The 71,779-nt window shown below is 36.4% G+C and overlaps 5 protein-coding genes across 5 annotated transcripts; 3 read left to right on the top strand and 2 right to left on the bottom strand.

Annotated features, from left to right (window-relative positions):
- Window positions 1-12,607: 12,607 nt before the first annotated feature.
- On the bottom strand, window positions 12,608-13,543 carry Or51b4 (olfactory receptor family 51 subfamily B member 4). Its single transcript, XM_005342519.2, has one exon. The coding sequence runs from the start codon at window positions 13,541-13,543 to the stop codon at window positions 12,608-12,610; it is 936 nt and encodes a 311-aa protein (XP_005342576.1).
- An 8,034-nt stretch (window positions 13,544-21,577) lies between these two features.
- LOC101966984 (olfactory receptor 51B2) lies at window positions 21,578-22,513 on the bottom strand. The gene has a single exon (XM_005342520.3). The coding sequence runs from the start codon at window positions 22,511-22,513 to the stop codon at window positions 21,578-21,580; it is 936 nt and encodes a 311-aa protein (XP_005342577.1).
- A 14,689-nt stretch (window positions 22,514-37,202) lies between these two features.
- LOC101969280 (olfactory receptor 51B6) lies at window positions 37,203-38,156 on the top strand. The gene has a single exon (XM_078044935.1). The coding sequence runs from the start codon at window positions 37,203-37,205 to the stop codon at window positions 38,154-38,156; it is 954 nt and encodes a 317-aa protein (XP_077901061.1).
- An 11,863-nt stretch (window positions 38,157-50,019) lies between these two features.
- On the top strand, window positions 50,020-50,973 carry LOC101969001 (olfactory receptor 51B6). The gene has a single exon (XM_005342527.3). It carries the CDS (start codon window positions 50,020-50,022, stop codon window positions 50,971-50,973), a length of 954 nt encoding a protein of 317 aa, XP_005342584.2.
- Window positions 50,974-66,173: 15,200 nt separating this feature from the next.
- On the top strand, window positions 66,174-67,160 carry LOC101966408 (olfactory receptor 51M1). Its single transcript, XM_005342518.2, has one exon. The coding sequence runs from the start codon at window positions 66,174-66,176 to the stop codon at window positions 67,158-67,160; it is 987 nt and encodes a 328-aa protein (XP_005342575.2).
- The last annotated feature ends 4,619 nt before the right edge of the window (window positions 67,161-71,779 follow it).

The following is a 71,779-nucleotide window of genomic DNA, read 5'->3' as shown; positions in this document are numbered from 1 at the left end:
TGACATAAAATGCAGAATAAAATAGTTGTCAGCTGTATTAACAATAGTTGCAGTTAAGTGCAAAATATAACAGCAACATTTGAATATTTGGTATACACAAGGAATTACTTTAAACTCTTCAAATAATTAACTTTGTCAATCTGCATGGCATTTTTTACAAGCATTGTTAAAAACCCATTTCACAGATGAAGGAACAAATTACACAGCCAGTAAGAGGTGCTGGGTTGCCAGCTACTCAGGCAGTCTGGCACCAGAGTTTGTGTTCTTATCCTCTATTTGATTCTGCTAAGACTTCTTTAAGGTAAAGGTTTTAATTCCTGAAATCAATTATTGGAGATGGGTATGTGGAGAGAGTGTCAAGTTCTTCCCCTAAGGTGTACCAGAATAGAAAGGAGAGTAGCATCCTTTTTTTTCTACCTGCAAAACAATACCCACCCATCTGGTGCCCAGTGGGCCTAGCTAAAGAAGAACATGTCCTTAATGAGAAGACTTGGGAGTAACTTAATAGTTGAGGAGACTCAGGTTCAATGACTTCCCTGGTCTAGGTCTTTCCTATTATAAATTTAAGTGATATAATTTCCATGTTAAAAGATAAATCACAGGGAATAATTTACTCCAGTATGTTATTTACAGGTCAGAACGAGATGACTTGAGAAAGGCAGTCCATAAAATGTCATAAAAATGTCTGGGTGAGGACTCAGGTTCCTGAATTGCCATCTTCTCTGCTTGCATGGAAACTTTGCCTCTGACTGTACTCACTATGAGAGAAGGAACAAATGGAATCTGAAATATTTAATGTAGTTTCTGTCACAAAGAGGACTGTAGGTGCCTGTTTGTTTCTTTTAAAATAAATATATTATTTAAAATAAATATATAATTTAAATATATAAATGAGCAAACCCTGTTCAGAACTGGGAGGGAAAACTACAGTGTGCCCCTCCTGGGTCCTGGCCCAGTAGATAATGCTATCAGAGCCCTGTCAGGTTCTCCTCCCACTGCTGTACCTTAGAGTGAGTCATCTTAGCCCAAGGGTGGGGCAAGTCATCTCATTCTGACCTGGGTCTTGAATAGGAGAAGGCAAAGGGGTCAAGATCTATAAACTCAGGACATGGCTAAAGAAATGAATAACACTAGGTGGTCTATAGATGCTTGGTATCACCTCTTATATAAAAGTGATGGCAAGGTCATTGCACTGCATGCCATCTCATTCAAACCGTTATCTTCCCCAAACATCTGTGTTAGACAATACCCGTATTCTGAGGTCCTCATGTCAGTTTCTACATAATTGTCAAGGAATTTTGAAAACTTCATTCTTCATAGTTTGTCTATTCTTCCTGTCTCAATGACTCAGAAAGAAAGTGTGTACTTTTTTTCATTAATTGACAACAGATTTAACTTCACAACTTTAAAGAAAGCCATCCCAAGTCCAGAAAATAAAACTTAGCATCTCTGATCCTCAGCTTTCTGTCAATATTATAAATATTATAAAGTATCTCAGGATGGCAAAGAACAATGAGATAATGTATATAAAGGAACTAGTCACAAAAAGGATTTGACACATGAAAAACAGTCAAGGAAATGTTTTGCATCTATTTTATCTACTATCTTTATTGATTAATTTTTATTTATTTTTGCAAAATTTTGATGACTAATTCTTGACACTATTTGAAGGATGCCCGACAGTAGCTGACACTTTGTTAACATTCCAAAATCGTGACTGACATTGAGATCAATGTACATTTTTTTATAACCAAAAAGGAAAGAGGTACTGTCTTTGTCAAAAGTCAGAAGCTTGGACCTTCCCAACTGTAGAGAGAGGAGTGAGAGGCCAAAGGGAGCTGTCTAGCTACTCTCAAGAAGAAGTCTCCGCAAAATATCTCATGGTCTCAGAACTGCTCTGCCTGGAGGTAAGCATCACCTCCAGAATGGCAGTGCTGTCTATAAAGTGCCAGTCGAGTCCTCATTCTTGTTTCCTCAGGTTGTCAGAAGAGCTTCCCTTCCCAGCTAGAGACGACTTAAGAAGTTTCTTCTTTGCCTTTGGGAACTGACACACTTCTCTCTTTTGGTGACCAAGTTCAAGTCTCCTGTCTGCTTCCAAGGTCTGTTGCATTAGGAAAGGGACTTGAAGGACTAAGGAGCTGGAAAGCCAGATGCAGGAAAAACAGTGGCATTAGTTTTCACTCTCTTTCAACAGACTCTGTCACCTTTTTGTCTGGCTATCTATGAAGCATAAGTTACGGTCAGAAATTGGTTTTCAAATCTTTTGAATGCTTTTAGTATCAGAATCTAACTTAGAAATTGATAGATTAAATTAAGGCAAGGTACTTCAACTCTGCAACAGGAGTATTTTAAAAAGGGTAGGGAGGTAACTATGAAAACAACTGTTTATCTATCTATCGATTCATTCGTAGATATTAACAAAGAAGCTAGAACTTAGAATACTGTATAAAAGCTTAAGCTTTCTTTTAGTGGAAGTGGGGGTTGTCAGAGGCAGAAATAAAGTGGAAATACAACTCTGCTGACCCTTGTGGTCCCCATGATGCCCTGCAAGTCTCTTTCAATTGCTTAGCATAATTAAATGGGAGACTCTGTGGGAATAGCACCCTGTCTCTCTGTTTCAACATCCCCATAAAATCATGTGATAATAAATAATTCCAAAATCTAGCAGACTGGTGTCATGTTTAGGAATGTGGTAAATACAATTAGAAAAATCACAGTTTGACTTCTGTCTTTGGAACAAATATATGACACTGGACAATTTAATTAAATTTGGAATCTAGTCTCCAAAGTGTACTGGGGAAGTACACACAGGCCCACACAGACACACACCCACACAGACAGAGGGAAGGGGTTGGGAGGGGACAGGCACACAGCAGGGCGGGTAGGACCCCCACAGCCCCTCCCAATACAGCCTTTCCTCCCTTATACCCCTTTTCTCCTCCCCTTCCCCATGGTAAGAACATAGCGTGTTTATATTTTATGGCCAAACTATTTTGATTTTGTTGTCCGGCCCTCAGTGCCCTGCCCTCTTCCCTTTGCAGGACCACAGCTCTCATCCTCTGGTCTTCCCTGGTCCCTGCCCTGGTTTCCCTGGTTTCTGAAGTAGTTGGTTCTCTATGGCCTTCCCTGACTCGCTCCCACCCCAGTCCCGTGGCCCCTGTCCCTCTCCTCCTCTCTGTGGCAGTTTCATATTTGCTAAGTCAAATTTGCTCATTAAACATTTTGTTGTATTTTACTTAAAAAAAAAAAAAAAAGGCCAGCCTTAGCAACTTAGTGAGGCCCTAAGCAACTTTGTAAGAAATTGGGATAATAGTATTAGACTTCTAGTGTTAAAATTAGAATCCAATGATTTACTGTATCAACGTTCTTATCATAGTGCCTAGAACAAAGTGAGAGCCTTTGAAATGTTACCCCTTAATATTGTTTCAACACTTGCAAGTCAGTTACTAATGAAGGTTTTATATGTATTATCTGACTTAATCCTCACCAATACACTATGCATCAACCATTTTGTTCCTTTTCTGAGTAAGTAAACACAGAATATTTAAAGAAACATTCAAATATTATATGACTAGTGGAAATATGTATTTGTATTATATCATATGATGTAGTATTATTATATTATAAAATACTCTAACAACATAGTTTCATATAAACTCAAAATTGAAACATCCCATGCAAACCTATCTTCCTAGCTTCATTATCCTGAGGAAACTGGCCTTAGTAACCTGGTGTTAGTCCTTCCATAATAGTTGGGTTTTTTTTTAATTTATTTTTTAGTTATAGATGGACACAATACCTTTATTTTATTTATTTATTTTTATATGTTGCTGAAGATCAACCCCAGTGCTTCACATGTGCAAGGTGAGTGCTCTAACACTGAGCCACAACCCAGTGCCCCCCCCCACACACACACATACATAATAGATTTTTGAGTGATGGGGAGGACCGGCTGTGGGAGGGAGGGAAGGAAGGTGAGATGGGAAAGAAGTTCTAGTTATTACCTTCTCTCTCTCTCTTGAAATAGTTCTCCCCTCTCCGTTACATTAAATTGAAAGTAATGCTTCTCCTTCTATATTCCTAGAATAAAGAATGACTGATAATGTAAAACAATTTTGAAAGTTTTTGACATTTTCAAAATCCAAGGAGATGTTTTATAATCCTTTGATTTACTATTAGAAATAGGAAAGAAGTAAAGACATTTCTCAGGAGACAAGATATAAAAAAGGAGAAGTTAGAAGGAGTACACCCCAATGTCCTGTCCCTCTAAGGTGGCAACCACCATCAATCAAGAGGCCCTTTCAACTATTCTCTCATTGCTCCACCTGTCTTGGTCCATTAGTTCCCTCTAGTGGTCATAACAACAGCTTCAAGCTACTTTTCTACAGAGTTTTGTCAGATATGTGTCAGAAAATATAATCCATTAATAAAAGTAAAAATAATATTTTAAGTGCAGCCATTTTTTTCCTTTGTTATTGTAATTACCTCTGAAATCTTGATTCTTCACTGGTGATCTCTTAGGCTATACTGAGTGTAGGACAACAGGATGTGGGACACTAAATCTTTGTACTTACTAAAGAAAACCACTATAGCATAGTGAACAAGATATTTTCCAGAATAAATAAATTGATTGAAGACTTCTCCAAAAAATGCATAGAAAATAATTATTTACAATGTATATCATAGTATGATGAACAACATTAGTATACCAATTATTAGTCTAGACATAAGCTCACACTAAGTGGACCATGTTCAGATGAAGGCAGGGAGAATAAGAAAGATGCCAGGCAAGGTGGTGCATGCCTGTAATCCCAGCAGTTTGGGAGGCTGAGGCAGGAGGATTGCAAGTTCAAAGCCAGCCTCAGCAAAAGCAAAGCCCTAAGCAACACAATGAGATCCTATTTCTAAAAGAAATATAAAATAGGGCTGGGGGTGTGGCTCAGTAGTTGAGTGTCCTTGAGTTCAATCCCTGGTACCAAAAGAAAACAAACAAACAAAAAGAAGCAGAAATATGATGGGAACAAGAAAAGAGAAGTCCTTTCATCCAGATCAGGAAAAGGACAGGCAGGTTAGAGCAACAAATTATTGTCATGCAAAGAGTATATATGACTTGTTGATAAAGATGGAGGCATAATATAGATATTAGCAAATACCTATATGATACACGGTAGAAAACTCCATGAAGGATCCTCCTAGAAAAAAAAGGATAATTGGATAGAAGTATACAAGCTGAACTCTGAGGAACTGAACTATAATATCCCAATAACTATGGGAAGCATGGTGAAGGTAAAATCCAAGGCCATTTCAGCCAACATGGAAAGGAACATGGACTTGATGAGTGAGGGTTCTATCCTAAAGTTTTCCAGGATGATGGTGATGCACATGAAGAAAGTGTTGAAGAAATAGAAGTGGGGTAGAGAGCCAGGAAGGGAGGCCTTACAGCTAGAAATGTCATGAGAAAAAAAATAGAAAGTTCTTTGTGTCAGCTACCTTGGCTACAACTGGTGAAGTCCAAACCTTTTGTTTTAAATCTATTCCAAAATCTGAGACATTGTTAAAATATTTGACATTAAAGAAGTAACCGTGGATTTAGGAAATGCTCTATGATTCCTTGCAAATCATGAATTATAATCACTCTAGGAGACACTGAGGAAATGAGCAAATTTGGTAGAGAAGATTAAGAGTATCTTTATTATTTTGGGAGGTCAGGAACTGGACTGATAGTCACTTTATCTCAGTCTCTAAGGTGAGAGCTTGAAATGGTGTAGAGCAGAATTTGGGAATTGTGTGGATTAATGTGGAAGTAAAACAAATAAGCCACAGATAAGAATGTGCAACATCAGAGAGATGATTTGCTTTATTGATTTAGGCAGTTTTTCATGCAATCGGGGTCTGCACTTACGTCAGTCAGATGCTGATGGTCAGATGGTTTTCTTGTGTGCTTTTCTTCACTAGTGACCCAGAAATCCAGACTTTTTCTAGACTTTAACTTCACCATCTCAGAGCTCTTTACTTTCTGCCACATGGAGGAAGAGAGAGTGAATGATAAGAAGTCCCTATGCTTTGGACAGGGACACATTATTTTCTATACATTACTTGAGTCATAACCAGACACATGGTCAGTTTTATCATAAGAGCTGCTGAAAATCTAAAAGAAATACACAGATTTTAATTACCAGCATTGTTTTTGCCATCCTAGTCATAGTAACTAGCAAGATCTCACACCTCTTGATTCCCAAAACAGCAGGAAACCTTTACTATAAAATCACAAACATAAAGAGTCCTATCTTTATAATGCCTAAGCAGTCCAAATAAGACTGGGAGTTCCAGAAGAATTTTGTAATCTGTGACCAAGTTAAGCCTCTCTCACCCCAAACTCTATCTTATATCAGAACAGATAAATTAGGTTTTGCAAAATATTTTGTCATGAATTATTATATTTAAGAGAGATGTGGCATATTCTGGAGCCAAATATTCTGGGTAGACTTCAGCCATCTGCTATATACCAGCTACTTGATCTTGAAATATTGCTTTATGGCTATGTGACTCAGTATCTTAATCTGTAAAGGATGTTACAATAGTACCTGATTTACAGATTTACTGAGCATGTTAAATAAGCTAATATATCAACAATGCCTTGGGCATAGTATCAGCCATAACAATTAGAGTCATTGCCATTACAACAATTATTATTACTTTACTAGCATTTTAAAATATATGTTTAATTTTTATTGTCATGTAGTTGTATATATTTGTGGGTACAATGTGATATTTCAATACAAGCATACAATGTGACATTACACATGACATGCTCAGATCAGGGCAACTGATGTATGCATTACCTCAGACACGATCATTTCTTTGCTTTGAGAACATGTGAAATCTTCTCTGCTAGATATTTTAAAATATACAATTAATTGTTATCAACCATATTTGATAACTTCCGTGCTATGGAACATTAGGTGTATTTCTTCTATATGACTGTACCCCTGAACTTGTTAACATCTTCTCTTCAAACCCCACTTTTCCCAAGTTTGAATCACTGGGAGCTACCATTGTACTGTCTAGATCAAAGATTTTAACTTCCACACATAAGGATATATGGTATTTGTATTTCTGTGCCTGATGTATCTCTCTTAACATAATGTCCTCCAGTTCTATCTGTGTTGATGCAGATAACATAAATTTGTTGATATGATTAGATAATGTTCCATTGTATATATACCACAAGGTCTCTACCATTCATCCATGGATTAACACTTGGGTTAATTCTATATCTTGGCTATTATCAATCATGCTTCTATTATTATTACTATCTTTAGATGATCCTAATGTGCCTGTTGAGGTCATGGGAGTTTGGAGCAAGGACATGAAGGTCATATATAGATAGAGGTGGCAATAGAAGGAAAGTAACATCATATTGCCAAGACTTAACATTTTTCCTTCTCTGAAAAGAGAAAAAAAAATTAGTTTTTTCTGGAAAACATCATGGCAAAATAATCACCTGTTCAGAAAAAGTCACTTGCTCTATATTAATACAAAACCAAGCAGGACCAAGCACTACTGGGATCTGGCCCAAGGATAAGAAAGATTATGTAAATTGTGTACTAATAGACATGCTGCTCAGAGGAAGATGTGAGGTGAATTTCTCTTCTCAGATAAAATGGTTAGTTTAGAAATGTTTAGAAAGTTAGACCCTGTTTCTCAGTGGAGGAAGAAGTTAGACCCTGTTCCTCAGTGGAGGAAGAAGGGGATTGGGGGGTAAGAAAGAAGGCATGTATGATTATGTCAAAATGAATCTCACTACTATATACAATCATAAAGCAATTTAATTTAAAAAAACACTTAAAAATACATATCCTTGCCAACACAGTTCCCCTTTCTGTTAGGAACATCTACCCACATATACTCTTGGGTATGATACCTTGGATTCCCAGATATTTTAATTTAGATGTAAAAGGTTCACAGAAATTTGAAGTCCAATGCAAAGTGTGATAGATGGATTGAATAATTTCAGTTTTCATCTGACCAGCACAGAAAAAAAGAGAGAAATTTCTACTTATTCTTCTTATGGATAAATCTGTTTAAGTTGAACATTGTAAGGTTTTGGATAAAATACTTAACCTATTTAAGTAATGGACTCTAAGGTCAATATCTTCATTATAAGAAAAAAAAATATTGAAGTATATGTGTGAGAATCCGATAGGCAAAAGTGAAGTGCTCAGTACAACGCCAGTAACAGTGAGACCCAAGGTCCTAATTGACTTTATCCTGTTGTGATTATATCCTGAGCTCTTGTGAGAATCCAGGCTCTACTTGTCAAACTTCCTCAGAAAAATTATGGTATTTCCCCCTGTAGTTCAAAAGTTGAATGTTAATGTTTAGTCTTATTGCAATTCATTTTGTGAGTTTTGATTCTTGTTCTCTAGCTGTCCACAATGCTTTTGGATCCAGCTGCTCCACGGTGATAACATTTAACACTGATGCCAAGAATATGGGGTGGACTATCAGAGGTGTCAAGGCCAGTGAATACAATGAGGGGAATTGGTCAGCAGCCAGATAAAGGGAGTGGTTTGGGAGGGTGTCTCAGGAATGAGAATGCTCATGAGCTGGATAGAGAATAAAGAAAAGAGGAGAATGATAAACAATATAGACATGCCAAGGCGAGAGTGATTTCTATGAAGTGAATGAGTAAGACAGTAGAGAGAGAAGAATCTGGCCTTTCTATATTTTTGACATGCATACATAAATATGGAACAACAAATCCCATCATTAGAACTATAATGAACTGACAAAAAATGAGAAATTAAAAATAAATAAATGATTTGGGCATGGAACCGTTCTGGCTGGGAGAAATTTCTCAGGGATGGTCATAGGAAAGGTTGGTCAAAAATGAGTAAATGTGGAAGTTGACATCAACCAACTGAAAATAATTGAGAATTGACAGAGGGTTACATCCATGTGATATGGGATCCATACAAGTGGTATTTGTTAACCAAAGAGGAATGAGCTATTGATAAATCCTACAACATAGCTAAATCACAATTATGCTGAGTGAAAGAAATTAAGCTCAAAGAGTTAGAGTCTCTATGAGTTTTGTGGTAGGACACTCTTGAAAAGATAAAAAAAAACATAACTATGACAGAAAACAGATCAGTGGCTGCCAGAGTTAGGGGTTGGGTGTGTGACTACTATAACAGTATTGAGGGAGTTATTTTGGACTGACGGAATTGTTCTATATCAATTTTACAGTACACCAATTAACACAGAGAGAAAAAGAGAGGCAGAGAGAAAGACAGAGAAAGAAAGAATTAGAACATACAAGATCCAATATCATGCCCTTGTTTTACAGATGAGGAAACTAAAGACTGAAACCTGGAGAATATCAAATGTCAGGAGAGATAGGGAACATCCCCCACCGCTTCCACATGCATGTGTGCCTAGGCAGACCCAAGCTCACAAACCACACATGAAGAAGAGGATAGGCGATAGGATCTAGAGAAGGGAGTGTTTAAAGGTTTGGTAAAATGTTTGGAAATGGAGCGGGTGAAAGAGATTTCTCAGATTTCAAGTGGAAAAAAAAATCTGTAATATCTTCACTACCATGCTTAAATCATTCATTAAATATCTCAGTATTATGAAATAATTGCCAAATTCTGTGTCCATAAATAGAATTCTGAAACTTGTGTGTTGCTTAGATGTTTTTGTTGTCTCTTCTCAAGAACTTCAGAATGGGTGCGAACATGAGCTAAATTAGTTCCTGTAAAGCTCTTGGAACAACACCTGGAACAGGATATTTGCTATGAGTGAGAGAAATAAAAGTCTGTCACAAGTTCAGTAAATCAGCCCTAGCCATACCACATAAAAAATTATTTTTTTAAAGTAGGCATTTGGGTATTAACAGAACAAGAGGTCGCCATCCCTGGGAAAATCTTAAGCTGAGGGGGAAACACAATTACTCCCCTAACAAATCACAGTGTGAGGGAGAATAGTTTTCAAACTCCAGCCCTCAGAAGACAGATGGCCATGCTGCCTGCTTTCATTCAGGTCATTCCTGACTCAAGATGCCCTGGATAAGGAGGATCTGAGGCTCAGCAAACTGGTGGTCAGGGTCAGAGTGAGGATGGGCACCAAGAGACTTTTCTAGAGGTTGCACTTGTTTGGAAGAAATCTGTTTTTATTTCAATTGTGTGATACATGTCATTATATATTGCTGTATCTGCAAGTTGATGTTGATCTATTAATCAAAAAGGTCTTCAAAGTAAGAAGTTGTTTTTAAAGGGAATACATAGGTATGAGTTTCATTTAAAATTAAAATCCATTGATGTGCATTTATTAATTATTCACAATACATAATTTTTAATATTAATGATTTTTTCATTGATTTTTTGACAATTGATATAGGATTAAAGATCAATATGTTGTAAATTCACATTATAGTATCTCTTGCTACCACATAAATAAATGTGAGTTTTCCATTAGGTCCCATCACTTCATATGTATATTCATATAGTTCTGTTTCTTAGAATTCTATAACACAAATAATTGTACTTTGTAGCACATTATCTCTAAATTTGCTTGAGACAGACCTTTATTGTTGTAGCCTACAAACTCATGGAAATAGCATTGAAGTCCCTCTCTAATAAACACTTTATACTTGCCACTTCTACAAAATTTTTCACTTGCATGAAAGTGTTGATACCACTAAACTTGTTTTATATTCTTTTTACTGCTATACCTCCAGTGGTCAAAAGGGATGTAGGTTCTCTATAAGTAATTTATATTTTTAAATGATTGAATTTCAGACCAAATGACAAAGATAACTAGATACCTAGGTGCCTAAATTAAATATACTGTATGCAACTTTAGAAAAATAAATAAATGGTATAGAAAGAAATACAAAAATTGGCAGTGAATAAAACCCTTAGGGCAAACTTTCCAAGAACTATTTTTTTTTTTGAGTTTCAAAGTTTATTTTAAGGAAATAATCAGATAAATACTCAAAGATGAATCTGTGAAAGTGCTTATGCAAGAACTATTAATATTACCTAATAAAATTAAAACAGCCTAAAATCCAGTAGTAAGGGGGTGATTTGATCAGTTTCCCCAAGAACATATTCTAGAACTTAAATTTTTTATATAAATTTATTTTATTTATATATGACAACAGAAAGCATTACAATTCTTATTACATATATAAAGCACATTTTAAAAATATCTCTGGTTGTATACATAGTATATTCACACTAATCCGTGTCTCCATACATGTACTTTGGATAGTAATGATCATAACTATTCCACCATCACTAATTACTCCATGCCCCTTCCCTTCCCCTCCAACTCCTCTGCCCTATCTAGAGTTTGTCTATTTCTCCCATGTTCCCACTATAGCTCAGTTGGTAGAGTGTCTCACATGTACAAGGTTCTGGGTTCAATCCCCACCACCACCAAAAAAAAAAAAAAATGTCCAAGAACTCTTTCTAGCCATCTGTACAATTACTGAATAATATAGGAGTAGCTACTTACTAATTTTGAGCTGTGCTGCATCAAAACAGTATATCTAATTTGTAGGAATTTCTGATGTTTAGCTTTTGCTTTTGAAAAGAATTCTCTCATCAGAGTTCTCATTTGCCTAGAGGTGACATTGGTATATAAGGTTTCTTAGATAAGACAAGGACATTTAGGATAGGCCACCTCCAAACACTAGCATAGAATTAACAGTAGATTTGGACATTAACTACAGGTGGTAGATCATGGTTCAAGCAGGATGGACAACACAAAGAATTACAAACACTTTAAAGAAGGGTAAAGAAGCACATTATGCCATCAGTGAAAAATGCCTAAACCATCTAGCATTACTTTTGCCAGGTTTTCTGTATTGCTTAGCAGAAAAGAAAAAAAAAATTATGAGTTAAAAATGTCCTGAGTTGTTTTATGTGAGAAGGAAATGAGGGAAATGAAAATGATAGGTGAAGTCTAAATCAATAGTCACTATTGTCAGAATAAAAATATCAGGAGGTAAGGTAGGAATATGGAAAGAAAACCAGGCTATCCTAGTCCACTTAATTTGGCAATTTCTGAAAGAAAATTACTGGTCTGCACGTCCCGTGTGAATGTGGGATTCAGGTTCGCTCCTTCCATGGAACGTTCTACCCAAATAAGGCAAGGGATTGTGTTACAATGAACAGGTGGGTGCAAGTTCAGCCCCTTAGTGTGACGCCCAATCCCAGAGTACACCTCTCTTGCTGAGCAGAGTTAAGTCCACATGCACTGCAGCAGGTGCACCTCCAGTCCAATACCTCCATACTCAAGGCTTAAAGAGGTGTGTTTATCTCCTGTTCAGGGAGGGCTCCGACAATTACTCTTCTTTTAGAAACTGAATATAGATTGTTCTATCTCCCTAACTTCTGTTACTTATATCCTTTTCTTCAAGATCACAGGCATTTCTTCTTTATTACAATGGATGCATACATAATTTTGCTACTCAAGTCCACCTTCTTTTTTATAACTAATTCTAACTCTGAAAAACTGGGTAGACCAAGATTTTTTTTCTAATAATGGGGAAGACCCCAAAATCAGGGCACTCTCAAGACATTATAATAAATACTCAAGCTCTGCCATGCCCAGAAAATAGGTGAATGATGCTCTTCTGAATCTGCTTGGTCTTGATGCTGTATATAATTGGGTTCATGAATGGAGGAAAGAGAAAGTAGACATAGCTCATGGTGATATGGACCACATGGGGGACATGCTTCCCAAATCTGTGGATGAAGGTCAGGCCAATCACAGTGATGTAAAATACCAGGACACAGCTCATATGGGAGACACAAGTGTTGAGGGCCTTAGCTCGCTCCTCTCCAGAGGCAATGCCCATAACTGTCTTTAGAATCAGGATGTAAGAAAAGAGAATGATCAGAGCATCTAGGAAGATAGTCAGAGCCACCAGAACAACTGGGTATAAGCGATTAAATGTAATATCAGCACAAGCAAGTTTCATGACATCTTGGTGGAGACAAAAGGCATGGGAAAGAACATGGGAACGGCAATATGGAAACCAAAAGAGTGGCAAAATTGGGGGCACAATAGACACAAAGCCTCTCAGCATTACCCCCAGACCTATTTTTATTACCTGGGAATTGGTAAGTATGGAGTTGTACCTCAGAGGAGAGCGGATGGCAATAAAACGGTCATAGGCCATGGCAAGCAAGATACCTGATTCTACGATAGCTAGTGTGTGGATGAAGTAGGACTGAGTGAAACAGGCACCCTGGGCAATCTCCCTCTGGTTCAGCAACAGGACACCCAGGACTGTGGGCATTGTAGTCAATGTCATTCCAAGATCTGTACCTGCCAGCACAGCCAGGAAGTAGTACATGGGCTCATGAAGGCTGTGGTCATTCCAAATGAGGAAGAGAAGTGTGCCATTCCCTAAGAGGATGGAGAGATAGATGAAAAAGAAAGGGATGGAGATCCAGTGGTGAATTGCTTCTGAGCCCAGAAAGCCAGTCAGCAAGAAGGGAGCAGCAGTGTTGTTGGACCACATGGTGGTTTTGCAGGTGGAGGGAAGATTTTTTTTTCAGGGTTTATGGTGTCTACATAAACAGTATTCTTTCTCTCTCTCACCGTCTTCTTGTAGCACACCATCAGGCCATTTCTCACCTCAAAACATGTAAGTTTTTGTATGTTGTATCAGACTTCGTCAATTATAAGCCTGTATTCACTAAGCCTTTGCCTAGAGTAACAAATAATAGTAATAACAATCATGATAATAATCACACTTTATTGTGAAGCACACAGCTTTTGGTTTTTCAATCACACCTCTGTGTTTTTGTAACCTTGACTCCAACTCTCGAATTGCTCACCTTCAGACCAACTTTATTCTCTTCACTAGTTTATTCCATCTACTATTATTTCTCAAATAGGCCTTTGCTGCATTTTTATTCAATTTGCATCAGTTCAGATTTTCTCTCTTGAAACAAATAATTGTTTAAAGATCAATCACTGAGGAAAAGGCTCGATTAAGAGAAATTAGTCAACCATTATTAAATGCTTGAGAAATACTGTAATCAATGTTGCTATGTTAAATGTTCCATACATGGGAGAGAACTTGTTCTCCTATCTAAAGAACTCTGAACAACCGGATATAATTGGCAAACTCATTCTAGAAGGGTGTGTTGAGTTGGGGAAGTTGGGACTCTGAATTTTCAGTGTTGCAACATTGGAGACAAAATTTAAAACACACACACACACACACACACACACACACACACACACACAAACCACTTGTTGGAAACTCCTAAAGGAAAATTTTAAAGAATGCAGACCTCTGGACTGAAGGTCTCCAGAGAAGCCTGATACTTACGTACAGCCATAGATTTAGGAGGAAAAAAATGTTTATTTGAAGAGCAATAGCAATATCAGAAATTGGTGGTCGAAAGCATAAACTTTACACTGATAGATATGGGGGGAATTTCAAGGTTGCCAGGGGGAAAAATGATGTTTTATATTGCTGATGGAGACACTTATATAGATTATTTAAGCCCATATCCAGAAAAATTAAGAATGGCTTCACAAGGGTCTTTGAAATGTGGTCTATTTATAATTGTAATCTTATATAAGATCAAGGTTTTTGATCTTATTCAGTTTGCATGCAGTCAGGAAATATTGGAGCAGAATTATTACAGTAAGTATTAAAGAGAATGACAAGGAGGGGCTGGAGTTATGACTCAGTGATAGAGCGCTTACCTAGCACATGTGAGGCCCTTGGTTCCATCTTCAGCGCTACATAAAAAAATAAATAAAATAAAATAAAAGTATTGTGTCCAACTACAATGGAAAAATGAATATAAAAAGAATTACAATATAAAAAACAAATGACATTTGTTTTCCCCGAATTCTTTTGACTCTATGAATCTCCAGAGTATTTTTAAAAATAATTTTCTGTCATAAGATTCATTACTGATACCTCTGAAATGGAATTCAGGAAGACTGAGATGTTAGCAATCTTTGCAACCCTTCCATATTATAAAAGTCCATAAAAACAATAATAAATAGATATTTGACATACGGAAACATCTCTAATAATAAGCCATGGATCGTGAGGAGATTCGGATAGAAGAAAGTGAATGAGTTATAGGAATGCCTACTGCTTCAAGGAACACTGTTAGTGATAAAAAGGACATTTTGAGGACTAAAATAGAAGATATTCTGTTGGTATAGGTAAAGAAAAATTGTCAACTAATTTGGTCCATTGAATCACAATCTCTGTGGGGCTCAACTAAGCAACCCTTATGTACCCAAATAAGAGTGATATGTACGTCTGCAAAAATCATAATTTGTGCTGCCCCATTCCCTTAACATTCTGACTCTGCTTAATTAATAGCAATGGAGAAGAGACATGAAGAATGGACAAATGTCACAATTTATTGTGCAGAACAGGAGCAAAACACCTATGTTGTCCTACCTTTACCCTGAAAATGGGCCAGAACTAAGAAGCAGGAGAAGATTCAGTATGATTATAGTGCTTTCAGCCAAAGCTATGAGTTTTAGACCTTGGACTGGTCAGCGTTTAGGTATCAAGAGTATATGCTAAGTCCTTTGGAAATAGTTACTAATATCTCTTAATGTATTTGTATTGACCTAAATAGAAGAGAACCTTATTTGTTGTTTTCAGTCCCTAGCAACAGCCACACTGGCGTTTAATTTTGAAAAATTTGTATAGTGCCAGAAAGTGTCTACATACTTAAATTTGTGAGGAGGAATAGCTGCTCAGTTTAAGAGGTCTCCTGAAATGTGACACATGATGTTAACAATTGTCATAACTTGGGTGGAATTTTGTATTTCCATGCAGCGAACCAAGCGGTCTCATATGGGACACAGACGTGACTGGAGCTCACTATCATCTTTTCCCATTCTTACAGAAACAAACAAACAAGAACCTATTCAGTGCCAGATAATCTGTAAAACCCTTTCATGTCAGTGTCTACTGACTCTAATCCCTATACTTTAGTTTGTTTCTTAAGAATCTATTCTTGTTAAAAAAAATTAGTTATATATACATCTATGTATGTCTAATTTTTAATTCAATTAACAATGGGAAGCCATGGCTGCAGAGAGCAATCTGAAAGATTTTAACTTTCAAGTTACTGTTTACATGTTAACTTAGGCATTAATTAAAGTGGGAGAGGAAATCTGGAAATAAAAGTTGGGAACCTAGGAAAAACTTCCCATTGCAGTAGGAAAAAAAGAATCCCAAAGAAAATGGATATATAAAAAGGCAAATATATAAAAGGGTAGCAAAAGTGATCTGTTTTCACAAAAATCAGTGGAAAATAAATTTTAGAGATATACGTAGCATTATACTTTAACAGTAAATAATATCAGAGTTCCCAAATAAGATAAAAATGGGAAAATGCCCATTGTTTTTGTCAAGTAGTTCTTTTGGTGATCTTAACAAATTCAGTAGAATGGTAGGAATAAATGCCTAATGATTGTGAGAAGAAAAGTGAGTGCATACAAGAAAGTGCACACATTGTACTATTTACATGCTTTAGTGAGGAAACTGAGCCCTAGGTCAAGCAACTTGATTAAGGTTTTTAGCAACTAGTATGTGGCATATGGGAATTCAGATCAGGTTTCTTTGATCCAAATTTCAATCTCATGTTTTCAACCGGTATTTATTAGTATTCATTAAGTACAAAAAGTGTTTTTCAGGTCAAAGTTTGCCTTTTCATATCCTATACCCTTTCCTCTATTGTGTGTGTGTGCATGTGTGTGTGTGTGTGTGTGTGTGTGTGTGTGTTTCTAAGTATTAATTCCAAGGCTTCATGCATTGCTAGACAAGCTAAAATTTTAATATTTTAAAAAATCTTTCTGCATTCCCACCTTTACTTAAAAATTGGCTGAAAAGCCAGGTAGAAGAGTTACTCTTAAACATCCTTGAAGCATATGACTTCTTGGGCTTCCTTACCTGAGCCATTTTTCTTTTTGTGGTTTATAAGCATCGTTTGAGAATCTGTTCGTTGCTATGTCCCCAGGATTTATTCAGAACCCTGATGCAAGGTATATTTATTAAAGAAACAATTCTCAGGGGATCATTCTAGCCTAGTTCTACAAAGGTGATTTGGAAATACCAAACAATCCACTTCTCCTCCTCCTCCTGGGAAAGATCTAACCATTGAGGTTTATACCCATGATCTTACATCTTTTCTGGATGGACAAGCTGTTTCTCTAACATCAGATGAGGTATGACCTGCAGTACACCCAGTGTTCTTTCAATGGGTCATAGAGTGGGAAGATCTCTTTCTTCCTGAATATTGACATTTGAGGAAGAATATTACCTTCTCCCTTTTTAAAACTATTTACATATTATATTTTCAAAAAGAATAACAAGGTAAAGAGCCTATCCAACAAACCCTTTATCAAATCCTTGAGCCTCCACCTAATAATTTCATCATAATGATTGCTTTGCAGACATCTAATTCGTCCTCTCCATTGGTTGTAAATGCACTACCCTGTGAGTTAATACATTGACATACATATATATGAATAAATATATATATAATCCATTTACACAAACAACACATGCACATGAAGAGAGAGAAAGCTATCTCCTTGAAATATCTAATAATCTTCCCTTATTTTAACACTTTACTCCAGAATGCTTAACAAATCAGGTCTAAACAATCGCATTTCTATATTATCTCTAGAGGTATAAAGAGATCTGCATTAATGCCTCTAAGAATTCTTCCTTTGGTTGAACATCTGCTAGTCTTTTAACTGTTTATTATATCATGATTAAAAATTCTTATTTGTTTTCTATGATGCTTCTCCTGACTCTACATACTAATTAAAGTGTTGAATATCAGGTCCAGTCTAAAAATCTCCTTCACTGGATCACACGCTAAACTTCTATTTAATAAGCCTAAAAATTGTTTAGGTTTTTAACTCTGTACCCAAGACCCTTATTTTGAGACACTTGGCAAAATCATGTCTTTTATATTTAAAAATAATAATAAAATGCATGTCTGACAAGATACAGATGACTTACCCCTAGCAAGTAGCATACTACAAACTATAACCTATTTATACTCAGGCAGTAAATGAAGACTGAATAGTCCTTCATAATCTCATATAAGATTTTGCCAGAGTGTGATTTGGAATAATATCAGCAATAAATATAATTAATAATTCACTTAAGAAAACTTTTGGTTTTAGAATTATAGTTAAGTTGTAATTTTGAAATCACTTTCTTAAAAAGTTAATTCACATTGTACTCACAGTAAATAAAACTTCTGAAAGATGTTCAGTCCTTAGCACAGAGTTTAATACATGTTTGGTGCTCAATAAATGTTAGTTAATTGAATGAATACTGAATCATGTAATCAAGCAATTGATTTTGTGGCCAAATTGAAAACCTTTACATTTATTGGTAATAGAACTAGTTGCTTTAGATTTGTCCCCTAGTTTTAGTACCTATTGTAAAAATCATATTCTGCATTCTTTGAAAACGGCATGCTGATGCTTAAATACACCAAATATATCTATCCCTTTATTCTACCAAAACTATTAAATAGCTTAACTAACTCCTAAAAAGGATAAATAAAGGACTCTACTCAGATGATACTATACAAATATTCATTTTCTTTTCTGCATTTATCCACTGTATTACTATATAGAAGAAGACAAAAATTCATGTCGAAATCACTGAGGAGAGCCTCATACATTGTAGTCTGGGGAATTAAACCTAATGGTCTAGGGACAGAATGAGAGGTTTGAGTGTATAGAGGATACAAAGAGATAGCTGTCTTCTGGAGATAATGCTGAAAGAAGAAGTTAGAGCAGTGTTGAGTGTCCCAGTAATTTTAACTTAAAAGGGCTTAGCTTAGCTCAAGTCCCTTTCACCTAGAAGAAAACTGTAAATGAGGCAATCGATCCGTAAAATTTAGATATTATAGCAGGATACTTGTCAAAGTATCTCATGGCCACCACAGGAGCTGTGTCCCACAGCTTCTATTCTTTAAACACAACTTGCAAAGCCAGTCCTTCTTCAGGCATAAGAACCTCTGAACCAAGGTCAGAATATCAAGATGGGATTGATCTGGAATGGAACTTTCTAGCAACATGCTTATAAACATCAGGGGCTTCCTGGACAAATTAATAAGACCAAACAATGCTGTTGGAGGACAACTGGATGTTAGAATTTTGTTTTATATCAGCATCCATAACATTAGCATTGTACCATGGGACATACTCTTTCCTTAGGAAATTTGTTGAAGATCATTCAGTTTCACAATTAAAACAATCTGAGAAAATTTCAGAACATTTGTCACACAGGAAACTTCTCCCATAATCTATTTTTTAAACATTACATAAATTAGATTACATTTCTCTACATATTTTCTTTATTCCTAATATAGAGCTCTTTATAAAGAAGACTAGAAAAAATAATTATTGTAAATGAATTATGAGCATATATTTTTCTCCCTAAATAGGGAAAGCATCAATAATTTAATAAATATTTCAAGAAACTGTCTACAAGTTATTTAAGACATAATGATAAAAACATAATGTGCAAAGTAAGGATTCAAGGAGTCTCCAGACTAAGAAAAATTCAAAAGAACTTCGGCACAGACTATCTTAAAATGCAGATGCCTTACCTTTTAGTTCTGAAATAATTATATCTTCTTTCCTATATGTTGTCCTGTTACACTATTTCCAGGCAAGTGAAATATATATACACACACAAATATATACATGAATGTATATAACACATGTACACATATATATACACATGTACCCGCACATCTACACATATATGTATGCATGTATATATGTAAGTGTATGAGTATGTGTGTAAGTGTGTGTGTGTGTGTGTGTGTGTGTGTGTGTGTGTGTATTTAAACAATCTGAATTTAAAATGTCTTTCCTCCAGGAAGGACAAAAAGATTTTGAATGATCCCAACACAAATAAATGATAAATGATAAAGATAATGGATATAATAATTACTTAATTAGCTTTTCTTCAAGGGATCCTCTTGGGAAGCAGATTAGATTATTCACAGTACAAAAAGATGGGAAGAGGTATTCAAGCAGAATCTGACCATATATAAGGAAAGGCATCAATAATTTAATAAGTGTTTTAAGAAACTCTCTGTGAGATATTTAACACTTTATGACAAAAACATGAAGTGCAAATTCAGAATTCAATTCTCCAGACTCAGAACAACTTAAAAGAACATCTGCATAGACTGGTTTAAAAATAGTTCTGTGCACATTTATCCAAATATATAAAAATAGCCAATCAATATACAATTAAAATATGTTTGGCATCATTAATCATTAAAGAAAAAAACTAAAATCACATTAGGAGACCACATTATACCTACTAAGGAAACTGTAATCAAAGCAATAAAAAAGACATGTGTGGTAGAGAATGTGGATAATTTGGAATCCCCTAGCATTGCCAGAAGGAATGTAAAATGGTGCAGCAGTTGGAAAAAACTGTTTAGAAGTGTCTCAAAAACTTAAGCATAAAATTACCATTTGACCAATCAATTCCCTTTCAAGGTGTATAGCCTCCCAAAAAACTGAAAGCAAAAGAACTTCTACACTAGTATTCATTGAAGCATTAGTGAAATGTGGTGACTATAGTAAATAATAGTTCATTGCATATTTCAAAATAGCTAGAAGAAAAGAATTTGAATGATCCCAACAGAAACAAGTGATAAATGATTAATATAATGGATATACTAATTTCTTTCATTTTATTATTATACACCATATACATGTGATGAAAAATCACACTGAATCATGTAAATATATATAATTGTTACATGTTAATTAGAAATAAAACATAAAAATGAAATGAATAGTCAAAAACTACAATGTCAGAATTTTGTCTGCCAGACATATCAAAAGTATTTTGTTCAGAATTTAGAGAAAACAGTATAAAGAGAAACAAATCAACTAATGAAATAAACTAATGGCAATTAATGAATTTACAGAAACTCTACTGTAAAGCTTTATAAATGGCATATGTTTCATCTGAAAAGAAGACCATATCTAAAAATAGAGTAGTTTGGCTACATCACTTCCATGGTCTTCAATTCATATGCTCTAATACATTTTTATATGGCCACTAAATTCATCTGCATTTGCATATTTTTCTTTATGTAGTCTGTGGCTGACCCAGACTGCTCACATATTTAGACCTCTTCTGAAATTTTATTTTTACATTTTATAGATATAGTTTCTGAACTGCCCTACCTTTCCTGCTTATTAAGGTATATATCCATATTCTGCATCTCCAAATTCACTGGAATTTCATTTTCCTACTTTCTTTATGATTGATAAATGATAGAGAGATAGATAGATACATAGATACATAGATAGATTTAGTGCATTTAGTGTTCATCAATGGATAGATAGATTCATTGCTTAAAATACCTTGGAGATTCATGTAAAAATGCAGGTCTCTTAAATTCTGAAAAAAAGAAGACTGTGTATAAAACTGAGGTTCCTTCTTATTATACGCAAGACGCAGAATCCTAGGATCTCAAGATTTTGAAGTAATGTCTCAAGCTCTGTTATACCCAGAAAATAGTTGGATGATACTCCTCTGAATCTGCTTGGTCTTGATGCTGTATATAATTGGGTTCATGAATGGAGGAAAGAGAAAGTAGACATAGCTCATGGTGATGTGGACCACATGGGGGGCATGCTTCCCAAACCTGTGGATGAAGGTCAGGCCAATCACAGTGATGTAAAATACCAGGACACAGCTCATATGGGAGACACAAGTGTTGAGGGCCTTAGCTCGCTCCTCTCCAGAGGCAATGCCCATAACTGTCTTCAGAATCAGGATGTAAGAAAAGAGAATGATCAGAGCATCTAGGAAGAAAGTCAGAGCCACCAGAACAACTGGGTATAAGCGATTAAATGTAATATCAGCACAAGCAAGTTTCATGACATCTTGGTGGAGACAAAAGGCATGGGAAAGAACATGGGAACGGCAATATGAAAACCAAAAGAGTGGCAAAATTGGGGGCACAAGAGATACAAAGCCTCTTAGCAGTACCCCCAGACCTATTTTCATCACCCTGGAGTTGGTAAGTATGGATTTGTACCTCAGAGGAGAGCGGATGGCAATAAAACGGTCATAGGCCATGGCAAGCAGGACACCTGATTCTACAATGGAAAGGGAGTGAATGACATAGGCCTGTAAGAAGCAGGCCCCGTGGCTTATCTCCCTGTGATTCACCCATAAGACACCCATTACAGTAGGCATTGTCGTCAATGTCACTGTAAGGTCTGTGCCTGCCAGCATGGCAAGGAAGTAGTACATGGGTTCCTGGAGGTGGCAGTCATCTTTGATGAGGTAGAGGAGTGTGCCATTGCCCAGAAACACAGAGACATAGATGGCAAAGAAGAGAATGGAAATCCAGTGGTAAGCTGCCTCCAGACCTGGGAAGCCATTCAACAGAAATGGGGCAGCACTAACATTGGGCCACATGCTTTGCTCACAAGTGGAGAATGATTTATAAAAACTAGGAACCCCAAACCCCACCAGTTTCAATCACAATATTCATACTTAGGAAGAACTAATTGATATATGCATACAGTTTTCTTATAGAATAGCAGAGTCTTAGAGGGTGTATCAGGGATAAGGAAAGATGATCTTTTCTAAAGTTACATATAATATTAAGTCAATGGTTAAAATTTTTCTCAATTAAAAAGCACATTATTTTTATAGCAAGATACCCTATTGTTTGTTGTATGTATGCTGAAATTTGTTTGAAGCAATAATGGTTACAAAAAAGATGACAAATTCACACAAAAGAATGACAACTGTATTTAGCTACACTGTTATTTGGTTTCAGGGTATTTTTGCTACATTTAAATTTTATATTTTATATTTTACAATAATAATAAAGACATAGTTTTCATTAAATTTTTTTTCTTACTTTAGTTTTGAAATTGAATGCCAATGTTTTATTGAATTCTAACAAAAGTTATGATCCCTTTATGGAGAGAGATGGAGCTGAGCAGATGACACCATGTCTAAAAGCATTCAGTCTTCCTGGAGTCCATACTTGAGTCCCATATTAAAAACTCCAAGTCTTTCTTGACCCAAGTATTGAAATGAAGTCTATGTTGTCGTTTCAAATGAGACTGGCTGTTATAATAGTTGGTGCATGCATTCTTGAAGATAGATTTTCTCACGAACAAGCATAATTACTGATAAGTCCTTTGGAACAGTAAGCTTTATTATCTGTCTCCTGTTGTTATCCAGCAGCCATGGTTCTTGTTTCTGGAACAATACAAGTCAGGTAAGAAAATAACTGTTTAAGAGTTCAATAGTAAGGTGAAGAAATGGACTGGCCAAGGTAGTCTTTCAATCCTCGAATTAAAAAAAAAATAATTTGTACTGAGTGAAAAACCATAATACTCATATTCTAGGAAAGAAACAAGAATACGAGGGCCTCTCTTATGTCTTATTTTCTAAATTTATTCTGTAAACTAGCACAATAATAAAATTTTTAAATGATTATGGGTGCAATGTGATCAATCAAGAAGACCTCATTTTTACTTTTGACATTAGAAATTCAGTTAAGTTTCTCCTGAACATCATCCTGCTTGCAAATCTTTCTAAAAATCAATAGAATTGGGGAAGTCATGATTAGGAGTCAGTTTTTGAAAATGGCTTGAGTCAGAATGCTGAATTTATATCCTCTCTGTACTAAGTACTAATTTATGGCTTTGGAAGAGCCACGTTTGGGACTCAAAATGGAGTAGAGGTAGTGAGTTTCTGAAATAATTCATCTAAAGTTAGACTCCTCTGCCTCATTTCATCAATAGGTGGATTTTCCTTTCACTGGCACCTACTCAGCTATCTTACTGCTTAAATATAACCCGGTTGCTGGCAACATCATTTCCTCTAGAACAAATAAAATGTATTTTTATGTGGACTGCCCCAGGTTTGGGATAATCTATTAGGGCAAGTCCCCACTGACCCCATTCATGGAGGACAGGCTGCAGAGAATGATACAGTCTTATCCACCACTACTCAAGGCAGCCAGGGTTAGGGGCTCTGGAAGAAGTAGGCAGGGAACCAGCAGTGTCTATTTCCTTGAGTAGCCATTTATTTTTCTGTCTCAGTGTAATTTCCAAAGCCTTATTTATTCCCTTAATGTTTCCTGATATATAGCCTGTGAAGTACAGAATCACAGTAGTATCATTTCAGATTTGGAGCGAACCCCCAATTCCTGTAATGAAAGTTCTGGAATTAAGAGGTAAAACGATTTTATAAGTCATAAATTAAGTTGAAAAATTAATAAGACATTTTTAGAAAAATGTAAATATAACTTAAAATAGCACTCTTTAATGTGAACTGATTGTTACACAGGTTAATACAATAGCTTGAGTGGCCTGGGATTGCACCTATAAGGAGGTGACATTTGAACTGAGACCTAAATAACAAAGAAAAGTTGACATATTAAGATTTGGAGGAAGACCCTGGATTGAGAGGAGAAAATCAGGGTGACCAGAGTTTGATAAGTAAAGAGGAGAGAGACAACAGGTAATACCATATGTCCCAGCAGTATCAGGTCTCAAAGAGCTTCATGGATCACAATAGGATTTTGTTTTACTAGAAATGTGGTGAGGAGATACTGGAAATATTTAAAAATCACAATAAAGGATAGAGTGGTGACATATTCAGACATATTTTATTACCATTTTAAATGATTTATTGGCACTTATATGAAGAATAACTAATGAAGGAGGAGGAGGAGGTGGAGGAGAAAAGGGTTAGTTAGAAAGATATTGAAATAATCAGATAAAGAATGTTGTGGTTATTCTAACAGAGAAGCAGTAAAAAATATAATAATATGTAAACACATAAAGATATTTTTTCTGTTTTGTCAAGACTTGACATCATATTGGAAATGAAAGTTAAGGAAAACAAAATGGGATTGTTCTTAAGATTACTGATTTGAACAGATAACAGTAAAATCTTTTACTCAAAATGGAAAGTCTGGAGAAGAAACTATTGACTTGTGGAAAAATCATAACTCTATTAGTAAATATAGATGAATTGGAGAAAATATACTTCCTATTTGTTTCTTTTCACATACCAGAAGAGTTTCTTCAAGCTGTTTTTATTTCAAACTAACAAGATAGTCTCATTCAAATATGCTCCCAAGTAGATTTTTTTTATTCAGTGTTGAAACACCACGCATAAGATGCTGCCAAAGAAAAACATCCTCTTACCTTGAACCCATACAAGTCAGACCCTGCTGTAATCGTTTCCAGCAGTCAAGAAGTGCAGACAACTTTGCATGAAACAATTGCACAGGTCTTTTGGCTTACTGCTAAGAAATACAACATTAATGGAATCACTTCTTCATCTCCATACTCTGTTCTCAAGAGAGACAAATAAAAATGAGAATTTAGTACCTATTGGAAATATAATAAGAGATATATATTCTTTAGTTATTGGATGCAGAGGTAGTTTCACATAACTCTTCTTCTTACTCTAAATTCGGAACTAAACTTCTTTGCTCTCTTTTCCTGATTTCTTCTCTGACCCTTTAACAATGGTCTTCTTTAACTCAGTCTCCAGGCATACCACAATTTTGTGAGGAATTCTCTTGTGTAAAAGAACATGTAGTGCAAGTAATTATACACTACAGGGAAAGCTATCCTACACCGAAGGGATAGAGTGTATTTGCCAATAACCTTCATCCCAATGTTTTGCCTGCAGAGTCCCTATAAGCTCTGTGTAGATGTGCTTTGTACTGCAGCTTTAATGGGCGGGCTATAGTATCACCCTACTTCAGGCTTTGGGAAATGCACATTTCTTCCACTAGAAGCTGCTCTTGGTTTCTTAAAGAAAGAACAGGAGACAACAGACAAAAGGTAAGGAAACATCATAGGGAAGAAAAGAGGCCCATAGTTGACAATGGTACCAAGAGAGTCCATAATTCAACATGTAGAAAAAAAAATCAGATACAACTTTTACCATTTACAACTGTAATCTTTCCCTGTATCATTTAAAAACAAGTCTGGTAGAACAAATGATACATCTCTGTTCATCTCCTAGAAAGGTACGAAGACATGAGTGGGTCAACCATATTTTTATTCCTGGGCACGAAATGTCTTACATTCTCATTTCCAACTCCATTCGTGAGTGCCATCAGCTTCAGCCTGAGCTCTATGCAGACATCCAAAGCTGCAGACTGTGGAGATCCTTCCCTTCTCACACTCTCTCTCTAGACAGCTTTTATTGAAGTCCCATAGTACTGTCTGCAAATGTTTAGTATCTCTTCATGCTCACATGTATCATAAGCTTGGTAATGTGTGGAGGAGCAGGATATTGTTTCCTTCCTGAACACTCAGATCATATGGATCCTTCTCAATGTCTGCTAAGAGACTCAGTCTCTGAGGTTATTAAAGAAGAAAGCCCTTCCCCAGATGCCTCCCTTTTGTAGCCAATTGGGATCTAAAGAAATATTCTATTTTAACCCCTCTTCTGTAGGAGATTGAACACTAAATTAACCTCCCCAAGCTCTAGAATGATAGCCTCCAAATAAGGTATGGGAATAATGGAGCCACAGGTAGCAGCTTATGCATGAGGAATCAGAGAGCTTGACTTTATCATCCCTGTAGACCCTTATATCTCCTGTGGGAGGCTATTTATTCTCCACATGCACTTCCATGGCTAAATACTTCCTAGTTGCTCTCAGGAGAAACTGGAACATCTTCTTGGTCTAAGTGTTGTGAATTGCATCATATTTTCTGCTTGATTTATCTCAGAGCCAGCCTGGGGTCCCTATGTTGAAATCCAGGCAGCCTTCCCCGGTGCACGTATGATCTCAAGATCTGCAGGCAGCACCAAGTCCTTATTGAGTACATCTTACCAGATTTTTCTTCTTGCCAAGAGATGTAGCATACACTGAAAACACAGTGCTTCAGCCAAATATACCCCATCAATGTAGTCCAAGAGATAATAATATTTTGGATTCCTCTTTACCCCTTACAGAAACCATCCTGCTTGCTACTGATTTAGAGCAAACTTAACCTATATCATCAGAACAAATTTTTCTGTTCTTAAAGAAATACTTCAGTTCTTACTATGTTTTGTTACAATAAATGTAATGTTAATGTAAATCAGACACCCAGATAATTCTTGCAGGAATAAATTGGCATCTTGCTGTTTGTGGACACAAAGGTACTCTCATACATTGTTGGTGGGACTGCAAATTGGTACAACCACTATGGAAAGTAGTATAGAGTTCCTTAGAAAAATTAAAATGGAACCACCATATGACCCAGTTTTTCCACTCCTTGGAATTTACCCTAAGGTCTTTAAAACAGCATACTACAGTGATGCAGCCACAGCAATGTTTGTAGCAGCTCAATTCACAATAGCCAAGCTATGTAAACAATGTAGATGTCCTTCAACAGATGAATGGATAAAGAAAATGTGGTAAATATACATAATGAAATATTACTCAGCCTTAAAGAACAATGAAATAATGGTGTTTAGCTCTTATGGGCTGAGTTGTGTCCCTATAAAAATTCATATGTTGAAGTCCTAATGCCTAATCCCTCAGAATGTGTTTATATTTAGAAATAGGTCCTTTAAAGAGTTCATTAATTTCAAATGAGGAGTTAGGGGTTAGGCATTAATTGAATATGACTGACATACTTAAAGGAGGAGGAAGTTTAAATATGGATAGGTACATAAGGAAGACTATGTGAAGACACAGGGAGAAACGATCCTCTGCAAGTCTAGGAGCAAAGGTTCAGAGGAACCAAACATGATAATACTTGGAACCTGGACTTTCATCCTCTATAACTGGGAATATAGGTTTTGTTGTTTAAGCAATTCTATTATAGTGTTATAGCAACATTAGAAACCAACACACTAACAAAGTAAACATGGACAACTTACTTATATTCATAAATAATGAGTGAAGTTTGAGTGTGGCCTTATGTATAAACTGGATGTGGAATTTTACAAAAGTCAGATTAAAAATATCAAATAAGGCGAGGCACATTGGTGCATGCCTATAATCCCAGTGGCTCAGGAGGCTGAGCCAGGGGGATTTTGAGTTCAAAGCCAGCTTCAGTAATGGTGAAGAGCAGAGCAACTCAGTGAGACCCAGTCTCTAAATAAAATAAAAAATAGGGCTGGGGATGTGGCTCAGTTGTTGACTGACCCTGAGTTCAATCCCCAGTACCCTCCCCAAAAAAGTCAAAAAAGACCTAAATAACGGATAAACATACCATATTTATAAATTGGAAGACTCAATATAGTAAATATATCAATTTTCCCCAAATTGATGTATAGATGTTATGAAATTACTATCAAAATTGAAACAAATGTTTTCTCACAGAGATAGACAGACTTATTCTAAAACTAATACATAAAGACCTAAAACAGATAAAGCAATTTTGAAAAATAGGTTGGGAAGAACATATCTATTCTGTATTGTTTTAATGTACAACTATAGTAGTCAAGGTTGAATGTTATTATTGGTGGAACAATAGATACATAGATCAATGGAACAGAATAGAGAACCCAGAAATAAGGCAACATATGTATATCCAAGTTAATTTTTTAAAGTTTCAAAACAATTCAATACATAAAGAATAGCCCTTTCCACAAACAGTGTTGGGAACATAGTCTTATATAGAGGTATGGTAGTAAGAGAGACACTTCTTCACTGAAGTTTCATTCCTTATATGCAATGTATCACAATTTACATATAAAATGTAAAGCTCTAGAACTTTTAGAAATAAGAAAAAAAATTGAAGCCTAGAGATAAGGGATGAAAAAATAAGTTACACTCTGGGAAAAAGTATTTCTAAGTGACATGTCCATAAAAAGACTATTATCTAAAAATATTTAAAGAGTTATGAAAACACAACAATTAAAAAATTCAACAATAAAACTACAAATAAGCAAAATATGTGAAGAAACATTTCATATAAAAAGATACACAAACAGATGGCAAAATGTACATGAAAACAGAGCTTTAGTCATTAGTAAAATGCAAATTAGGACTGGGGTTGTGGCTCAGTGGTAGAGCGCTTGCTTAGCATTCCTGAGGCCCTAGGGTTGATCCTCAATACCACATAAAACTAAATAAATAAACAAGATAAAGGTATTGTGTCTAACCAAAAAATAAATATTTTTTTAAAATGCAAATTAAACCATAGAGAGATATATCATTAACATTTTGAAATGACTGAAATTAAAAATAAAATAGTGGTGGGTTAAATGCTGACAAGAATACAGAGAATCTGCATTATTCATACATTGCTGGTAGGAAAGGAAAGTAAGTTGTATATTCACTGAGAAAAATAACTGAAAGTTACTTGAACTAAACAATGTATTTATTTTTGGCTTAATAATTATACTTTTGGACATTTCTCAGCAAAATTAAAACTTACACTTATAAAAAAAAATACCATTAATGTTCAATGAAGCTTTTTTCCCTAGAAATCACTACAAACTTCAGCCATTGCTATGTCCTTCAGTGCATAAACAGGTAAGCAAATGGGCACACTCATAAAATGGATTTTTACTCAACAATAAAAAGGAATAATGCATATGGTAAATGAATCAAAATAGATTGGGAAGAACATATTGGAAGAAGCTACTGAGTAAAAAAGTCTGTGATTCCATTTATTCTTGAAATAAAATTATAGATCATTTATCTGGGGATCACATTAACAGTTGCCATGAGTCAGGGATGAGAGGAAGAAGGAAAAGAAGAGTGGATATGTCTATAGGGGAGGAGTAGGAGGGAGACTTGTGAATATGAACTGGTTCTATATTTTGAGGGTAGTAGTATTTTACATGTATCTACATATAAAATAAAATTTTACAGAACTCAAACAAGTGCATGTGAAACTGGAGAAATTTAAATAATCTCTGTGGATCAAACTGAAGTCAATTTACTGGCTTTGATTTTATACTATACTTATTCCAATTATCACCATTTGGGAAAACTGAGGGAAATGTCTATAAGATATATGCATATTTTAGTACAGCTTCTTATGAATCTAGAATTATTTCAATGTAAAATTTAAGAAAACAAATATTAAAAATAATATTCTTGTTTGTTGAATATAGAAACCATAGTAAATTTCTGTAAGCATAAGCATCTGTGGAATTTAGTGATCAATGTCGAAAAAAAAGCCAGTGAAACCTTGTGGATATTATTTGAATATCTGGGTAGTATGTTCTGGTTATTTATAGGTCTATAAGAGGTGCAAACTGCAATTATATCAGGAACATGAATATTAAAGGGTTTTGGAAAATAGCATCCAAACACAAGCCATCAACAGGAAGCTGTTGTAGACATCAGGATGCACTGTCTAGATTCCCCTCAAGGGATGACTTCCTGCCCAGCTCTGGGAGTGTGGTCAGCAGACAGCCTTCAACTCTCAGGTCATGCAGGACCTCAAGATCTCCTTAAGCTGCAGAGAGCCCAACATCAAGACCTGATGGGGGCAACTCACATCTGATGACTAAACAAGATGGGTTTTAAAGGCCTAGCAAGTTCAATCCAACTTGAGGTAATATGGTTGATTGGGTAATACTCTCTCCAGAGTTTCCTACTAGGTTAGCATAAATTTTGCCAACTTATATCTCAGTTTTATTTCTCCCTCTGATGAATTCTCCATACTTTTTCTTTCAATGATATTGACCTCTAATAAATATTAAACTTAGTGAGGCCTGTCTCAAAATATTATTTTGAGACAGGCCTCACTAAGTTGCTTAGGGCCTTGCTAACTTGGTGAAGCTGGCTTTGAACTCACGATCTTTCTGTCTCAACCTCCCCAAGCTCCTAGGATTACAGGCATGCCCCAACATGTCCAGCTACTCAAATGGAAAAAATTCTGGAAAAGGAATGTCACATGAATGTGTTTATCCAGGGAGTTATATAGAAATTCATATCTTTGTGTACACAAACAATGAAGTAAATATGTACCAGAAACATCAGAGCAGAATCAGAACCCCAATTGTAACTCTTAGCTGCTAAGAGTAAGGGAGTGAATATAGGTCATAATCATACAATAAAGACACTGTGCAAAAATAGAAATGAAAAAAAACCCTACATAGGAACATGTATGTTTTTCACAAATTTGATGAGTATAGAAGCTGAACACACATACAAAATATGGACTTTAATTTCATTGACATAAAATGCTCGTAATGAATAGTGGTGGACTAGTCTGACTGGTGGACCACGAAGGAGTGTAATGGGCTTTTAAAGTACAATCAAAGTTTCATTTCTTGTTTTGGGTAGCAATTACTGAACAAATTTACTCTGCAACAAATTTGTTGAGCTAGACCTTATAATGTATAATTTTTTATATTTCTTTATATAAATGAACTTTCACAAATCTTTTACTAAATAAAAAAAATTCTCATTAAAGAACTTTATGATAGACATATATGCTTATATTATCCTTTCTCAATATTGCTTTGTTCTCATGTCGATAATTAATTTAGTTGAATATAATTGGCTTATTAGAAAAATAATAATAATGTGTTGCTGTATTTGTATATCTTTTATACATATGTCTAAGACTAATAAAAAATAGCTCTATACAAAGTAGAATAGTGTTTCTGAGGAAGAGTTTTAAACTGGAAATGAACCGTATTCTTCATCAATCAGAAAATATTAAATTCCCAATCTCCAGTAACAGAAATTAGCAGATATGATAATCCCATGATTTAATATTTGGTTATCTATGTATCATAGATTTATGAAATATGGTGTTTATTCCTCAAACAACATACTGTGTATGAGAGAAGATAGGTAAAAATACAAAAAATTAAAATAAATGTGATTGATTATGACAGAGGTAATGATAATTCAGCTTTAAAGGCTTGGTGAATGTTGAGCACTATTCTAAATGCTTTAAATAAAGCCCCATGACACTTTTATATGTTGGTAATCACTTTATGCATTTTTAGAGATTAAAAAAAACATGATAAACAATTGGGTTAAATAGCTTTCCCAAAGTGGCAAAGCAAGAACCAGAGCAACAATGTAAATCAAGTTCCAACATCCATGCTCTAAATCATGTGTGTGCTGTGTTGCAAATTTTCTATGAGAAAAGAGAGTAAGACCCCTTGACTCTAGACCATTGATGTTATATTCCAGTCTTCCAAACCTTATTTAAAAATTCATTAAAAAATCACCCCTCTGCTTGTCTGTCTTCATGTGGACCACATAGGAATGGAGGATGTAAAGAAAGCAAAAGGGGAAACCAAGGACTAGAGATTGAATCACATGGGACAGGGCTCTAGGCTCACACTGGCTGCAGTCAGTCACACATTGAAATGTGGGGAAGAAAGTGGGGTAGAGGAAATTATTTTACTTCAGTAAAACTAATGTCTTGCTCTCCTCTAATTTTTATGAACTCCTCAATTTAGGAACAGTGATTGGAATTTCTCAAAGACAGTTGGGGAAATCACTCCCCCAAGAAATCCATTTGTAGTACAGATCCTAGCTGGTCTTCATTTGCTTCCATAGCTTGAAAGAAATAAACACTCTACTACTAACAGGACTCAAGTCAAAGCTAGGGTGCAGGCAGAAATCTTGGGGACCACTGTTAAAACTCCAAATTCCTAAGGCTCAGGGTGCAAAAATGATGTAAGAAAGGAGACAGAAAGAGAGGGAGGAGGGAGGGCAGCGAAGGAAGGGCAATTAGTGCCCTAAGTGAGGAATGGCCCCTGGGGACACATTTATGAGATAAATGTTTCTACTAGCCAGGCTTTGGTGCATGTTCTGAGAAAATGTTGTTATAACCAAATCGCTCACAAAGCTAAGGATTTGAAATTTCTGACAATGGCATTGAAGAAGGGAAGAGAACAAGATTTCAGGTCAGTGAGGGTATATACTAAATTTTCTCACTGAAGTCTCCCTGCAGGCACCAGCATAGAGTAAGACAGGGGCTAGGTAGCCAGGATCTCAATAAGAAAAAAGCAATGGCATGATCTGTGAAGATCAGTTGAATAATAACAGTCTGACATCTCTGAAACCTGGCTACTTTAAGGGTTACCTCTTCACCTGTATAAAACTAGTCCTAGGAGAGATTCTGAAATATACAAGGCAAACAGGAGTGTGGAAGCAACCAGGAGGATGGATGGGACGACTTGCATGCTTCTACTTCTTTCTCTCTTTCTGTCTGTCCTTGTCACTTGTGTGATCTCCATTTTAACCCTGTACTTTTCTTCATGGAAATCACTTTCCTACAATTCCAGATTAAGTTCCAAACAGAGACTCTCTACCAGCTTCTTGAAGATGTGTAGCCCTGAAATCATCAGTAGTTCAAACACTTGCTGGATAAAAGTCTTTATTTGATCAGAGATCAATCTACCAAGTCAAAATTGAGCTTGGGTGTAGCCTGGGAAGAATCTGCTTCTAGATCAAGTGTGGTGTTTACATACCAGTGTATCTTTAAAGCCTGGATAGAGTCCCAGTGTAAAGAGGCATTCAATATCTTCTGAATGAAAACAGGAGAGTTTTTCTTTTTATAACCCTCATAAGGACCCTCATGATCTTACCAGGTCTTGGGGTTCACAGCTTTACCTTCAGAATTAATGAGCCACCAGGCAGGGTGCGCCAATCTATGTGCTTCAATGATTTGAGAACCTGTCAACATTCAGGTATGTAAGACGGTTAGAGGGTCAATTAATATGAGTAGGCAAACCAACCAGTGATTTAAAGAAAGAACACAAACTATGTGCTGGTCACCATGCCAATAGTCAAGTATTAAAAATATGAGCCACAGGAAGCCAGGTAGAGAAGTAAAAGTGTGAATCATGGTTTATCCAGAAAAGAGGGATAAGAGACAATATATAAGTGACAAAAATGGAGGGAGAAATTAAGTGTCTTTGGTAAAGGAGAGAGGGACAGGACAAGTAGGGAAAATATTAAAAATAAGGACAATGAGGAAAAGTCTCAGTAGGGTCTCTCTTGGTGTCTGCATGTGGCCCTCAATTTATGTGCAGGAGTTGGACACTTTGAATTTCACCTTCTCATTTATGAAACAAGTCCACTTTAAAGCACAGACTCTGGGAAAAGGTGAGTGATTGCAGGGATAAGGGAAAGATCTTAGGTCTTTAATGCCTGCAGAACTCACAAGTTGTCTCATGAACCTCAGAGGCAGCTCTGAGTAAAGCAAGTAAATACTCATCATCACAAAACAGAAGTGAGGTAGCAAACCAGACTGTACTCCTAAAGATTTCACCCATGCCTGATGTCATCCTAACCTACAGTGGATGTTTGATGAATGGATTACCTTCATTCATGACCAATACAAATCTACAAAATAGCAGATTTTTTTTATTGTAAGAATTCGACCAAAAAATGAACTGTGTGCAGTACTGCAGTGTCTTGACCCATGATGAAAACTCAACAATTATTCATCTCTTACATTTGCTTCTCAGCACCATCTTCACTTTGTGGTCCCATCTATCTTTTTTTTCCTCTCTCTTTTTCTTCATCTATTGTATGTCTACTTAGTATTAGAACACAGTCACTTAGATTAATATTTTGTGTTACCTTTTCTCCCCAGCTCTCTTAAGTCAGAATTGAAATTTGCTAAGGGGAAAACTTATGTGTTTTCAGCACACAATGAAAAAGAAAATAACCTTTTAGGTGATGGGTTTATTAATTAGCTTCATTATGATCATCATTTCATAGTGTTTACTTACATCAAAACATCACATTATACACTTCACATGCATACAATTTATGTTTGCCACTCCTGCTTTCTTTATATATATATATATATATATATATATATATATTATAAATTTTAGTTATACATGGACACAGTATATTTATTTTGTTTATTTATCTTTTATGTGGTGCTGAGGATCAGACCCAGTGCCTCACATGTGTGAGGCAAGCTCTCTGCCAGTGAGCCACAACTCCAGCCACCCTCCTGTTTTCTTAACCCTGCATGAGTTGCCTATTTTCTGAGCCTTTCACTCACAGGCAGGGGCTAACAATTCCTGGTTTTTCACACTTGAGAACACAGTTGCCTGTTCCCCAGCTTCCCTCAGGCTAAATGCTACAGTTTCAAAGTCCTCTTTGGCTGTGTCAGAAGTTCCCACACTCCCCACTGTCTTTTCATTTTCTCCTGACACTCAGACACATCAACTGCTGCTCCAATTAATTGGAATTGAATACTTTCACTTACAGTCTAAACCACCTTCATTTCCTATCTGTTTCATAGGCTTCCTAAGAAAATTCTATCATTGGACGTCTCAGAATAATTCTGAGGTGTACCTACCGTGATCTCTATATCAATATCAAAAACTCACAACTGAGAATACTTTACGAAGTTCCCCACAGGCAATTGCCTTCTAGTGTCATTTACAGTATCATTTACAGATGATGACACAAAATATCAAGATTATGTGACTTCCCCAAATTCACTATTGTTAGAAGTTAGAAAAGCTGAAACATTAACCAAACTCTTTTGAATATTAAAGCACTATAATTTTGGATACATCCCCCATACCCAATGGGGAAAAAAAATGGGCAAAAAGAGGTCAGGTGAACCATGCATCAATTCACACCAAGATATTCTTTCCATACATGTGGACTGTATAGTCTATATCAACATCAAAAGAAAGTAGCTTTGTTTTTTATGATTGGTACAATCAGAAGTTACCTTAACCAGATAATACCTTAGAATTTAAATGTCACAGATGCTTCTCAATTTTCATAAATCCTATGAGAATTTATAGCTTTTATTTTTTTAATTTAAAAAAATTATGCTTACCCATGTTTATAGCAGCACAATTCACAATAGCCAAACTGTGGAACCAGACTAGTGACCATCAATGGGTGGGAGAATTAAGAAAATATGGTATATATATATATATAATGAAATTTTATTCAACCATAAAGAAAAATGAAACTATGGCTTTTGTAGGAAAATGGATGGTTAGAGACCATCATGTTAAGTGAGACAAGTCAAACTCAGAAGGCTAAGGGTCCGTGTTTCTCTCATATGCGGAAGCTAGAGAGAAAAAGGAAAGAGAGTTGGGTGTAGATCTCCAAAATGTCAAGAGGATAGCAGTAGAGGAAGAAAATCTAGGGATGGAAGTTATCAGGAGCAGACTGAAATGCTGCAATGTGATATTGGCCAACTTATATTGTTATATCATGTACATATATGAATATTAACAATAAATTGCATCAATATGTACAACAATAATGCATCAATTTAGAAGTGATAAACTAAAAAATAAATAAAACCAAAACAAAATAAAATTTCTTCTTGAAATGCCTAAATAATCAATTTCTAATTCTGCATCTCTAATTAAGGGATATGCAAGAATAGTTTACCTTGTGTTTTTACCAAATAGTGCCTTGAAATAATTATCATACTATATCATTCTATTGCTTATTCTTATATCTATGTTATATAGTTTTGAATTCTTTGAAACAGTTCATAAATAAGTAGAACATTACAATGCTAGACAGCTTGAAGTTTATTTTTTAGGAGATAACATAATGCAAATTAATCTGTTGACATTTTGTAGATTCCCAAAAATCTCTAGACCTTTATCAGTTCAGTTTTCTTTCCAAACACAATGCACATCACTCAAACCCTGAAATTAATTATTTCACTTTATTCATTTTTTTTATATTTTGTTCTTTATATTATTTTGCCATAGCATGTCCAACATTGCTTAGAATCTTTATTTCCTACTCATCTTCTAGGCTTCACATACTCTGGGAAAATTTCATATTTGTCCTCAATACCACCAATCATGATGAGGAGCAGCAAGACAAACAGCCTGTAAGTACTGACTATTGACTTACAGTGATTTCTTCTTTCACTTTGTTTGGGTGGTAGAACACACCAGGACATCAATCAGGTCTACTTACACATATTGCAGTATGTTCCCCAATGGCCTTGCATATACTATAAGCCCTGAATAATATGTAGAGTTGTTATTTATGTATCTTATTCTCTCATACCTAGGAATCGACAAGAGATTATTAAATTATCCTCTTTGCTGTTACTGGAAATCAGAAAAAATGAACATCTTATGAATAGGTAGCATTCTCAGCGGACAACTTCTAAATAACTAGTCTTTATTTCTTCACCTGAAAAGAATATTTTCCTTTTTTGCAACACTGGCCATGTGGTTCAACACCACTACCTCTCCATTCCTGCTCACAGGCTTCCCCGGCATGGAGAAGGCACATCACTTGATTTCTATCCCTTTATTGGTGACCTACATCTCCATCCTCCTTGGCAATGGCACCCTCCTCTTTCTCATCAGGGATGACCATAACCTTCATGAGCCCATGTACTATTTCTTAGCTATGCTGGCAGCTACAGATCTTGGAGTGACATTGACCACAATGCCCACAGTGCTGGGTGTGCTGTGGTTAAACCACAGAGAGATTGGCCATGGGGCCTGCTTCTCTCAGGCATACTTTATCCACACTCTTTCTATTGTGGAGTCGGGGGTCTTGCTTGCCATGGCTTATGACCGTTTCATTGCCATACGCAATCCCTTAAGATATACTTCCATTCTTACTGACACCCAGGTGATAAAAATTGGGGTGGGAGTATTAGCCAGGGCTGGACTATCAATTATGCCAATAATAATTCGCCTGCATTGGTTACCCTATTGTCGATCCCACATTCTCTCGCATGCATTTTGTCTACACCAGGACGTCATCAAGCTAGCCTGTGCTGACATCACCTTCAATCGTCTCTACCCAGTTGTGGTTGTATTTGCCATGGTCCTGTTGGACTTTCTCATCATATTTTTCTCCTACATCTTGATTCTCAAGACTGTAATTGGCATTGCTTCTAGAGATGAACGGGCCAAAGCGCTCAACACATGTGTCTCCCATATCTGTTGCATCCTAGTCTTCTACATCACTGTAGTAGGACTGACATTTATTCACAGGTTTGGGAAACATGTTCCTCATGTGGTTCACATCACAATGAGCTACATCTACTTCCTTTTCCCCCCTTTTATGAACCCTGTCATCTATAGCATTAAAACCAAACAGATTCAAATTGGTATATTTCGTCTATTCTCTCTACCTTGTTGTAAAGCAAGACTCACTGCTCTCTGAGTAATAATTCTTTGAAAATGATTAAGCTGATTGTGTAGGCAGGAGCCACCAGGTAAAAGGATTTCAAAGCAAACAAACCAGTCCCTCTGCTATTTATGTCATCCTTCTTGGCTATTTATTTTTTTATTTTTATATGATAAAATATATATACAATAATAAGAGCATTTCTTAAGTGTAGAATTCCAAAGTTAACAGTTTCCCCAGGTAATCCATATATCCAGTGAGCCTATGGACCTGTTACATAACTACACACACTTACGTGGTTCTCAACTCTGCAATATGGGTGACAAATATATGAGTAAAAGCCCATAATATTCCATATGGTCTGCAGGTATTGTCACTTATACATCTAGAAATAGGCTCTTTTAAAACCTCAGACATGCACCAAGCTCTCTTGCTCATATAGTGCTGGCTACTATTTCTAGAAAATAGCACTAAGTGAAGAAATGGGTATTAACCTGTCCTCAGTTTAGTGTGGATACTTTGGGAAAATATATCAGTGAAAAGTTTGTCCAGTTAAAGTTTTGATAAGTAATTTTCAAATAATAATGCTGAAAACCATACTTTCACAACAGAGATAAAATTCCATTTCTGGAAAACCATCACCTTGATGAGTTTGTCTCAGATATTGCTGAACAAAGATAAGTATTCTCATGTAGTGAAGTGGTACTAAAAGTCTAGATAGGAAATCCCTCATAAATATGACTTTGTGGGTGTTCTTTTTTATAATTAAAGTAGCAAAGTTGACATTGTTGATAAAGATGGAGGCATAATACATGTAGTAGCAAGTATCTGTATGGTAACGACTTAGCCATCAGGGTGGAGAACTCCATATAGGATCATGCAAGAGAAAGGATAATTCAATAGCCTAAAAGCTGAACTCTGAATCACTGAATTACTATAACTCCATAACTGTGGTATGCATGGTGGAGGTAAAATCCAAGTCCACTTAAGCCAACCTGCAGAGGAGCACGGACTTGATGAGGGAGAGTTCTGTCCTTATCTTTTCAAGGATGATAGTGCTGCACACAAAGAGAGTGTTGACAAAGCAGAAGTTTATAGACAGCCAGGCAGGGAGTTCTCATAGCTAGAGATGTTATGAGAAGGAAATGGAAAGTTCTTTGTATTAGTCACCATGTAACTGGTGAAGGCATTATGGATGCCAACCCCACTCTCTGTCTTAAATATATTCCAAAATCTTGGATATTGTTAAAATATTTGAATTATAAGGATGCAATCATGGATTTAAGAAATATTCCACAATTCCTTACAAAAATGTATAATGATCATTCTAGAAGACCCTGAGAAAATGTACAAATTTGGGAAAGTGGACTAAGAGCATCTTTATTGTTTTTGGAGATTGGGAATTAGACTGGTAGTCACTTTATCTTAGTCCATAAAGTGAGAGCTTCAAATTACTTAAAGCAGAATACTGGCATTGAGTGGATTGATGAGGAAGCAAAATAAATAAACCACAGATAAATAGGAATGTGCAACACCAGAGACATTATTTGCTTTATTAATTCAGGCAGTTTTCTATGCAATCTAGGTCTGCATTTATGTCACAGTCAGATGCTGACAGTCATTTGGTTTTCCTGAGTGTTCTCCTCCAGGCAGTGGTCCAAAAATCCAGACTCTTTCCAGCCTTTAACTTCACCATATCAGAGTTCTTTATTTTCTGCCACAAAGAGGGAGCGAGAGTGAATGATAAGAAGTGCTTATGCTTTGGTCAGAAACACATTATTATCTCTACATTATTTAAGGCAGAACATACAGATGTTATCTTAATAACAAGAGCTGCTGGAAATATAAGAGAAATACATAGATTTTAGTTACCAACATTGTATCTGCCATCCTAGTCATAGTTTCTTAATCTGTAAAGGATGCTACAATAGTACCCGACTTCCAAAGTTACTGTGCATATTAAATGTGCTAATATGTTAGTAATGCCTTGTGCATAGTATCAGCCATAATAATTATAATTATTACTATTACTACTAATATTATTACCTTCTTGACATTTTAAAAAATCTATGTTTAATTTTTACTGTCATGTCATTTTACATATTCATGGGGTATATTGTGATATTTCAATACAAATATACAATGTGCCATTACACATGACATGTTCGAGTCAGGGCAACTGATGTATGCATTACCTCAGACATGATCATTTCTTTGCTTTGAGAACATTTGAAATCCTCTCTAATAGATATTTTGAAATACACGATTAATTGCTGTCAACCATTTTTGACAACTTCTGTACTATGGAACATTAGGTGTATTTCTCCTATATGACTATACCTCTGAGTTGTTAATGACTTCTCTCCATTCCTCATTTTTCCCCAGTTCTCAGTCTCTGGTAACCACCATTCTATTGTCTAGATCAAGGTTTTTATTTACCACACACACACACAAAAAAAAAAAAAACATATATTATTTGTCTTTCTGTGCCTACCTTATTTCACTTAAAATAATATCCTCCAGTTCCATCCCTGTTGATGAAAATAACATTTTTTTTAATTTTATGGTTGAATAATGTACCATTGTATATGCACAACAGAGTCTCTACCATTCATCTATGGTGAATACCTGAGCTAATTCTATATGTTGGCTATTATCAATGATGCTTCTATTATTATTACCATCTTTAGATGATCCTAATGTTTATGTTAAAATTGTGGGGGTTTGGAGCAAGAACATGAAGATCATCATATTGTCAAGAATTAAACATGTATCCTGCCAGTTGCAGTGCTGCACATCTGTAATCCCAGTGACTTGAGAGGCTGAGGCAGGAAGATCATGAGTTCAAAGCCAGCCTCAGCAATTTCAACAGGCTCTAAGAAAGTTAGGGAGACTGTCTCTAAATAAAATTTTTAAAAAAAGAGCTGGGGATATGGCTTACTTGATGGTTAAACCCTGGGTTTAATTCCTGGTACCTAAACACAGAAAATAAAACAACAAACCTGTATCCTTAAGTATCCTTCTCTAAAAAGATAAGTTTAGTTCTTTCTGGGAAAACATCATAGCAAGAGCAACACCTTTCAGGAAAAGTCACTTGCTCTATATTCATGCAGAACCAAACAGGGTCAAGCAGTGCTGAGATCTGTCCCAAGGCTAAGAAAGATTATGGAAACTGTGTGCCTAGGAAGAGACACGCTGCTCTGTTGGTGACTAAAAGGCAGATGTGAGGTAAACTTCTCTTCTTCTCAGATAAAATGTTAGTCTAGAAATATTTAGAAGGTTATACCCTGTTCCTTGTGTATAAGGAGGAAAGGGGAACAGGAAGTATTAGAGACTGAAAGGGAACAATTTATATTTTGTGCATGTATGGTTATGTCAAAATGAATCTCTCTACTATGTACAACTAAAGCACTTTAATAAAAAACATTTAAAAAACAGAATACATAGTCTTGCCAATGTTATTCTCCTTTCTATTAGGAACATCTACCCTCAGACACTCTTGGATATGATACCTTGAGTTACCCAGCCACTAAAATGTAGACTTTCAGAAATGTGAAGTCCAATGCAGAGTGTGGTAGATGGACTGAATACTCATCTGTCCAGCACAGAAAAAGAAAGAAACTTGTACCATGTACTCTTTTATGGATGAATCTGTTTAAGTTGCACATTGTATAGTTTTGGATAAATTACTTTACCTATTTAAGTAATTGACACGATTGTCAGTGTCTTCATTATAATGAAAAGAAATCTTGAAGTACATATGTGAGATTCAGTTAGGTAAAAGTGCTCAGTACAATGCCTAGAAACTGTGTGTCCTGAGGACCTAATTGCCTTTATCCTGTTGTGATTACATCCTGAGCTCTTGCAAAGATCCAGGCTCTATTTGTCAAACTTCCATACAAAAATTCTGGTATTTCCCCTTGTAGTTATAAAGCTGAAAGCTAATGCTTATTCTTATTGCAATTCATTTTGTAAGTTTTGACTCCTGTTCTTCAGCTGTCCACAATGATTTTGGATCCAGCTGCTCCTCAGTGATAACATTTAACACTGATGCCAAGAGGCTGGGGCGGATGATCAGAGGCATCAATGCCAGTGAATACATCGAGGTAATTGGTCAGCAGCCAGATAAAGGGAGTGGTTTGGGAGGGTGTCTCATGAGGGAATGCTCATGAGCCGGATGGAGAATAAAGAAAAGAGGAGAATGACAAACACAATATAGACATGCCAAGATGAGAGTGATTTCTATGAAGTGAATGAGTAAGACAGCAGAGAGAGAAGAATCTGGCCTTTCTATATATTTTTTGGCATGCATACATGAGTGTGGAACAACAAATCCCATCATTAGAACTATAATGAACCAACAAAAAATGGGAAATTAAGGATAAATAAATAATTTGGGCATGGAACCATTCTGACTGAGAGAAATATCTCAGGGATGATCATAGAAAAGTGTGGTCAAAATTGAGTAGATGTGGAAGTTGACATCAACCAATTGAAAATAATTGAGAATTGACAGACAGTTACATCCATGTGATACGGGATCCATATAAATGGTACTACTTAATTAAAGAGGAGTGAGCTATTGATAAACCCAACAACAAAACAGCTAAACCCAAAGGCTTTATACTGAATTATAGACTGCATGATTTTTGTGGTAGGACACTCTTGAAAAGATTAAAAGAAAAACTATTGAGAGAGAAAACAGATCAGTGGCTGCCAGAGTTTTGGGATAGAGTTTGTTACCAAAACAGTATTGAGGGAGATAGTTTGGACTGATGGAACTAAATTCTATATCAATTTTACAGTATGCCAATTAACACAGAGAGAAAGACAGAGACATAGAGAGAAACAAACAAAGAAAGTCAGAATTACAACAAACCAGATCCAATACAATGTACTTTTTTTAACAGATAAGGAAACTGAAGAATATCAATTGTCGGGAGAAATATGAATCATCCACCATTCATGCCTAGGCATACCAAGCTCACGAACCACAAATGAAAAAGAGGGTGCATGATAGGACCTAGAGAAAGGACTGTTTAGAGGTCTGGTAAAATGTTTAGAAGTGGAGCAGTGAAATAAATTTCTCAGATTTCAAGTGAAAAAAAAAGGAAGGAAAGAAACTCTATAATATCTTCATTACCATGTTTAAGTCATTCATTAAATATCTCAACATTATGAAATAATTGCCGAATTCCATGTCCATAAACAGGATTATGGAAGTTGTGTTACTGAGATGTTTTTGTTGTCTCTTCTCAAGAAACTGCAGAATGGGCACAAACATGAACTAAATTAGTTCCTGTAAAGCTCTTGGAACAACACCTGGAACAGGATGTTTGCTATGAGTGAGAGAAATTAAAGTGTCATGAGTTCTATAAATTAGCCCTAGCCACACCACACAAAAATTTTATTTTTCTAAAGAAGGCATTTGGGGATAGAACAGTAGGAAGCCATCCCTGGGAAGATCTTAAGCTGACAGGGCAAATCACAGGATGTGGAGGAAAATAGTCTTCAGACTGCAGCCCTCAGAGAGAGAGATGGCCATGCTGCCTACTTTCAGGTCAGTCCTGATCAACAAGCTCTGTATAATGAGGGTCTAAGGCTCAGCAAACTGGGTGGTAATGATCCCAAGAGACTTTTCTAGAAGTTGCACTTCTTTCGAAGAACACTGTTTACTTTAGTTGTGCAATAAATGTCTTTATATATTGCTGTATCACTGAATGGATGTTGACCTATTAATGAAAAAGGTTTTTAAAGTAACCAATTATTTTAAAAAGGAATATATAGGTTATAAGTTTTATTTAATAGTCAAAATCCTTTAATGTGCATTTGTTATTTATTCACATTAAGTAATTTTTAATATTCATGCTTTTCTCATTGATTTTTTTGACAATTGATATAGGTTGTTTAAAGATCAAAAGGCTAAAAAAAGATCAATAGGCTATAAAACTGTATTTTAATATCTCCTTTTTTCAATACATTTTAAAATTATTTATTTATTTATTTATCCTAATTAGATATATATGACAGCAGAATATACTTTGATTCATTGTACACAACGCAGTGTAGTTTTCCATTTTTCTGGTTGTACACAATGTAGCATTGCACCATATGTGCATCATACATTACCTAAGGTAATGATGTCCATCTCATTCCACCATTCTTTCCTGCCCCCATGCCATCTCCCTTCTCCGCCCTCCCCTTTGCCTAACCAAAGTTCCTCTATTATTCACATGCCGCCCCCACCCCATTATGGATCAGCATCCGATTATCAGAGAGAACATTTGGCCTTTAGTTTTTGGGGACTGCCTTACTTCACTTAGCATGACATTCTCCAACTCCATCCATTTTCCTGCAAATGCTATAATTTCATTCTCTTTTAATGCTAAGTAATGTTCCATTGTGTATATATACCATACCATAGGTTCTTTATCCATTCATCTATTGAAGGGCATCTAGGTTGCTTCCATAGTTTACTATTGTGAATTGAGCTGCTATAAACATTGATATAGCTGTGTCACTAAAGCATGCTGATTTTAAGTCCTTTGGGTATAGATCAAGGAGTGGACTGATAGCTGGGTAAAATGGTGGTTTCATTCCAAGTTTTCTAAGGAATCTCCATACTGCTTTCCAGATTGGTTGCACCAATTTGCAGTCCCACCAATGATGTATGAATGTGCCTTTTCCCCCATATCCCAGCCAACATTTATTGTTGTCTGTATTCTTATTAACTGCCATTCTGACTGGTAAAAAATGAAATCTTAGCGTAGTTTTGATTTGCATTTCTTTAATTACTAGAGATATTGAACATTTTTTTCACGTATTTGTTGATTGAATGTTTATCTTCTTCTGAGAAGCATCTGTTCAGCTCCTTAGCTCATTTATTGTTGTTGTTGTTGTTGTTTTGTGTTAAATTTTTTTAATTCTTTATTTATTGTCTATCTGACATGCATATGGCAAAAATGTGCTCCCAAAATGTAGACTCTCTCGTCACCTCATTGTTTCTTTTGCTGAGAAGCTTTTCAATTAGAAAACATCTCATTTATTGATTCTTGATTTTATTTCTTGGGCTTTAGGAGTCTTATTAAGGAAGTTGGGGCCTAATCCAATGTAATAAAGATTTGAGCCTACATTTTTCTCTACTAGGTGCTGGGTCTTTGGTCTAATACCTAGGTCGTTGATTCACTTTGAGTTGAATTTGTCCAGGGTGAGAGAGAGGGGTTTAATTTCATTTTGCTATACATGGATTTCCAGTTTTCCCAGCATCATTTGTTGAAGAGGTTATCTTTTCTCCAATGTATGTTTTTGGTGCCTTTGTCTAGTAAGAGATAACTGTGTTTATGTGGGTTTGTCTCTCTGTCTTCTATTCTCTACCATTGAACTACATGTCTATTTTCTTGCCAATACCATGCCATTTTTGTTATAACTTTGCAGTATAGTTTTAGGTCGGTATTGTGATGCCTCCTGCTTCACTCTTCTTGTTAAGGATTGCTTTGGCTATTCTGGGTCTTTTATTTTTCCAAATGAATTTCATGATTGCTTTTTCTATTTCTATGAGGAATGACATTGGGATTTAAATTGGAATCACTTTGAATCTGTATGGCACTTTGGGTAATATGGCCATTGTGACAATATTAGTTTGGCCTATCTAAGAGACCTGGTCCTTTTTAATGTTTTATTTTGAAACAGAGTCTCACTAAGTTGCTTAGGGCCTCACTAAGTGGCTGAGGCTGGCTTTTAAGTCACAATCCTTCTGCCTCAGCCTCACAAGCTGCTGAGATTACAGGCATGCCCCCACTACACCCAGCTACAACCTACTTTTTAAATGGAAAAAAAGCTGGAAGAAGTATGTCACATGAATGTATTTCTTGTTTAGGACCAACAGAAATTCATATATCTGTACACAATAGCAATGAAGTAAACATGTAGCAGAAACATTGGAACAGGACCATTTGTAATAGTTCCAATTGTAACACTTAACTACCAAGAGCAGAGGAGTGATTATGGGTTATAGTCACAAAATAGGGACACTGTGCAGAAATAGAAATGCTAAATGGGAACATGGATGTTTCTCACAAATTTGACGAGTGAAGATGAAGAACACACATACAAAATATAGACTTTGATTTCAAAGACAAAAAAAATGAGGAGCATGAGCAGCTTTTAAGTCACTGTCAAAGTCCTATTTCTTGTTTTGTTGAGAAATTACTGAACAAATTTATTCTGCAACAAATTTTTAGCTAAGTCTCTATAATTTGTTCATATTTCTTATATAAATAAACTTCCATAAACCTTTCACTAAATAAAAAATGCTCATTAAAGTCCTTTGGTTATAGACCAAGGAGAGGGAAAGCTAGGTCAAATGGTGGTTCCATTCCAAGTTTTCCAAAGACTCTCCATACTGCTTTCCATATTGGCTGCACCAATTTGCAGTCCTACCAGCAGTGTATGAATGTGCCTTTTCCCCCACATCACATTGTGTTATATATGTGTAATAAGAATTGTGATGTATTCTGCTCTCATGTATTTAAAAAATAAAAGCAATTTTAAAAATGTTCATTAAAGACCATATGCACATGCGCGTGCACACACACACACACACACATATCACTGTATATGTATATGTATGTGTGTTTCTGACATAAATTATATGTATATAATTTTCTTTCTCAATACTTTTTTGTTTTTGTTATATTAATAATTTAGTTAGATCTAATATGCTTAATGAGAAAAGTAATGTATTTCTGTATTTGTATATCTTTTATAATATGCCTATGACTAATATGCAGTAGACAGTTTTAAAAAAAATCTCTGCTAAGTAGAATAGTGTTTCTGAGAGTTTAAACTGAAAATTATCTTTGTTCTCCATCAATCAGGAAACAATATTAAATTGCCAATCTCCAGGAACAGAAATTGGGAAACATGACAATGCCCTATGATTTAATATTTGGTTATCTATGCACCATAAATTTATGAAAGATAGTGTTTATTTCTCAAATAACATACTGAGTATGAGAGAAGATAGGTTAAAATACAAATAATTTACATAAATTTGGTTGATTATGACAGAGATAATGAGAATTCAGCTTTAAGGGCTTGATGAATATTGAGCACCATTCTAAGTGCTTTATTTTAACTTAGTTAAATCTAATCTTTACATAAATTACATAAAAATTAAATCTAAGCCCCATGACACCTTTATGGTTAGTCATTACTGTCTGCATTTTTAGAAATAAAAAAAGAAGAGACATGACATACAATTGGGTTAAATAACTTTCCCAAAGTGGCAAAGCAAGAACCAGAGCAACAATGTAAATCAAGTTCCAACATCCACACTCCTAATCAGGTGTATGCTGTGTTGCCAATTTACTATGGGAAAAGCGAGTAAGATCTCTTGACTCTAGACCATTGATGTTATGATTCCAATCTTCTATACCTTACTCAAATCTTCATTAAGAAATCACTCCAATTCTCTCCATGTTTTCATGTAGACCACACAGAAATGGAGGATGTAGAGAAAGCACAAGGGGAACCCAAAGATGAGAAAGGGTTGCTCCACTTTCTTGTAATTGAATTACAGAAGGACTGGGCTCTGTGCTCACATTGGCTACATTCACACACAAAGATGAGGATAGGGAGGGGGTGAAATGAATTTTTTTATTTCAGTAAAACTGATGTCCTGCTTTCCTCTGATTTTTATGAATTCCTCATTTTAGGGACAGTGATTGGAATTTCTCAAAAACATTTGGGAAAATCACTCCCCCAAGAAATCCACTGTAATACAGATCCTAACTAGTCTTCATTTGCTTCCATAGCTTGAAAGAAATATTAACACTCTTCTACTAATAGGACTCAAGTCAAAGCTGGGGTGCAAACAGAGATCTTGAGAACTGCTGTTAAAACCCTAAATCCCCAAGGTTCAGGGTGCAAAAATGATGAAAGGAGAGAGACAGAAAGAGAGGGAGGAGACAGGGCAGTGAAGGAGAGGCAATTAGTGCCCTAAGTGAGGAATAGCCCCTGGAGACACATTTATGAGATAAATGTTTCTAAATGTTTCTACTAGCCAGGCTTTCGTGCATTTTCTGAGAAGATGGTGTTATAACCAAATTCCTCACAAAGCTAAGGATTTGGAATTGCTGACAATGGCATGGAAGAATGGAAGAGAACAAAGTTTCAGGTCAGTGAGGGTATGCACTGGATTTTGTCACTGAGGTCTCCCTGCAGGCACCAGGACAGAGTAAGACAGGGGCTAGGTAGCCAGAAGAAAAAAAAAAAAAATGGTATGATCTGAAGATCAGATGGATAATAGTCTGACAACTCGGAAACCTGACTAATTTAAGGGTTACCTCTTCACTCGTGCAAAAAAAAAAAAAGGGCCTAGGAGACATTCTGGAACATACAATACAAACAGGTGTGTGGGAACAACCTGGAGATGGATGGGACGACTTTCGTGTTTCTACTTCTTTCTCTCTTCCTGTTTGACCTTTTCACTTTTCTGACTTCCATTTTAACCCTGTGCTTTTCTCCATGGAAATCACTTTCCTACAGCTCTGGATTAAGTTCCAAACCGAGAATCTCTACCAGATTCTTGAGGTGGTGTAGCACTGAAATCATCAGCAGTTCAAACACTTGCTGGAGAAAAGTTTTAATTTAATCAGAGATCAATCTACCAAGTCAAAATTGACCTTGGGTGGAGCTTGGGGAAGATCTGCCTCTATTCAAGGATGCTGTATACATAGCTGTGTATCTTGATATGTTTTCTCTCATACGCAGAAGCTAGAGAGATAAAGGAAAATATAGATGATATTGGAGCTCCTCAGAATCAAAGGGATATCAGTAGAGGTAAAAACCTACGGGTGCAAGTCAGTGAGGGCAGGTTAAAATGGTGGAGAATGATATTGGCCAAAATATATTATTATACTGCGTGCATTCATGAATATGTAACAACAAATCCCATCGATATACACAATTATAATGCACCAATAAAAAAGCAATAAAAAATAAAACCAAATCAAACAAAATTATCTTTTTTAATTTGCCTAAATAATTAATTTCTCTGTTTTCTTCTCCAAATAGTTTATCTATTGCTTTAACCAAACAGTACCTTCTAATAATTACCATAAAATATTTTTCCTGCTCATTTTTATATCTTTAATATATAATTTTGAATTTTTTAAAATTAAAATGCATCAGTAAGTAGAGTATTACAATGCTAGATAACTGAGAGCTGTATTTCTTTTGGAGAAAACATACATCTACATCAATCTGATATCATTTTGTAGCTTTGCACAAGTCTGTAGACTTTCCTCAGCTCAATTTTCTTTAACATATTGCACATAACTTAATCCCTGAAATTAACTATTACATTTTACTTGTATACGTGCTTTTTATTTTGTTCTCTATATTATTTTGCAATACAGTGTGTCCAACGTTGCTTAGAACCTTTTTTTCTACTCATCTTCTAGGCCTCACATACTGTGGGAAAATTTCATATCCACCCTCAATACCACCAGTCACGATGAGAAGCACGAAAAACACTCTGTAAGTTCTGACACTATTATAGCACTGTTGACTTACAGTGATTCCTTCTTTCAGTTTATTTGGGTAGTAGAATATACAAGGTCTATTCTGCATATATTGCTGCATCTTCTGTGTATTCTCCAATGACCTTGCATATAGTAAGTCTTGAATAATATGTATATAGAGTTGTTATTGATACATCTTATTCTCTCATACCTAGGAATCTTTGAAAGATGATTAAATTATGATGTTTGCTGTTACTGGGAGTCAGGACGAAAGAACATCTTATGAACAGGTAGCGTTCTCAGCGGACAACTTCTAAATAACTATTTTTTGTTTCTTCCTTGAAAAGAATATTTTCCACTTTGCAATACTGGCCATGTGGTTAAACACCACTACCTCTCCATTCCTGCTCACAGGCTTCCCCGGCATGGAGAAGGCACATCACTTGATTTCTATCCCTTTATTGGTGACCTACATCTCCATCCTTCTTGGCAACGGCACCCTCCTCTTTCTCATCAGGGATGACCATAACCTTCATGAGCCCATGTACTATTTCTTAGCTATGCTGGCAGCTACAGATCTTGGAGTGACATTGACCACAATGCCCACAGTGCTGAGTGTGCTGTGGTTAAACCACAGAGAGATTGGCCATGGGGCCTGCTTCTCTCAGGCATACTTTATCCATACTCTTTCTATTGTGGAGTCGGGGGTCTTGCTTGCCATGGCTTATGACCGTTTCATTGCCATACGCAATCCCTTAAGATATGCTTTCATCCTTACTGACACCCAGGTAATAAAAATTGGGGTGGGAGTATTGGCCAGAGCTGGTCTATCAATTATGCCAATAATCATTCGCCTGCATTGGTTACCCTATTGTCGATCCCACATTCTCTCACATGCATTTTGTCTACATCAGGACGTCATCAAGCTAGCCTGTGCTGACATCACCTTCAATCGTCTCTACCCAGTTGTGGTTGTATTTGCCATGGGCCTGTTAGACTTTCTCGTCATCTTTTTCTCCTACATATTGATTCTCAAGACTGTAATTGGCATTGCTTCTAGAGATGAACGGGCCAAGGCCCTCAACACATGTGTCTCCCATATCTGTTGCATCCTGGTCTTCTATGTCTCTGTAGCTGGACTGACATTTATTCACAGGTTTGGGAAACATGTTCCTCATGTGGTCCATGTTACAATGAGCTATATCTGCTTTCTTTTCCCCCCTTTTATGAACCCTGTCATCTATAGCATTAAAACCAAACAAATTCAAATTGGTATATTTCATCTATTCTCTCTACCTTGTCCTAAAGCAAGACTAATTGCTGTGTGAGTTTAATTCTTGGAAGATGCATAAGCTGACCATGTAGGCAGAAGCAACTAGGTAAAACCATTTCAATGCAAACCATGCAGTACCTCTGCTATTTATGTCATTCTTCTTGGCTATTTATTTTTTATTTTAATATGACAAAATATATGTATGGTAATAAGAGCATTTCTCAAATGTACACATCCAAGTTAACTGTCTTCCCCAGGAAATTCTCACATTCAGTGAGTGTATGGCACCTGTTACATACCTACAAATCTGCAATATAAGTCACAAATATGAGTCAAAGTCCATCATTTTCCATGTGGTCTACAGGTATTATCACTTATACACCTAGAAATAAGGTTTTATCTTCTTTAAACCTCATACATGCATCCAGCTCTCTTGTTTATATGATATTAGCTACTATTTCTAGAAAATAGCACCAAATAAAGAAATGAGTCTTACCCTGTCCTCAGTTTTTAGTGGTCACTCTAGGAAAATATATCTGTAACTAGTATGTCCAGCTAAAGTTTTGATAAATAATTTTCAAATAATAATGCTATAAAACACATTTTCACACCAGAGATAAAATTGCAAACCTGGAAAACCATCATCTTGATGAGTTTGTCCCAGATACCACTGAGCAGAGATAAACTCACATAGTGAAGTGGTAGTAGTAGTAGTCTAGATTGGATCTAGTAGTAGTCTAGATTGGAAATCCATCATAGATAAGACTCTGGGGGTGTTCTTGTTACAATTAAAGTAACAGAGTTGAAGAACAACTGGTCACATGTGTGGAGTGGGGAGAAAGGGAGAAGGTGAAGGTGATGTTTGTGACTAGAGGAGAAAAGGGTCTTATCTGGCCCTGAATATCTTTCAACTTTGATTCTGTCCACTGTCTATGCATGGAGGGATGATGTTTGTGGTTTTATGACTGCCTAAAGATCCATTATTCATGACTCAAATGACAAGATTTAAATAGAAACAAAAGCAATGCTTTTATGAACAGAATAGTATTACACCAGGGACCACACAGTGACCACTCAATTCCCTTCATACAGAGTTTCCCTGTCTATTATTTCCCTGACTATTATGCCACAGGTACTTTTGGACATAAAAAAAATTATCATTTATCCAGAGCTTCTGGTATTTATGAGTAACTTGAAGGAAATAAATATAAAATCTTATCTTCATAGCAGTTTCCAAGCCAGTAAATCTCTTTTCTGATCAGTCCAATAAACTGTTCTTTGTGTTTACTTTTGTTTGCTTTATGTTCTGTTCACTCAATTTGGCTGTATATGCATTTGTATGGTGTGAAAATTGTGGGGTTTTTCCCTTTAATAGCTTCTAAAGTGATCTCCATAAAGGTTAGGGATATGTCTTCTTCACTACTGTACTGTAGAACCTACCATCCAAATTACTTTCAATAAAACACAATTTTGATTAAATTGATAGATGAAATTTGAAGTAAACAATGTCTCTCTGTGTGTCTGTTAATTCTTTTTCTTTATGGTGTCTTATAATGTCTTCCAAGATGAAGAAAAACCTAAATTCTGGTATCATCTAATAACCTCAAAGATAGAAACTCACAATTCCTTAAGTTAGAGTTTTTTTTCCTCTCTCACGTTCTTGGGAATGAATTCAGAGGGATCTCAGCCACATCAAACTAAATCTTCATTTCCCCTATAGGTTCACTGATCCTAAGGCCTGCTGTATCAGACTAATAAAAAGTATGTTGGGATAGAAATGTTTTTGGCAAAGTCTATAAACAAATATTTTCAATTGACTCCCCCTAGAAACTTTCTTCTTTCTCTTTCTGTCCTCCCTTATATTGAAGATGTGGGGTGAAGCAATCAGAGAAAGTGCCCTAAAGGAATAACAGACTGGTAGGTTCCTCTCCTTGTGAAGCCAAGTCCTATAAAACAAAACAGAACTCTGGGCCCATGATGGCCCCAGCAGAACATCTCAAGACTAGGGTCAAGCAGGGAGAGTGTTAATCTCCTCTGCTGTACCCTAAACTCACATAGGCATCACTAGGGGTGAAGATCCACAAGGTCCTGCATGTTCTCAAAAACATCTTGAACAAAAAGGCCCTCTTCCTTACTTTTTATTTCCTACTCAGCATGTGATGCTTAAAATTAATCATCTTCCTGGTTACAGGGCTAATCCTCAAACCTGAAGGTAGGAAGAGAGTGTGGAGAATAATATTCTGAAGGTTCAAATCCCTCAGGCTACATGGTAAGACAAGGAGGGGGGAAGCAGAAATTGACCTTAGGAAGGAGTTTCTGAAACAAATATTCCTTGCATCTCATTTGTGGACCTGACCTAAAGAGATGATTTTTTAATCAGGACCTTTCATAGTCACATTTATGGCAACTATAACCTGTTCCACAGAACAGGTCAGAAAGTGGATCCAGTGATTCTTGGCTTGAAGGCTTAGCATAGGCAACAGGCCATGGCAGAGCGGGCAGTACAGAGTTGGTTTCCTGGAACTTATAGACAGGAAGTTGGTCAAGATATCACGGGAGATAGCAATGTATCTACAAGTCTCCCTAAAATCTTCAGAACTTGGTTTTTGAATAATTCCTTTCAGATATTTAGAAGAGGCAAAAACCTAAATCCATTCCCTACCCTAATAAATGGTATATTTTGGAAGAAATAAAGTTGAAAATCCATAGAAATGGAGGAAGATATCTGTCATACAGATCAGGAGTCTGGGGTGTACTATCTTTTTCCTATGTTGCTCTGCTTAGTTGCATAAGCCAGCTTCCTCTTTGCCCCTGTGTTATTCCTGGTATTTACTCACCAAGAGATTAAATCAAACTGAGGGCAGGAGGCACTATAGTGACTTAGGCTACAGATTAACTGAAAACAAATATTTGCCAACTTGTCCATTCTCAGATTAAGGTAAAGACAAATCTTGACATTGGACACTAGGTTTTAAATTGCTGTATATACCCAGAAATGGGATCAGTGCCCATGAGGAAATAAGTGTGGAAATACTATAAACCAAAGGCAGAGGATAGCTTCTCTGTCTACCTCTTCCATGTTGAGATACAGGCACTGCACATCTTGAGGATCTCAGGCCCACACAAGAAGTAAGCATTATACCATTTGTGTACAATGAAATGAAATACATCCTGCTATCCTGTATAACTAAATTTTTTTTAGAAAAAAAATTCAAGTTAATATATAAAAAAGAAAGAGAGCATATTATAATGGATCTGGTGTTGAGGTGGGCAGACAGGCAAAGGTCATAAGTTTTACTAGCAGGAGATGCTACCAATATGACAACACAGCTGCATGCTTTGAACAAAAGACCATTCTGAGCCAATATTCATTGGTACACAGGTCAAGAATTTATTGTTATCTGTAGAGTCAATAATTAGTCCATGGCTTTGGAAAAGCACAAGCATTATTCACTGTGTCATATATATATCAAAGAAACCAATTATTAAGTCAGGTCCACTAGATGTCATCTATAAGAACTGATAATATTGTTAATTGTAGTTTCCTAATGAGACAGCAAAGATGAGGTCAGTGGAGTAGAAGATAAAAAGAAAGTAAAAGTCAAGAATTGGAGACATGAAGGTTGGAAAGAAGAAAGAAAATGAGTCCAAGAAAAGACAAATATAAAGTTTGTTAAGAAAATGTCCAGGTGGTATTCCCTCATTTAAAAAAAAAATGGCTGGAGATATAGCTCAGTTGGTAGAGTGCTTGCCTCGAATGCACAAGGCTACGGGTTCAATCACCAGCATCACAAAGAAAAAATTAAAGGAATTGTGGCTTAGTGGTAGAGTGCTTACTTAAAATGAGTGAGGCCCTGTCTTTGATGATCTCAATACAGAAAGAAAATAAAGACAAACAACATTAAGTGTTGGCAAGGATGTGGGAAAAGGGACACACCCATACATTGCTGGTGGGACTGCAAATTGGTGCGACCAATACGGAAAGCAGTATGGAGATTCCTTGGAAAACTTGGAATGGAACCACCATTTGACCCAGCTATTCCTCTCCTTGAACTATACCCAAAGGACTTAAAAACAGCTTACTACAGGGACACAGCCAATGCTTATAGCAGCACAATTCATAATAGCTAAACTGTGGAGCCAACCTAGATGCCCTTCAGTAGGTGAATGGATTAAAAAATGTGGCATATATACACAATGGAATATTACTCAGCAGTAAAAAAAGATAAAATCATGGCATTTGCAGGTAAATGTATGGTCTTAGAGAAGATAATGCTAAGTGAAGTAGTTAGACAATCCCAAAAAAACAAATGCCGAATGTAATGTAGTGGTGTGTGTGCATGTGAAGAAGTTAAGGGTAGGAGGAGAAATCACTTGACCATTAGGATCATGCACTCTATTCCACCACATGAATCAAAGACTTATGAATAAATTTCTATTACTTTATTCGATGCTACTGCAGTTCAGAGAAAATCTACACTTAGTAAGCAAGTTAAAGACATTAAGAAGGGATTTCTGAAGACCTACAGATCTCAAGTTAAGCCTCATAACATCTCAAGATAAGCCTCATCTAAATAAAATGTCCACCATGGAACTCAACACCAGAGTCACACCTTTCACTGGCTTTCGAGGTCTGAAAAAGATACATAATGCACATAATTATCTATAATTTGAATTATCCCATTATCTATAATTTGAATCTCTATAGTTCCTGTCAATGGCATCCTCATATTTTTCATTAGGGATGACCATACCTCCCAAGTACTATTTCTTAGCCATGCTGGCAATGACAGGCCATAGGATGACCCAGAAATGAGTTCTGGTGCCTTCTTTTCCGCACTTCATCCATAGTCTCTCTTTTCCAATCTGGAGTCTTGTTTTTCAAAGTCTGTGACCAGTTCACTACCATCAGCAGCCCACTGAGATCTATTGCTATCTTTACCAATACCCAACTCATAATATTGGAGTGGGATTTTTTTTATGAAGGAATTCAGTTTCATATTAGAGAAATGGTTTCAGGAAAACTGCATATCCACATGCAAAACAATACAACTGAATCCTTATCTTATACCATACACAAAAGACAACTTAAAATGTATTAAAGACCTAAATGCAAGACCTGAAGCCAAAAAAATTTCTAGAGAAAAAATGGAAAAAAGGTTCTTGACATTGGCCTTGGCAATGATTTTTTTGGTTATCATTTTAATTTTGAAGGAAATTTTCACTGGAAATCTACATTGACCAGTTTTATTCTCATCATTACATAGGTAAAATTTTTTCTGACATCTACATTTCTGATCAATTTTTTCTCATAGTTTTCTTTTATGTAGTGTGTCTTTTCCTATGTCTGACTTTAAGATTTGTGTGTATTCGTATTACTTTCTACAATTTGAAATACATGTGTTTAGTTGTGTGCTTTCTTTATATTATTTTCATCTTTTTTATTAGTGCATTACAGTTATTTACAACACTGGGGTTCATTTTTACATAATCATAAACGCAAATGTAACACATTTTGCTCCTTATCAATACCCAGTTTATAACAACCTCACTCAAGGTTTGCTGAACACATGAAATAACAGATTCTCTTTTATGTTCAAATTTTGAAAAATTTTATTTGACAATTCTTTAAATAATATCTGTCCTGTTTTCTCTCTTCTTTGGGGGTTATAATTTTGCGTATAGTAGTATAATATTTTACCCCGGGGATTCTGTTAGGTTCCCACCCCCTAAGCTTTTATTTCACTCAATGTTTTTGACCCTTAAAGTTCAGCTATTCTTAATTCTATGTTGTTCAATCTACTCTAGATCTTATCCATATAGTCTGTGATTCATTGTTTAGCCTATTGGCAGACGAGTGGCAAGTTTGGGTCTAACTTTTTGAGAAACTATTTCCAGATCTGGAGAGTACCAAAGTATGCTCTTCAGTTGTTGTCCTGACTAGAGTGTGGAATGGAAATTGAGATAGCCCTTTAAATATCTAAAAATCAGAAGGTGGTCACCATTTCAATATTCAATATTATTCAATATTTCAATATTCTATTAGAAGTCCCCTTGTGGCACCACCTTGTCCTACTATTCTCAGGTGTGTGAAGTATAAATGGATTACAAAAGGAGTCTTCTAACCCCTGTTCTTTTTGTTTTTATAGAACTGCAAATAAGAGATTTGAACAGACCATAAAACAGAGAGGTCCTGGTTTGACCAACTTGTGCTGGGTAGCTCCCAAGAGAGAATAGTTTGTTAATGGGCAGTTCAAGAAACTACTCTCTTGATTTTCACCTCTTTCCCTTTGTAATCAGCTTATCTATACACACATGGTGTGACAGTATTTCTGTAGAGTTTCTGTGGAATTTCACAGAGTAGAAACCTTCCTGTTTATTCACAGATGTACCCTAGAATTTTTAGAGGGCCTAGCATGTAAGAAGTACTTAAAAGCTTGAATAAGTAAATATTTGAATAAGGGAAACATTTGAATAAGTGAAAATTAGTGGGCTTCCTGGAAAGTATCATATCTCTGAGTGTATATGTACAATCTGTCAAAGTTCTCAGGCTTTAATGAAAACATTTGTTCCCCAGGTTTTAGCTTTCCTGTGTCACATGTCAAGCACGTCCTCAAACATAAAATCCCAGGGGCACATGCTACAATGATGGTTGTTAGCATGGGATTAATTCCAAGGATCCGAGTCAATGTGTTCGCTACTGGCAAAGACCAGCTGAAGAGATTGTGTCTACAGGCCATAGATAAAGAAAAGAAACCAATGAGCAGTATAAAGGAATTTTGAAATCAGCCTAGAATTTAAGCCTCAAGAGTGGGAGGAGGAGCAATGCAAAGTCTATGTTAGACAATAGTGTGATAAGGTACTAGAGACATTGTAACAGTCCAGCCCATTGTCACCAGTAGATAAGCTCAGCCCCTTTCTTATGTGCATAAGCCAGAAAGAGCCTCAATGTTAAAACCACTCCATTGACTACCTAGCATACAAACCTGCATGGCATAGATAGGGAAACTCATGCTTTAAGCTTCCTCACTATCATAAATGAGAAAGCACAAGAAGAGGGCCACAGCTTTGACTCTTTTTCAGGTTTCCTAAGAAAATGTATATGGAGTGGTTGGTGTTAATTCAATACATAAATAATTGCTTTATTTTTTTTCAGAATTACCACTTCCTGGTTCCACTTGATGGTCTGAAGAGCTTCCCCTTTATGCTTTATTCACATAAGCATAGTTTACTGGAAGAGTGATGCCAGGAGAAGTTAAATCACTTGCTCAATGAGGACATGGATATGGCAGGAATGTCAACAAGTGATCTGACTTTGCATTTAAAAGCCCTATGAGGTTCTGTTTCTTCATGCCACCTTCCAAGAAGATGAGTTCATCATTGAAAAATATTCCAAATGCTACTTGTATGTTTGGAAAATTCTCCCTCACTGTTTTCTGTGGTTAGTTCACTGCTATATCATATATTGACTTGCCTGGTTATTCACCTAAAAAAGTCTTTTTTAAGACCTGTGTCTGGTTAAATTTTATATTTCTATGGTAACATTTACACCATGCTGGTGCAATAGATTGAATATCTTTCTGTCTTTCCGTGGAGCACATGAACTCTTAATACCATTTATCAATCACTTTGCATTTTTAGTGCTTAATATATAACAGGTACTCAGATCATGGAGTAGCGTAAAGCAATGTAAGGACCTTCTCAAACTTATTTGAGAAGGCACTTGCTTTTAGGATACTTACAATGGGCAATCTTGCCCTTGTATGACTTGAGAGTGAATGCTTTCTTAAAATCCGCTCTCCAGGTGCCTACCTTGCTGACCCTAGGCCTGGCCTGATGGTCAATATTCATTTGTGGGAAGAGATGGGATATTCATGTCTTTTCAAGGTTTTAGAAATAGTCTTTCTCTGGAGAGAATATCATACTCATTCTAAGAGCCTGTTAAACCAATGGTATCCCTTGATTATTGTCCTGTTGATAATATGTTTAAGATGAGAAGAAAGAGAAATGAGATAAGAAGACTTACAGAAGGTGAGAAAACAGAGAAGGTTAGCAAAGATTTCCCAAGCAAATGTTCCTCCCTGCCCCCGGGCTCAAACTAGATTATTACAAAGAAGTCTAAAGATCACAGAGTTAGATAAACTAGGAATTGAGATCAAGACCTTCAATATTAAAGACTTTACAGAAGTGTTTATTCAGTCTCAGGAGAATCATCCAGACTGCCACATCAGGAGAGTGTGATTGGTGTGTCAGACTCCAACCACAGACCCTTTCTCTCTCTGTTACACATAATACAAGATATAGATGGTGAGCTACAATGGGCCCACAACAGACTTGTGGCTGCTGCTTGAATGACAAAGCAACCAGGCCTTTGAGAAATTGCCTCCTTCTCAATGTGACTTCTTTAAGATGTGATGGAATGGCCTAGGAAAAATGACTGGGCAATATCAGACCCGCTTTGGTGAGATACTGTTGGGTACTTTAAGCTTGACAGACCATGTAGAAAGATAAACAATAAGGTTAAAAACTGTTTTCTCTTCAGAATTATTGGAGAAAGATAATGTGTAGTGAAAGAGGAGCTGTCTAAAAAAATTGCTATAGAAAAATGTGGAGAAAACTTGTCTGGAAATATTACAGAATATCTATGCTTGCATAGAAGCAAGTACCCAGGGAAAAGGACAAAATAAACCCTAACGTGAATTTTCCAGCCTGAAAGACTCACATTAATCCCACACAGCAACATGAAATTCATCTAGGAGGGCCTTATTCTAACAGACCTGGGACTTGGATCAGGGGAAAAGTGAGTTGATGCTGTAGCCATTTTCATGAGAGACCCCAAAAGAGAGGCTCCGAGTCTGGAGATATTGAGGACCCCTGGTAAGGATTTCATTTAGGTCTGTCTGTGTCTCGTCAGAATGGGGATCGAAGGCATGGTCAATAACACTAAGATAAAAGACCACTTAGGAGATATTTGTCACATGAGAGTGTTGCTTTTAAAATCTGACAAAGTAGTTAAAAATATTGTCTCCATCATTTTCAGAATTTTTTTGTGTGGATTTGTAAGTGTGGGCATATATTTTTTTGTATCATGAGTGGTAAATCATTTTGAAAGTATAAATTCATTGGCAGTTCTTTAGTCTGTGGAGCTATGGAGGTGACATGGACATTGGTGCTGGGAAGGTACCTTGGTATTGGCCTCAATTGGTTTATCCTTAGACCGAATGCTTCCCCTAGTGGTTACATTGGAAAACTACAGTACAATTGACCATACTTCTGGAAGAACCTGAAACCCTGCCAAGCCTGGTTCTGTGGGCTAGGTACCAATTCTGGAAAGAGGGACCTTTAAAAAATAACATGGTTCCTTAAAAGGCACAACAAATACTCTTTTTTGTGTCTGTATTTCTCTTCTCTCTCTCTCTCTCTCTCTCTCTCTCTCTCTCCTCTCTCTCTCTCTCACATACAGGTACATTTGTAAACACCATCACATGCGCACAGTTGCACCAATAGATTTAGTAATGGATTCTAATACATTCAGAGTTACAGCCCGAATTACTCACAACATATTGATAGTCCAAATCCCCAACCAAAACACACCACATTCACTTCTATTCATATTCACAAGACTCCAACAACACCTAAAGCAAAAAAGATGGGCCAGGGGCTGTTACTTTATTTTCCTCATTACCCTCTAACCCACACTAGTCTTCAAAAATCAACTCTTGCTTTCTATCTAGGGCCAGTCACGTTATTGCATAAATTCTATTTAACAATCTATGGTCTTTACTAAAGGTGAGCTTCATAAAGGCAAGATGATGCCATATTTATCTGTGTATCTGCAAAGCCCTGTTCAGAGTTTCTCACAAAAAGCACTCAATAGATTCACAGGAATAAAAATTGATAAGAAAATTTAAAGTTTAAAGAATTTCAGTTGACACTGGAAGAACGCTATTTTGTGATATGACAAAATAAATCTAAATACCATTTGGGTAATAAAGAAGTGAAAATGATTTTCTGTTGCTTTTTGAATTTTAAATGGCCTTTGCTTGGGAATAAATTCTTCAACTGCATAATTCAGAGAAGACTATAAAGCTATTATGTAGATTTTGTAAAAAAATTCAAGGGAACAAATGTTATAAGTCTCTAGATAAATGGCAGGTTATCTATCATTATTTTTATGAAAAGTTACTGGTTGCATATCCTCACCTACCTCCATACAACAAAATAATACCTATTGCCAGTGTAGACTTTAATCTTTTTTGTATATTGCTTAAAATTCACTCTAAAAAAAATAAGATACAGTCATCCACAGCCTTCTCATATCTTGTCATCAAATGGCACACAGACTTTGACATGTCATAGCAAACCTTTCAGAGTCTTGTTATGTAATCTGAACTCATTCTAATCTATTACTTTTCTTAAATTTTATATTTGAGTATTCGAAAATTTTATAGTTCTCAAGACACTTAAAATTATCTCTACTTTTATTCTCTTGTTTAAGCAATTCTTTCTTCCTGAAAACCCTTTCTGTATTGCTCATATTATAGCTCAGCTTGGGTGCCTTTCCTGGCCCTCTCCAGGGACAAGTTGCTACCCACTCATATTCACATAATTTCTGTGCCCATCTCTTGTGTTTCATGTTAGGTAATTGTTATACTACCTCTATGTAATAGAGACTCTAAAACAATAACAATACTCATTGTTGAAGGTAATAATAGCAGCATTTTTGCTATGATGCTAGCTCTGACTAGTCAGAATCCAATTTTCAATTTCTCTGGTAGGGGTTCCCTCTCCTACAAGCTTAAATGAAGATACTCAGCTTCCTCCTTTTGTACCCAAGTTGGAACCCTCTTTACGCACTACCATTTAGTTAAGATATCCTGCTGTCTGCATTCTATTCTAGAACTCTGACTCTGCTTCCTGAACTCTAGCCATAACCTGTGGACTAAGGTGGAGGCACCTCCTACTTGATTGTGTTCTGATCATGCTGGCATGTCATGGGCTTCATGGGTGCCTGTCCTCACTATAGACCCATTTGGGGCTTTTCCTTACAATTCTGACCAATCGTCCCCTGGCTGAAAGATATAATTCTGGCTTGATGGCAGTTTCTAAGAGTGCCTGTTTTGAAAGGGAAGATGCCAAGGTCTCAGCTTGGCACCAGAATCACGAGCCACCACACACCTTTGTAGGTTCAAACAGCAATTCTTTATTCCCGCTCTCACACTGCCTCCACACAGGTCCAGGGGCAATCACGTTCTGCCGTCTGCCCGCACAATTCACCTACTCCTCGAGGCTATCTCCAAATCCCATTTTAATCTCACGAGAACTCAACGGGAACAAGCAGCAGGAACACCCTAATCCCAGCAATGATCTTCAACCTCCAACTTCCCTAAAACCCATTATCTTAAACTGGCAACGCCTTAAACTCAAGGAGCCGGTTACTTCCTCAAACCTGATCAGCTCTAAACCCGGATCCGCCTTGGTCCTTGAGCAAGGTCACCTTATTAAAGCATGCATGCAATGTCCCATCGAATGTCCTCTAAGCAGCATGGGGTACGCTTGGCAAGGAAATTTCGATGCGTCATTCCTACTTGGTAATGGCCCTCAGCAGGAAGAGAAGCATATGCATGATCTGATCACATTGATCCAGGTTTTGTAACATAGAGGAAGAATAAAATTGATTTTTTAAAAGATGATGAGATTTTCTATTAGAAAAAGGCAAGAAGTGTTAAAAAGGGTCCTTTTGGGAGACTTGTGGAAGAAGTGTGCATTCAGAGTTGATCAGAGAGCCTTAGGAAGCATTTATCCTCCTTCTTCATACAAGAGAAATACCTCCTTCCAGCTGGGAGAACTGAGACACTGGCATGAACCTGCGTTTGGGTTGGGTCCTACAGGAAAGGGCTTAATTGGTCTATCTCTAGGCTCAAAGAAAGTGGTTGGCACAGACTGAAGGCAAATTAATTATCTGGAAAAAGAAAAAGTCGTGATAATAAATGTGATCTTTATTTTAGAATAGAAAGAAGAAATAGAAAAATGAGTACAGGACTGAGAGGAGCTTGGGGTAGTTGTGATTGTGGTAGATGGGCATTCAGAAGCCAGTGTGCTACCACAGGGACTCTCCTCTTCTTCATAGACTCCATTCAGCTCCTCTGGTGGACAAAGGGAGTGAATGAAGTCACAGCCGACAGGGATTGACTTCTTCCTAAAGCAGAAAAAAATAAGCAATAACAAATTTGCTGTTGCAGACATGTTCACAACCCTATAAAGACAGGGTTTTTCAGCCTCAGGTAAATAAGATGGAAGTCACAAGACCACAGCCCACATGGGTTCCATCCCTGGGGACTCCTTGTTTGTCTTCAGTTCTCCCAGCTGGAGGGGGTTATTTCTCTTGTATAAAGAAGGAGGATAAATGCTTCCCTGAGAGCCCCCAGCCTGGTGCCTCTCCCTGACCTGGAGCCTTCCTTGCCTGCAGTGCAGACTGCCCAGGTTTCAACAGTTTTTAAATCAGCAGAGCTGGTAAGCTTCCTCCACTGTCCTGTCCTGGGGCTTCCGGAAGGAAGGTGGACTAGGGAAGCATATGAGAAAGAGGGATAAAATGCAGGAAGAGGGGGATACATGGTTGTCCCAAAAGAGCTGTGGTCCAGAAAGGAGGTGGTCTCAGTTCTAATTCTGGAAAAAAATTAATCATTTATGACAATGGTAGAGAGCTAATTACCCAGTGCATACTAAATTCCCTCTTTTCATGAGTTTTCTCCTCAGGTCTTGCTTGTATCTCCTCTGCTCTGAATATTGTAATTACATTTCAATTAAATGTATGGACGGGATTCCTCTGTTTCTCCGTGGAAATGGGGAAACATCTGCTACTCTTCCATCAAAGACAATTTTCTCTCATTGCCCTGAGAATTTCCCTAGAACTTCCTCTCCAAAAGGAGTAATAACCTCATGCCTGCCATTGTTTCTCTGTAGAATACTACTTCCACCAGATCCCTCTACCTATCCATCCAGTCACTCTGCAGTCAGTGAACACAGAGCTGAGCACAGAACTCCAGGCACAAATATATATTTTCATGTAAAAAAATATATATATATAGTGGTGTGCACCATGTGATAAATTCTGTCCTGGGCTCCAGGAATCTTAGAGAATCCCAAATTAGTTGGTTAAAATAAAAGGTGAGTTTAAAAAATCATTAAGTGAAAAATAAATATATATAAATAATATCTAAGTATATATAAATACCTTATGTATTACACTAATACTATGTTACATAAAGTAATATAAGTAAATATGCCTATATTAATGTATAATTATAACTTTGTAGACTTATGTAATTATATGTATAATATATACTTATACTTTTGTTACAATATCTATACTTTATATGTAAATAATATCTATGATGCATATAAAGAATAGATAATAAATATGTAAATAATATATACTTTCTTAAGTATATGAGTAAATTGATAATCACTTACCCTACTTATACTTGTATATATTTTATTTATACTAATGCATATGTGTATTCTATATAAAATTTTTATTTTATATAAGTATAAAAAGTATATAATATAAAGAATATAGAAGTAATTTGTATTTGTGCTTAATAGTGCTGCATGTAGTATATGTATTATACAAATAATGAGAAAAAATGTACTTAAATATATAAGGAAATCAAGAGAAAATTTTAAGAAATAAAAAATTTGTACTAAGTCTTAAATTATTAGAAGTATTTATTTACTGGTAAATGGGATTTCTTTCTTTCCATGGGGAGAAAAAGTAAGAAATATTAAAGAGTAGAAATGAAAGTATGGGAAAATAAAGAATAAATGATATGGCTGTGTTGACTCGAGTAGAAAAAAGAAGATGGGTTTGGAAAGATGTCAAAGTAGGAAGCGCTTAAAACAGAGTAGTACAGACCATTATATTGCAACAGGTTGGAATGAGGAAGATGAGGACTCAAATCACATTGCTGATATTAGTTCAGTCTGAGGATAGAACAGGGAATATAAGTAGAAATAAGGTTGAGCATTGCATGTCATTGTGAATCTTTTGTATTTCAAGTCAAATTTGGTTTTTTAAGGATCTCTCTTGCTATAGTGTAGTGAACTACTTAGATGCAAAACTAGAAGCTGTTGGAATAATCCAGGAAGAGATGAAAATAATCTTAATTAGGAGAGCATCAATGAATATGTGAGTAAGCAGAATTGAGGTTTTTCAAAAATGGAAATTCCCAGACTTGTTTGTTGATTGACAGCATATTGGAAAGAGGTACAACATGGAGGAAGGAGTCCAACATAAAACTAAATTTGGAGCTGGGAATGTAGCTCAGTGATAGAGTACTTGTCTAGCATGTGTAAGACCCTGAGTTCCATTACCAACACTGCAAAAAAATACACAAAAACAGGTTTTTTTTATTTATATCACTGAAATAATAAACACAAATAAGCAAGAAGGTTGTTAGGAAAGAGAAGACATATTTCTGACATACATTTGAGGTAAATATAAAATCTAAGATACAAATGCTGAGCACGCTGCTATATGTACGAGTCTGGAAATCAAAAGAGAAGTCTGGAGCTATAGACTTCATACTTACCAACACATGGATGACAAATAAAGCTATGGGAATGCATGATATTGCCTGAAGAAAAATAATAAGAGTATGGCCAGAGAATTGCCAAGAATTAAAATAACTATTTAAGGAATAAATAATGATGGTGAGCCAGCAGAGGACTGAGGAGGGATAGAAATCTAGAGGAGTAGTGGTCAAACCTGTAATCCCAGAGGCTCTGGAGGCTGAAGCCTGAGGGTCACAAATTCAAAACCAGCCTTAGTAATTTAGTGAGGCCCTGTCTCAAAATTTAAAATAATAAGAAAAGGGATGGGGATGAGGCTCAGTGGTTAAGGACCTCTGGGTTCAATCCCCAGTATGGAAGAAAGAAAGAAAGAAAGAAAGAAAGAGAGAGAGAGAGAGAGAGAGAGAGAGAGAGAGAGAGAGAGAGAAAGAAAGAGGGGGGGAGGGGGGGAGGGAGGGAAAGAGAGAGAGAGAGAGAAAGAGAGAGAGAAAGAAAGAATCTGGGAGGATAATATTAGTGACATTAATGAAGAAGCATGCAATAATATAGTGAAATGATAAATATGAGTATATGATAGTGAAGGTAATTATGCCCAGGATGTTGCTAATGGTGATGTGCATGTTAGTAACACTGTGCAATTATTAATCAGAAGTATCCTTTTGTTTCCAGCTCAGTCCTTGAGGAATGCCAGCCCAGTCTCCCCTCAGTCCTCAGGTCATGGTCGTATCCAACATTACTTACTTCAGCCCCATGTTCTACCTCACTGGCTTTCCTGGTTTGGAAGCCATCAAGCACTGGATTTTCATCCCCTTTTTCTGTATGTACTTGGTGGCCATCTCAGGCAATTGTTTCATTCTGATAATCATTAAGACCAACCCTCGCCTGCACACACCCATGTACTATCTGCTATCCCTGCTGGCCCTCACTGACCTGGGACTCTCGGTGTCTACCTTGCCCACCACCGTGGGAATCTTTTGGTTCAACTATCACAGCATCTACTTTGGTGCCTGCCAAATCCAGATGTTCTGCATCCACTCATTTTCCTTCATGGAGTCCTCAGTGCTCCTCGTCATGTCCTTTGACCGCTTTGTGGCCATATGCTACCCACTGAGGTACTCAGTCATCATCACTGGCCGGCGAGTGATCAGGACAGGCTTTTTTGTCATCCTGCGGGGACCTGTGGCCCTCATCCCTATTGTCCTCCTCCTGAAGGTCTTTCCTTACTGTGGCTCTCTCGTCCTCTCCCACTCATTTTGCCTGCACCAGGAAGTGATCCACCTGGCCTGTGTAGACACCACCTTCAACAACCTGTATGGGCTGATGCTGGTGGTATTCACTGTGATGCTGGACCTGGTGCTCATCGCACTGTCTTATGGACTCATCCTGCACACGGTGGCAGGACTAGCCTCCCAAGAGGAGCAGCTCCGAGCTTTCCAAACATGTACTTCACATCTCTGTGCTGTACTTGTATTCTTCGTGCCCATGATGGGGCTGTCCCTCGTGCACCGCTTTGGGAAAGAGGCCCCACCTGCTGTCCACCTTCTTATGGCCAACATCTACCTCTTTGTGCCTCCCATGCTCAACCCAATCATATATAGTATTAAGACCAAGGAGATTCGCCATGCCATCAGCAAGATTCTAGGCCTTAGAAAAGCCAATGCTGAGTCCTAGGGCTAAATTTCACTGAGCACCCATATAGGCCTCTTAATCAGCATTGAGGGCTTATGATAATACACCCCATTCAAACAGACCTCCCCCTGCCCTAAATAAAGCATGGGTGAATTTCTTTTTTGAGTTATAGCTTTAAAAGGCTATAACTTTTTTTATAATGCCTCCTCTTACATCTGAGGTCTGGCATTTTTTGGTAGCATCAAAAGCTATAGAGAGGAAGACTTTATCAAGGATCATCAATTGCCATACAAACACTGAAATTAAATAAAACAAAACAAATACTAAAATGGAACAATAAATAACAAAACACTCAGAACAGATTTTGGCAGATACTAGAGAAATGTAATTTGTGCTAATTGACCTCAGAAAATAGACCTCCTTCCATGCTCCTTGGGACTGCTTCCATCTTCTGTACCTGGCCAAGGTCCTTGTCATCTCTTGCTATCCTGGCTAAGCACTAACTTTGGGATCCCTGAGTCACACTGGCACATAAGAACTCCTATACCCTTCCTCCAACTTGGTTCAGATAGAACTCCCCCAACTTTTTCTGCAGTTGAACCCTTCTGACCATGTTCTTCTAGTCAAAGCCCTGGACTCTTCTTATCTCTGGTTTTTACCTTTCCTGTGAACAACTGTGTCCTATAATTCAATCTTGACATTAAGCTGAAGTCAGTGTTTACTTCTAGGACCTTTTGTTGTGAAATCCCACATAATGACATAATGTGTCATAGCTTCAACCAAGAAAGCTATCACCAATATGTTAAGTCACAATCCAAACACTCCAGGAGAATGTGAACTTAAAATCAGTGGAGCAGCGTGCCATCCCGTTGACTAGCTGCAGTTCATGTTGCAGTCCCAACTTTGAGTTTGCTTTCTCAAGGATATTTTCACTAATAAATCCACTTTCCAAATCCAAAGGAGCAGATACTCTGCCTCCACAGCACTCTGCATTTTCCAGTAGGACATTTGTCACAAAGTAATATACTGTTTAATGTATGTTTTTGTATGTGAGTGTGTCCACTAGGATAGGTGACTAAATTAAGCTCTTTGGAAGAATTATGCAAGTCTCTTTCACTACTAAATCTGTATACCATAAACGTGTTTCTGGTACATGCCATATATTCAATAAATAAAAATTTAATAAATTCACAGATGAATAAATGCATAAAGTGGGATCCAGAACTAAGAGAACTTCTCTTCTCATCCTTCTTCACATTCAGGAAGCCCAAGAAAACTCTTTTTTTATGGCATCAATAAGAGGGCTTTCCCCCACCATTTTCCTAATTCTATCATTTTTCACATTCTTTGGATTCACTAATGAATTTAGCACCATTCTTCCCAATAAAATATATTCTTTTAAAAAGAATTATTTTTGTTGTTGATTGGCAAAAGTATATTTATTTAGTATGTACAACATACTGTCTAGAAATACAAATGTGTCGGGGGATGACAAAATTTAGCTAATTAACAATGCCTTTGCCTCACGTGGCTATCATTATTCTTTGTTTTCACCCTCCTAGCATTTTTAAAGAACACAAAATGTTATTAACTATAGTCACAATACTATCCATAGATCTCTTAAATTTATTCCTCAACTTTCTCCCTCAACAACCCTAGTCCCTGGTAATCAATTCTATTTTGTAGTTCTATAAAGTCAACTTTTACAGATTCTACATATGAGTAAGATCATATGGTATTAATCTTTCAAGGCTTGGCTTATTTCACTTAGCAAAATGTGCATTAGCTTCTTCCATGTTATAGTGACAGAATCTCATCCTTTTATTGGCTGAATAGTATTGCATATAATATATATGTATTTCTTTATGCATTCATCTTCTGATTGACACTTAGGCTGATTTCACATCTTGACTTTTTTGTATAGTGCTGCAATAAATATGGAAGTATAGGCATCTTTTTGACATACTTATTTCAATTGAATACATACCCAATAGTGAGATTGCTGTATCAAATGGCAGTTCTATTTTCAGTTTTTTATTAAAGTACCATAATATGTTCAATAATGGCTGTACTAAACTGTATTCTCACCAACAGTATGCAAAGATTCCCTTGCCTACACTTGTTAGCATTTGTTTTTCAATAATAGCCATTCTAACAGGTATGAAATGATATCTCATTGTGATTTTATTTGCATTTTCCTGACAATTAATGATGCTGAGGGTCTTTTTTTCATATGCTTTTTGGTCATGTCTTCTAATAAATGTCTATTCAGATCTTTTGCCCGTTTTTAAACAGGGATATTTTCAAATAAGAATATATATTCATTTTAATATCACTATTAAATTGAGTTTCTTACATATTTTGAATGTTAAACACTATTAGACAAACACTTTACAAATATTTTCTCCCATTCTATAGGCTGTTTATTCACTTTGTTGATTATTTCTCAGGCTCTTGAGAACTTTTTACTTTGATGTAATCTAGTTCATCTATCTTTATGTTTGTTCCCTGTGTTTTTTAGGCCATCTCTTAAAGTCATTGCCCAAATGTTGAAGAATTTTATTCCACATTTTCTTCTACTAGCTTTATAGTTTGGGATCTTAAATTTAAGTCCTTAATCCATTTTGACTTGATTTTTTATGTAAGGCGTGAGTTAAAGGTCTAATTTTATTGTTTCGCATGTAGATATCTAGTTTTCCCAACATAATCTAAACGACAAAATATTTTTTTTATTTCCATCAAGGATAACTTTATTTTGACATCCAAAAGGAGCTTTTCAACCTAGATTTTTAATCTGCATTATTCTTATCATATTTGGGAACAAAGATAAGTTCTAAGATATTGTATTTTTTCACCATTTTTAAATTCTCCAACTGCACAAACATACTTAATTTTTGTCATTCAATTTTACATTTTCATATCCTCCAACCCCCTAGTTTACCTTCAAAAATCGTAAATGCAAAGATAATAAGTACATCTAACAAATTCTTCTAGAAAAAGGAAAACCTATCACATAACAGAAGGTTTTTTTGCCATAATAACATTATAGCAAAAAAGTAAGATAAATTTAGAATGTTTACATGCTAATAATAAAAATTAAACAGAGGCAAGAAAAAGGATTGAGGAAAGAGTAGGGGAAATGGATGACAGAAAAGCCAGAATGTTATTCCCATAGGATAAATGGTAGGTGAGTTTTTAGATGGGAGAAAGGACATTGATTCCCCTGGAAGAATTGTGACAGTCAGATTCAGATATATGTGTTGGAGCAGAGGAGAAAGTTAGAAGGAGTTCTCATTTGGTGGCCTGAATTTTCTTCTGATAGACCATGAAATATTTTGATTCCAAGTTATAAGGCAGTGGTACATTAGGCTTTTGACTCAAAAGCTTTCTGTTCATTCTCCCAGGTTCATCTATGCTAAAAAAGTTAATTTATGGAAATCTAAAAAAAAATCTGTTATTCCATAACCTAAACTATTTCTCTTGGAAAGCCCTTCCCCTTTCCCAAGTTTGTATAGTTTCTTCCTATTCATTGGTTTCAGTCAGAGTCTGATAAGGAACACAATGCTGAGGATATTTTTAAAAGGAGATTTCATAGAATGGATTATTTACAAAATTTGGGGAAGGGATCTTAAAAAAAGAGAAATGAGAGATTCTTGGGGAAGCACTTAAAGTTCAAGGGTAGCATATAGAAATAGCACAGCGGCTCCCACCCTGGGCTCACCATGCAGCATGAGCCTGCTCTTGAAGTGCTGGAGATGCTGCCACTGCTGAGAACCCACCCACGCTGCATATGCTCTGCAGGCACCAGAGTGCTGGCAGTTCAGGAGTGCTGACATCACTGTTGCAAACATATATGACATATAGTCAGCAACACCCCCACAGACCTCAAAATAAGAAACCTCTCTCATTTTTTCCTGTTACTGATATGTCAAAAGGCTTCCCAGGAACAAGACAGTTACTTGTCAGGGAAGGATGAGAGATGAAATTTACCTGTCATTCTGAGCAGAGTTCAAGACTGAAGGAACCTGGGAGCCCATAAGTAAAGGAAATCATCCTTTAGATCTTAAAATTTAACTAAAATGGCTCTCATCATAGGACTTTTGTTGATGCCTGCTGTAATGCTTTGTGTGTTGCACTTTTTTTTTTTTTTTTTGGTGGTGCTAGGGATTTAACCCAGAGCCTTGTGCATGTGAGGCAAGCACTCTACCAACTGAGCTATATCCCCAGCCCCTGTGTTGCAGTATTCTATAAAAATCTTTAGGAAACTGGATCTCAACCACTTGCTCTGTCTTTAGTGCTCACCAGATTATGAGCTCTAGGAAGACAAGACACTCCATGGTCTTCTGAACTACTATTTCCTTGTGCTTATCTACTTATAAAGTGGAACTGAAATTCAATATCATGTGTGGTCCAGCAAATTGGCATAAAATAAACCAAGGTCCTAGGCCACACATGAATGGTTCAGAATAAAGTCACCAATCAGATTTTCATTCCCCTCATGGAGATGAGTGAGTTCAACTGTGAAAAATAATCCTTGGAAATGATGATCCATCAGGGCATGGTTTTGAGGAGAAGAATCCTGTAAGAAAACATAAGGTTGGTGATAATGTTACAGGGCTTAGGGGCTTCCCAGAAATTGAGGCAGCACAAACCCCACTCCC

Source organism: Ictidomys tridecemlineatus, chromosome 4 (genome assembly GCF_052094955.1).
Source record: "Ictidomys tridecemlineatus isolate mIctTri1 chromosome 4, mIctTri1.hap1, whole genome shotgun sequence".
In the NCBI taxonomy this organism is placed as follows: Eukaryota; Metazoa; Chordata; class Mammalia; order Rodentia; family Sciuridae; genus Ictidomys; species Ictidomys tridecemlineatus.
Note: the sequence above shows the minus strand (reverse complement) of the source record. Positions and strands in the feature narration are given on the sequence as shown.

Coding starts and splice junctions, on each gene's coding strand:
- LOC101969280 (XM_078044935.1), top strand. CDS start 37,203: ATGTGGTTCAACACCACTACCTCTCCATTCCTGCTCACAGGCTTCCCC.
- LOC101969001 (XM_005342527.3), top strand. CDS start 50,020: ATGTGGTTAAACACCACTACCTCTCCATTCCTGCTCACAGGCTTCCCC.
- LOC101966984 (XM_005342520.3), bottom strand. CDS start 22,513: ATGTGGCCCAATGTTAGTGCTGCCCCATTTCTGTTGAATGGCTTCCCA.
- Or51b4 (XM_005342519.2), bottom strand. CDS start 13,543: ATGTGGTCCAACAACACTGCTGCTCCCTTCTTGCTGACTGGCTTTCTG.
- LOC101966408 (XM_005342518.2), top strand. CDS start 66,174: ATGCCAGCCCAGTCTCCCCTCAGTCCTCAGGTCATGGTCGTATCCAAC.